The sequence below is a fragment of the Bufo bufo genome, chromosome 10, assembly GCF_905171765.1.
Source record: "Bufo bufo chromosome 10, aBufBuf1.1, whole genome shotgun sequence".
In the NCBI taxonomy this organism is placed as follows: domain Eukaryota; kingdom Metazoa; phylum Chordata; class Amphibia; order Anura; family Bufonidae; genus Bufo; species Bufo bufo.
This window is the reverse complement of record NC_053398.1, coordinates 139,563,676-139,635,764: the sequence shown is the minus strand read 5'-3', so window position 1 is coordinate 139,635,764 and position 72,089 is coordinate 139,563,676. Positions and strand designations below refer to the sequence as shown.

The following is a 72,089-nucleotide window of genomic DNA, read 5'->3' as shown; positions in this document are numbered from 1 at the left end:
ACGGAAATGTGAGCGAGGCCTAATGCAGTGAAACCAGTCCAGTTATTAAGGCTCCATTGATACGTCCGTAACGTGTTTTGCGGATCCACAAAACACAGACAGCGGCAATGTGCGTTTCGCATTTTGCGAACCGCACATTGCCGGCACTAATAGAACATGCCTATTCTTGTCCGCAATGTGAAGTAGAACTGGCTTAGTTACCTGCAGCAACCAATCAGATTCCACCTTTCATTTTCCAAAGGAGCTGTCAGAAATGAAAGGAGGAATCTGATTGGTTGCTGCGGGTAACTAAGCCAGTTCTACTTTACACCAGTTTGATAAATGACCCCAAAAAGCCTTTCCTTATACACTGAATGGATGATAAGAAGAACAAGGAATCCTTTTACCGTCTCCATTTTCCGTTTTTCTGATGACATTCAGAGCTCAGAGGGTTAATTCAGTCCAGTATCATGGTCCAGAGGCTGAGCTGTTACATGAGTCACGGTGACACAGTGCGAGTCTGCTTGGCTTCAATAAAGCGGACTCCGTGGACTCTGATAGCAAAATGATTTAAAGGCGCAGAACTTTTCAGGCCAAACATGAGATCAGCCGCGAGACGAGCGGGAATCAGCGGCGGGCCGTGCAAACCGATGACATGACGGGTCCTGTGACCTAAGTAATCTGCTTCTTAGGGCTTGTTCACACGACCGTGTGACGCCCGTGGACCGCAAATTGCGCCACCGACCGTGGCCCAGCCGCATGAGGATCGTGGACCCATCCACTTGAATGGGTCCGCGATCCCTCCGTTCCGCAAAAAGAGAGAGCATGTTCTCTCTTTTTGCGGTGCGGAGGCCCGGAACGGAACCCCAGGAAGCACTCCGTAGTGCTTCCGTTCCGCATCTCCGGATTTGCGGACCCATTGAAGTGAACGGGTCCGCATCCGTGATGCGAAATGCACACTGAACGGTGCCCCGTGTTTTGCGGATCCGCTAGATGTGGTCCGCAATACGGCAACGGGCAGCAGCACGCGATCGTGTGAACGAGCCCTTAGGGCACCGGCCGCGTGCTCGCTGTATCGCGGAGGCGGATCCAGTCGCTTGAAGGGGTCCGCAATCCAGAAGACACAGAGCAGAAGGTGACAGAAGCTCTACAGAGCCTCCGCGCCGCACAATAATAAAGCATGGTCTATTTTTTTTGCGGTGCGGACTGATTGCGGACCCATTCAGGTGGAATGGGTCTGCCTCCACAGCCGGTCCGCAAACCACAGATACCTTCCGTGGGCACGCCACATTTTTCTAGTCTGCAATATGGACTAGAATAGAGACATATTCTATAATATGCGGGACGGCCACAGGAATCCGCCAAAAATACGAATGTGAGCGTGACCCTATGGAAATGAATGGGTCGGCGCGCTGTCAGCAGAAAATCCTGGTAGCGCACGGATGAAAAATGCATCAGGTGCATAGTTGAAAACTAAGGCTAGAGTTTGAGCTGAGTTTTTTAGGCGCGGATTTTTGTGCGTATTCCGTGCCAAAAAAACGTGCAGAACTTCCCAAATGCTTTTAATGTACGTTAATCTATAAAGCTCTATTTTTCCCACTTGCGGTTTTAGAAACCGCACTGCGGAAAAAAACGGAGCATCCCGTCCATTCTTGTTGCAGATTCTGCATCCAGAATTCTATTGAAACTGAAACCGAAACTGCAGGAGAAAATGTCAGGAAAAAAAACGGATGCGGCGGATTCCACTAGGTTTTTTCAGCGCTGAAAATAATCAGTGTGAACTTACCCTAAGGGCTTGTTCACACGACCGTATGGCTTTTTCAGTGTTTTGCGGACCGTTTTTAACGGATCCGTTTTTTGTTTCAGAAGTGTTTCCGGTTCCGTTCCGTTTTTTCCATATGACATGTACAGTATACAGTAATTACATAGAACAAATTGGGCTGGGCATAACATTTTTAATAGATGGTTCCGCAAAAACGGAATGGATAGGGAGGACATACGGAGTACATTCCGTATGAGTTCCGTTTTTTGGGCCGACCCATTGACTTAAATGGAGCCACGGAACGTGATTTGTGGGCAATAACAGGACATGTTCTATCTTTGACGGAACAGGAATGCATATGGAGTACATTCCGTTTTTTTTTTTGCGGAACCATTGAAATGAATGGTTCCGTATACGGAACGCAAAAAACGTTCATGTGAACGAGCCCTAAAAGGGGGAAGGGGAGACCTGAATATATAAGGAGCGCGCCCTGAGGGGACAGAGTAAGAAGATCCCAACGCATGACATCAGGGATCAGCAACCTTTGGCACTCCAGCTGCTGTGAAACTACAACTCCCATCATGCACACTTAGGGCTCATGCACTTAGGGCTTCTGCGTCTGTTCCGGTTTTTTTTGCGGACCGCATACGGAACCATTCATTTCAATGGGTGCACAAAAACAAAACAAAACGGAAGGTACTCTGTGTGCATTCCGTTACCGTTCCGCAAAAAAATAGAACATGTCCTATTCCGCATTACGGAGAAGGAAAGGACTGTTCTATTAGGGGCCGGCTGTTCCGTTCCGCAAAATACGGAATGCACACGGATGTCATCCGTATTTTTTGCGGATCCATTTTTGCGGACCGCAAAATACATACGGTCGTGTGCATGAGGCCATACTCCACTGATCTTGTAACTCCCATAGAAAGGAGGATTCTGGGAGTTGTAGTTTCCAAACACCTGGAGTGCCAGAGGCTGCTGATCCCTGCATTAGGGCTCATGCACACGACCGTAGCCTGTTTTGCAGTCCGCAAAACACGGATACCGGCCGTGCGCAGTCAGCATTTTGTGGAACGGAATGTCCTGCCCATAATAGAACAGTCCTATCCTTGTCCGCCGCTCTATATTTTTGCGGGTGCCATGGAACGAAACATACATTTTTTTCGGTCTTCATCCGACCCGCAAAGAATATGGTAAAAATGTGCATTCGTGTGCATGAGCCCTTAGACGGATACATTGTAGCATATTATCAGCACAGGAGAGAGATTCATGCCGCGGTGTTCTGCTCACAGAACACTGTCTAGATTGGATATAATTGTAACAAACCTTCAGCTGTGAGAAGGGTTATGGGTTTTTGAGCTCTTGAATTTATCAAAAGAATGTTCCAATTCACCAACAGAAAGCAGAGATCTTGAAAATGATGAGGACCTGAAAGACAATGCTTTTACCTAAAAAAAAATCTTTCATATAAATAGGTTTGATTTCTAAATAATTATCTCGATTTCTGGCAAAGCTGGGTGACAACTTCTCTAAGATCCCAATATGCGGCACTATGTGGCGGTTGTACCCTGCACTTCTCATGGATGGCGGCCTGTCCGACGTGCAGGACACCCCTATCTCTGTTTTGGCTGGAGGGGGCTCTGCCGCTCCCTTCCATATACGTTTCTCAGAGCCCCCATAATTGCCCCTCGTACATTTAGGGATAAGCTCTGTCTGATCCCAGCCTCTGGTTTCACATTACTCGGCTTGTGTCCTGGTGGGAGTATTTCGGGAGAAACGGGGTTATGGTGAGGTTAGTCTGAGACCATGCTGTAATGTGTGTCTTCTGGCTAGGTTCCCAACTTACACAGTTTGAGGGGCCCAAAAGAGGGGAAAGTCGTCTCTTCACTGTTTACACAGACGATCGAGTTTTACATACCCTACTGACGGCCGTCGGTATATACAGTCCATGTATACTGACCATTAGACAAACGTCACTTGTTAACATATTTCCCTCAAGATACGTCCTTCATAAAAATCTACTTATAAAGAGGATTCCATCCTGTATAATACTCCAGAGCTGCACTCAATATTCTGCTGGTGCAGTCACAGTGTACATACATTACTTATCCTGTACTGATCCTGAGTTACATCCTGTATTATACTCCAGAGCTGCACTCACTATTCTGCTGGTGCAGTCACAGTGTACATACATTACTTATCCTGTACTGATCCTGAGTTACATCCTGTATTATACTCCAGAGCTGCACTCACTATTCTGCTGGTGCAGTCACTGTGTACATACATTACATTACTTATCCTGTACTGATCCTGAGTTACATCCTGTATTATACTCCAGAGCTGCACTCACTATTCTGCTGGTGCAGTCACTGTGTACATACATTACTTATCCTGTACTGATCCTGAGTTACATCCTGTATTATACTCCAGAGCTGCACTCACTATTCTGCTGGTGCAGTCACTGTGTACATACATTACATTACTTATCCTGTACTGATCCTGAGTTACATCCTGTATTATACTCCAGAGCTGCACTCACTATTCTGCTGGTGCAGTCACTGTGTACATTACATTACTTATCCTGTACTGATCCCGAGTTACATCCTGTATTATACTCCAGAGCTGCACTCACTATTCTGCTGGTGCAGTCACTGTGTACATACATTACTTATCCTGTACTGATCCTCAGTTACATCCTGTATTATACTCCAGAGCTGCACTCACTATTCTGCTGGTGCAGTCACTGTGTACATACATTACTTATCCTGTACTGATCCTGCGTTACATCCTGCATTATACTCCAGAGCTGCACTCACTATTCTGCTGGTGCAGTCACTGTGTACATACATTACTTATCCTGTACTGATCCTGAGTAACATCCTGTATTATACTCCAGAGCTGCACTCACTATTCTGCTGGTGCAGTCACTGTGTACATACATTACTTATCCTGTACTGATCCTGAGTAACATCCTGTATTATACTCCAGAGCTGCACTCACTATTCTGCTGGTGCAGTCACTGTGTACATACATTACTTATCCTGTACTGATCCTGAGTAACATCCTGTATTATACTCCAGAGCTGCACTCACTATTCTGCTGGTGCAGTCACTGTGTACATACATTACTTATCCTGTACTGATCCTGAGTTACATCCTGTATTATACTCCAGAGCTGCACTCACTATTCTGCTGGTGGAGTCACTGTGTACATACATTACTTATCCTGTACTGATCCTGAGTAACATCCTGTATTATACTCCAGAGCTGCACTCACTATTCTGCTGGTGCAGTCACTGTGTACATACATTACTTATCCTGTACTGATCCTGAGTAACATCCTGTATTATACTCCAGAGCTGCACTCACTATTCTGCTGGTGCAGTCACTGTGTACATACATTACTTATCCTGTACTGATCCTGAGTAACATCCTGTATTATACTCCAGAGCTGCACTCACTATTCTGCTGGTGCAGTCACTGTGTACATACATTACTTATCCTGTACTGATCCTGAGTAACATCCTGTATTATACTCCAGAGCTGCACTCACTATTCTGCTGGTGCAGTCACTGTGTACATACATTACTTATCCTGTACTGATCCTGAGTAACATCCTGTATTATACTCCAGAGCTGCACTCACTATTCTGCTGGTGCAGTCACTGTGTACATACATTACTTATCCTGTACTGATCCTGAGTTTTACAGCAAGACACGGAGGCTCATATTGCTTTCTCCTTCTTTACTTCCACCAATAGCAGCAAAGGAGAAATTAACATAATCATAACAAAAAGGCCCCTCCCCTGACAGATCCTATAATAAGCAGTGTCCTCTTGTATCTCCCCCTCTTTCTTTGCTGCTCCACCAAAGCTAAGTATCATCTATATATATAACGTTTTGTGCTTGTGTCTGTGGCTCAGGTATATTCTCTGGGCCTCAGTTACCCAAGGGAAACGGTATTTCTCCCTGGGTTTTGTTTATGGGGGCCTCCACCCCCCTGTTTTATTGTGGCTTATTGTTGCCTTGCGCTTATTTCTGCGCCGTACTGTTTTGGGGTTCATTCCCCTCTCTCCCCGTTTAGTCTCCGGTCTGTTCCCCCCTTTATATTGCGGCGTTTTGCAGTTGCTTTTTACTGCCCATCAGCTATCCTTGCAGGACGCTGTGGAGGCGTTCCTCCTACCTTTTCCCTTCCCCGTTCCCTTACCTCGCTCCGGCGCGGCTTCTGCCTGCTTTTCCCGCGGGTCGCGTGATCTCGCGAGATCTCGGCGGCCATTTTAGGTAGCGCCGCCCGTCTTCTCGCGGGATTTCGGCGTTAGGCTGCATTGCATCCGGATCACTTCGGTCTCCTGCTCTGCGGCCTCTGGGGTGACTAACCCCTATTCTTCTAGTCAGGTGGGATACTCGGTTTACCCCCCGTCCTTGGGCCTACCATTAGATTAGTTTATATTATCTATAACTTCAGATTGCTCATTTGACCATGTCCTCTGACCGCTCTCCCTCTGGGCCTAATCCCCCCCCCCCCCCCATCCACTGGGGAGCCCAGCAGGCCAGAGTTCAATGCTCAGGCCATTGAGTTACAGCGCTCGGTCTCCAGCGCTATTATTGAGGCCATGGGCTCCATGATCTCACAGACCATATCCCAGGCCTTATCTGCCCATGCTCCTGGCCCCTCTACTCAATTGCCTGTATTCACTAGCCCGCAGCCTACCATTGAACCTCCTGCCCAGGAGACTTTGACTGGTGTGATCCAAGCCACCCATGATAGCGCGCTTAGATCGCGCAAAAGAGCCTTACCGCGCCAGGCAGAAAGGGCGCAAACGTGGAAATGTGCTAGAGCACAAACTACTGACATGGATTTGGATAATGAATCTGACATGGAGGCTTATGCGGAGGCAAGTGACCACTCTGATGGAGAGTTGGAGATGGAACCTGAGTTTCCAGGCACCACAGGCCCTAGGCCTTCCACCTCTGGGTCCGTGGGCGCATCCGCCACTGCCCCTAACACGGCTTCTACCCTGGTGGATCCCTCAGGCAACCCATTATTTGACCCTGATGCCCTCCACCACCCTAGGTCGGCGGAGTGGCTGCCGGTAGCTCATGTGAGCGATTACCTTGAGCATTGGGTGCGTCGTCCTCTGAGCAAAGAGGCGCGCAGCAAGCTCCGAACGGAATGCCCCAGACCATTGATCCCTAACAAGGTCTGTGAAACGCCATCTGTGGATCAAAAAATGACACAGTTGTTGGCTAAAACCGGCTGGAATCCCCGTAAGGGGTTAGATTCCGCAATTAAGAGTTGTCAGGATAAGCTCCTTGACATCTTTGGCCCCCTTGCCAAAATCTTTGAGATGGCCGAATCGGCCAGAGTGGACGGCTCTCCGATACATCCGGAGGAGCTTACTGGCTGGATACAGAGAGCCATTTGTATTGCGGGCAGCACCAACTCCTCCCTGGCCATTGAACGGCGTAAAGCCATTCTGTTTAAAATCGACCCAAAATTGGCCAACCTGGCACTCACTGAGACAGGGAAGGATGCTCAGGGTCAACTGTTCGGGGATTCCTTCATTAAGGACCTCAGCAGATATGTAGGAGCATTTACTGCCCTGGACAAGGCCCAGTCCTCCATGAAAAGGATCTTTCAGGGACGGGTCTCCACTAGGGCCGGCAGTAGTAGGGGCCGTCTGTCCGGCCGCTCCAGTTATCAAGCCCGCAGCTCGGGCAGAGGCTCCTTCAACCAGAGACCTCCCTTCCAGGACCAAAGGAATCCTCCTTCGTTCTTCCCGGCCAGAGGCGGCCAATGGCGTTCCAGGTCCGTTAGAGGGAAACCGAACTTCGGAAAATCTTTCGGTAAGTCTTTCCCCAGTGGGGACTTCTTTGGCTCCTTGTGTCGGGGGCAGTTTCCGTCTATGTTCCCACGTTTGGTCCAGCATTACATCAGACCCATGGGTGCTGAGCACGGTACAGGGGTTCCGCATAGAACTTACGGGTTCGCCAGATCTCGTCCTTTCACCCCCACCCCTGGCACTGCCAGACAGGGATCTAGTGGATGTAGAACTTTTTTCCCTTTTTCACAAGGATGCGATAGAAAGGGCCCCTTCCACCCCGGGGGGTGTTCTCAGCCACATTTTTCTAGTTCAGAAAAAAGGTGGACAAATGCGTCCAGTAATAAATCTCCGGGCCCTGAACTCTGTGGTGCGCTACCGCCACTTCAAGATGGAGGGGATTCACCTCCTTCGGGACTTGCTGATACCGGGGGACTGGATGGTGAAGCTGGACCTCAAAGATGCTTATCTCACGGTCCCAATTGCCTCCTCGTCCAGGGATCTCCTGCGCTTCCTGTGGAGGGGCGAAGTGTGGCGTTTCACTTGCCTGCCGTTCGGCCTTTCTTCGGCGCCTTGGTGCTTCACCAAGCTACTGCGCCCAGTCATGGCTTGGCTGCGGAGTCGTGGGGTGCGTCTAGTCATCTATCTGGACGACATCCTCATTATGCATCAATGTCAGTCGTCTCTGCTACAGCATCTCCAGTGGACCTCGGAACTTCTGACGGGTCTGGGTTTTCTACTCAATCCCGAGAAATCCTGCCTCACACCGACTCGACGGATGGAGTTCCTGGGCTTCACGGTGGACTCTGTTGCGGAATCTCTCAGTCTTCCTTCAGAGAAGTTGCGGACGATACGCAAGGAGTTGAGACACTCTCTCTCAGCTCCCTCCCTATCCCTACACCACCTGGCTCGCATCATTGGGCTATTAGCCTCCTCTATCCAGGCAGTCTTCCCCGCTCCGCTCCATTATCGGGCTCTACAGCGCCTGAAGATCGCCCACCTCCGTGCCGGGGCCTCGTTTGCAGACGTGGTGGTTCTGGATCAGGAAGCTCGGGAGGAACTTCGTTGGTGGATAAGCAACTTGGAGGCCTGGAATGGCAGAGCAATCTTCGGATTCCAACCAGAATTCACGGTGGAGTCGGACGCGAGTCTCCAAGGCTGGGGTGCCCACTGCGAGGGTATTTCCACTGGGGGTCGATGGTCGGAGACCGAGGCCCATCTTCACATCAACGCTCTGGAACTTCTAGCGGGCTCGTTTGCCATCAGGAGTTTCACCAAGGGCATAGCTCACGCATGCATCCGCTTACGCATGGACAATGTGTCGGCGGTCAGGTATGTCAATCATCTAGGCGGCACCCAATCTGCCACCTTAGCCAGGCTGGCGAAGGAGTTCTGGTCCTACTGTCTGTCCAGGGACATCATGATTCAAGCGGAGTACATTCCGGGTCTTCACAACTACCGAGCGGATCGGAGTTCCCGATGCTTCACGGACGGCAGCGACTGGAGGCTGAATCCGGAGATGTTCTCCGCAATCTCGGACATCTGGGGTCCTTGCTCCATAGACCTCTTTGCGTCCCGGCTCAATACTCACCTGCCCAGGTTCTTCAGCTGGCGTCCGGATCCGGTAGCAGAGGCGGTGGATGCATTTCTCCAGGACTGGTCTTCAGCTCTACATTACGCGTTTCCACCGTTTGCCATGATTCCGAGAATGCTGCTACAGACTCGTCGTCAGATGGCGGAATTGGTGGTGGTGATTCCCTTCTGGGGGTCTCAAGCCTGGTACCCGAGCCTCCTGGAAATCCTAGTGGATGTACCTCTCCTCCTTCCGAGTCGGACGGATCTCCTCCAGGACCCTCTAGGGGCCCCACATCCCCTGCTGGTCGAGGGCTCCCTTCAACTTCTAGCGTGCCGAATCTCAGGACTCCAGGAGAGATCGAGGGAATTTCGGAGGCAACTAGACGCCTCCTGGACAACGCTTGGGCTCCCGGCACCCGAAAATCTTACTGGGCAGCTTGGGGATCTTGGGTTAGCTGGTGCATGGAACGGGACCTGGATCCCATTTCGGCACCTGTGACCCATTTGTTGCAATTCCTTACATCTCTCTTTGAAGCAGGAAAAGCATATCGGACCATCAATTTGTTCCGTTCAGCGATTTCTTCTACTCATCAGGGTTTTGATGGGGTTCCTGCTGGTCAACACCCTTTGGTGTCACGCCTATTACGTGGCTCTCATTTGGCTCGGCCTCCTCGGCCACGTTTCACCACAACGTGGGATGTTTCCCTGGTCCTTTCTTTCCTCTCTGCTTGGCCTGACAACGCGGCTCTTTCCCTCCGTCAACTTTCGGCCAAATTGCTTACCCTATTTTGCCTAATTTCCTGTAAGAGGGTATCTGATGTCAGGGCTCTGGATCATGATGCGAGATCCTTTACTCCCGAGGGTGTTACTTTTATCATCACGCGATGCACCAAGACCAATATTCGGTCTGTGTCCTATCCCTGTTTTCCATCTTCTCCGGCGCTTTGTCCTGTCGCCTGCTTACGGGAATATGAGTTGCGCACTAGGACTCACCGCTCTGCGGATAACCCACAACTGTTCCTCTCTATTCGCCATCCCTTTGGCCCGGTGACCAGTCCCACTTTGGCGCGTTGGATGAAGTGGGTCATGTCCCTTTCTGGGATTAATACGGCGGTCTTTACCGCTCATTCAGCCAGGGGCGCGGCTGCCACTGCCCTGGCTGTTTCGGGGGCTCGCTTAGAGGACATTCTGCGTCTGGCTGACTGGTCTAGGGCCACGACGTTCACAGAATTTTATTTTCGTCCGCCCCCTCATGTGTTTTCTTCTATTATTGAGCAGCTTTAAACTTGCAATACGAAGCCTCCGTGTCTTGCTGTAAAACTAAATGATTTTCCTATTTCATGACGTAAAGTCATAGTTTTATTAAAGACACGGAGGCGAGTATTGCCCGCCCTGGGTTTCTCCTGCCCACCCTGTCTGTGATGTTATGGTGATATTATTGACTGTTATATGGTCTTTTATTGTTATTTATGACATGTTTTGCCGTTAAGGTTTATTTATGGTTCTGTTTATCAGCGACCTTTTTGATGTACGACCGTTACAGGGTCGAGATTGCTCAGTTTTACCCAATTTTTACACTGGCTATATTATTTATTCTGTTTCAGGTTGAAAACTCCTCGGCATATGGAGTTCCGTGTTGTTCCAGGTTTCCTGAGAGGTTAGCCATGTTGGCTTGAGTTCTACAGTTGGACGGACCAGGATGGTTGTCGGTTTCGGATCCAGTTTCGGTTACGTTTCAGTTTCGGTTTGGCGGTTGGTGTCGTGGATTCAAAGAAAGAGGAAGATATGCAAGAGGACACTGCTTATTATAGGATCTGTCAGGGGAGGATCCTTTATTGTTATGATTATGTTAATTTCTCCTTTGCTGCTATTGGTGGAAGTAAAGAAGGAGACAGCAATACGAAGCCTCCGTGTCTTTAATAAAACTATGACTTTACGTCATGAAATAGGAAAATCATTTAGTTACATCCTGTATTATACTCCAGAGCTGCACTCACTATTCTGCTGGTGCAGTCACTGTGTACATACATTACTTATCCTGTACTGATCCTGAGTTACATCCTGTATTATACTCCAGAGCGGCACTCACTATTCTGCTGGTGCAGTCACTGTGTACATTACATTACTTATCCTGTACTGATCCTCAGTTACATCCTGTATTATACTCCAGAGCGGCACTCACTATTCTGCTGGTGCAGTCACTGTGTACATACATTACTTATCCTGTACTGATCCTGAGTTACATCCTGCATTATACTCCAGAGCTGCACTCACTATTCTACTGGTGGAGTCACTGTGTACATACATTACATTACTTATCCTGTACTGATCTTGAGTTACATCCTGTATTATACTCCAGAGCTGCAGTCACTATTCTGCTGGTGGAGTCACTGTGTACATACATTACTTATCCTGTACTGATCCTGAGTTACATCCTGTATTATACTCCAGAGCTGCAGTCACTATTCTGCTGGTGTAGTCACTGTGTACATACATTACTTATCCTGTACTGATCCTGAGTTACCTCCTGTATTATACTCCAGAGCTGCACTCACTATTCTGCTGGTGGAGTCACTGTGTACATACATTACTTATCCTGTACTGATCCTGAGTTACATCCTGTATTATACTCCAGAGCTGCACTCACTATTCTGCTGGTGCAGTCACTGTGTACATACATTACATTACTTATCCTGTACTGATCTTGAGTTACATCCTGTATTATACTCCAGAGCTGCACTCACTATTCTGCTGGTGAAGTCACTGTGTACATACATTACTTATCCTGTACTGATCCTGAGTTACATCCTGTATTATACTCCAGAGCTGCACTCACTATTCTGCTGGTGCAGTCACTGTGTACATACATTACATTACTTATCCTGTACTGATCCTGAGTTACATCCTGTATTATACTTTAGAGCTGCACTCACTATTCTGCTGGTGCAGTCACTGTATACATACATTACTTATCCTGTACTGATCCTGAGATACATCCTGTATTATACTCCAGAGCTGCACTCACTATTCTGCTGGTGGAGTCACTGTGTACATACATTACTTATCCTGTACTGATCCTGAGTTACATCCTGCATTATACTCCAGAGCTGCACTCACTATTCTACTGGTGGAGTCACTGTGTACATACATTACTTATCCTGTACTGATACTGAGTTATATCCTGTATTATACTCCAGAGCTGCACTCACTATTCTGCTGGTGCAGTCACTGTGTACATACATTACATTACTTATCCTGTACTGATCTTGAGTTACATCCTGTATTATACTCCAGAGCTGCAGTCACTATTCTGCTGGTGGAGTCACTGTGTACATACATTACTTATCCTGTACTGATCCTGAGTTACATCCTGTATTATACTCCAGAGCTGCAGTCACTATTCTGCTGGTGTAGTCACTGTGTACATACATTACTTATCCTGTACTGATCCTGAGTTACCTCCTGTATTATACTCCAGAGCTGCACTCACTATTCTGCTGGTGGAGTCACTGTGTACATACATTACTTATCCTGTACTGATCCTGAGTTACATCCTGTATTATACTCCAGAGCTGCACTCACTATTCTGCTGGTGCAGTCACTGTGCACATACATTACTTATCCTGTACTGATCCTGAGTTACATCCTGTATTATACTCCAGAGCTGCACTCACTATTCTGCTGGCAGAATTAATGGAAGGCAATATTATCTGCTGAGCATTTGCTTTGACAAAACTGTCTGAGCAGAGCTGCAGTGTAAAGCATGGAGGGGAAATAGTGCATCAGCAGAGATCGTGTGTACGGTATTGGGTTTACGGTTGCTAAGGGCGACCGTACACATCTCCTCTACACCGGTGTTGACGGCGCTCTCTGCTGATGAGGTGTCGGGTGTATTGGGGAAGATGTCTGAAGAGTGGAGCAGTTGCCCATGGCAACCAATTAGGTTGCGGCCTTCATTTTGGACTAGACCTCTAATATGAATGCTGGCACCTGATTGGCTGTTGACTATCTGTCCCCCCTCCCTTCCCCCCGCTAGTTCTAGCATCTGGACCCGTCTCAGTGTGGCGCAGCTCAGTCTCTGAGCGCCGAGCCCCTGGGGCGCGCATGCGCGGCACACAGCTCTAGGCGCGGGGACGCGCACGTCTCTGCCTAGCGCTGTGTGGTCCCGGGGGCGCGCACGCCGGAGACCGAGCTTCATGTAACACCGGGACTGTCCCTGCAAATCAGGCTCCGGAGGAAAGTATGAGATTTGCCCCGCTCTGTGGAGGGGTACATTCTGTGAAAGGAGAAGAGAGCCGTGACGTCACTTCCGGCGGGCGGGGTGTCAGGGACTAGATGGTGAGAGCGACCCCGGAGGACGGTGACTGGAGCACGGTGAGTCCGGGGCCGTGTCCCCCCTCCTCCCTCCCCGATGAGCTGTCGGATTGATGCGGTGGCTGTGAGGAGCCGGTGGGTGAGGCCCGGGCTGCGGGGGATGTGGGGGTGCAGCGAGTGTGCGATCTGTCATCACTGGAGGGGGATGGAGGACGGGGGGCAGCGGAATGTGGGGGGCGTACATGTACCATGGGGGGGCGTACATGTATGATGGGGGGGGGGGGGGCAGAGGAATGTGGGGGGCGTACATGTATGATGGGGGAGTGGTGGGGGGGGCAGAGGAATGTGGGGGGCATACATGTATGATGGGGGGGCGTACATGTATGATGGGGGGGCGTACATGTATGATGGGGGGCGTACATGTATGAGGGGGGCGTACATGTATGATGGGGGGGTGTACATGTATGATGGGGGGGCGTACATGTATGATGGGGGAGTGGGGGGGGGCAGAGGAATGTGGGGGGCGTACATGTATGATGGGGGGCAGAGGAATGTGGGGGGGGCGTACATGTATGATGGGAGGGCGTACATGTATGATGGGGGAATGGGGGGGGCGTACATGTATGATGGGGGGGGCGTACATGTATGATGGGGGGGGCGTACATGTATGATGGGGGGGGCGTACATGTATGATGGGGGGGGCGTACATGTATGATGGGGGGGGGGCGTACATGTATGATGGGGGGGCGTACATGTATGATGGGGGGGCGTACATGTATGATGGGGGGGCGTACATGTATGATGGGGGGGGGCGTACATGTATGATGGGGGGGGCGTACATGTATGATGGGGGGGGCGTACATGTATGATGGGGGGGGCGTACATGTATGATGGGGGGGGCGTACATGTATGATGGGGGGGGCGTACATGTATGATGGGGGGGGCGTACATGTATGATGGGGGGGGGGGCGTACATGTATGATGGGGGGGGGCGTACATGTATGATGGGGGGGGGGCGTACATGTATGATGGGGGGGGGGGGCGTACATGTATGATGGGGGGGGGGCGTACATGTATGATGGGGGGGGGGCGTACATGTATGATGGGGGGGGGCGTACATGTATGATGGGGGGGGGGGCGTACATGTATGATGGGGGGGGGCGTACATGTATGATGGGGGGGGGGCGTACATGTATGATGGGGGGGCGTACATGTATGATGGGGGGGGCGTACATGTATGATGGGGGGGGCGTACATGTATGATGGGGGGGCGTACATGTATGATGGGGGGGGGGGCGTACATGTATGATGGGGGGGGCGTACATGTATGATGGGGGGGCGTACATGTATGATGGGGGGGGGGGCGTACATGTATGATGGGGGGGGGGGCGTACATGTATGATGGGGGGGGGGGGCGTACATGTATGATGGGGGGGGGCGTACATGTATGATGGGGGGGGGGCGTACATGTATGATGGGGGGGGCGTACATGTATGATGGGGGGGGGGCGTACATGTATGATGGGGGCAGATGAATGGGGGGCGTACATGTATGATGGGGGGCAGAGGAATGTGGGGGGGTGTAATAGCATTATTGGGGGGATGTGTCAGTATGAGGGGTGTAATCAGTAATGGCCGTGTATGAGTGTTTCGGGGGTGATCCGTCAGTATGAATGATGTTTGGGGGTCTACACAGAAAGCCAGTCGGTCCCCACCCCCCGGCTCCTGTAGCTGTGCTGGAGATAACCCCCATCATACGGAGCGGCCGCGCCTTCAGGTCTTCATATGGGTTTTTTTAAGCCAAAAAACAGGATTGGGTTTGAAATAAGAGTCGCTCCAGGCACCGTTCTATGTGACCCCCCTGTTTATGATGCACCGTCCCCCAAAACCGTGAGAATAAAGCAGTAAAACGTTGTCTGCGCCTCTTCCCTCCCGCCAGTGACCCCGGGGCCAAGTCACTATCACGTGATGTCCGCAGGACCGGTGGTCACATGACCTCTAGAATGGATGGAGTGAGGTTGACGTGGTTTATTAGATATGAATGGGGCACGTAATTTTCCGGACTTGTGGTCAGTCCGTCCAGGCATGGGTTAATTAGCCTTTTGTGGGCGTACTCTTAATTGAAGGGTTTCCATTTAGGGGGGGACACTCCTATGAACCCTGTAACTTCTGTTTGGTTACTCACACAGTGCGGCGTCGGTCAGGGACGTCCTTGCTGTGCCCGGCTTCATGAAAATGGCGCGGATGCAGGAGGCGCAGTGTCAGTAATTGTGCGGGGAGGGAGGTCGGTGCAGGAACCGTGAGGCGCGTGGAGATTTACCGGCCAGAGCTGTAGTTTATTTAGGACTCCCAGCGTGCCCAGACCGTCTGCACCTATCCACGTCCAGCAAGGCATGCTGGGAGTTGTAGTTTTGCATCAGCTGGAGAGCCACAGGTTGACCATCGCGGCGATGGGATTAGTGAGGAAGAAGAGGGTGGGTCTGGGGGCTCTTCTGACCTCGCCTCTTGCATTATTGAAGGGTAATTAAAGGGTCTCTGTACACATTGTAACGTGAGCTGTGATGGACGGTATAATATAGGTGGTCGCACGTGCTCTGTAGGTGGCAGTGTCCGTGGGACGTTGCAGGGCCGGGCCGATTTCCCCCCCCCCCATACACCCCCCCACTTGCTGGAAAGCTTGGGGTTCAGGGTGTTGGACATCCTCCTCATTTTCCGGCTATGTCTCTGCCATATTACAGCGGGAGGGGGGGGGGGGTGGACTGCGCTGCTGCTTCTCCTCTGCACAGTTTTGCTCAGAGCGGATCGTCCGTCACACGCTCAGTGCCGCAGGGATCGCTGCCGATGTAGAGGAAAGATCCCGATCTCCGCTGCTATGTAATAGTAAGGCCTCATGCACACGACCGTTGTTCTGGTCCGCATCCGAGCCGCAGTTTTTGCGGCTTGGACGCGGATCTATTCACTTCAGTGGGGCCGCAAAAGAGGTGGACAGCACTCCGTGTGCTGTCCGCATCCGTTGCTCCGTTCCGTGGTCCGCAAAAAAAATAAAACCTGTCCTATTGTCAGTTTTGCTGACAAGAATAGGCAGTTATAATAATGGCTGTCCGTGCTGTTCCGCAAATTGCGGAACACACACGGACGCCATCCGTGTTTTGCAGATCCGCAATTTGCGGACCGCAAAACACACAACGGTCGTGTGCATAAGGCTTAAGGCCTCTTGCACATGAACATATTTATTTTTATTTTTTTCAGATTTTTGCGTTCCGTATACGGAACCATTCATTTCAATGGATCCGCAAAAAAAACGGATGCCTTTCGTTTCTGTATTTCCGCTTTTCCGTTCCATTCAAAGATAGAACATGTCCTATTATCGTCCGCATAACGGACAAGGATAGTACTGTTCTTTCAGGGGCCAGCTGTTCCGTTCCACAAAAAAATGGAATGCACACGTACGTCGTACGTATTTTTAGCAAATCCGTTTTTTGCGGACCACAAAATACTGAAAAGCCATACGGTCGTGTGCAAGAGGCCTGGCGTAGCGGCTTGCAAGGAGGGGTCTGTGCGGCGTAGCGGCTTGCAAGGAGTGGTCTGTGCGGCGTAGCGGCTTGCAAGGAGTGGTCTGTGCGGCGTAGCGGCTTGCAAGGAGTGGTCTGTGCGGCGTAGCGGCTTGCAAGGAGTGGTCTGTGCGGCGTAGCGGCTTGCAAGGAGTGGTCTGTGCGGCGTAGCGGCTTGCAAGGAGTGGTCTGTGCGGCGTAGCGGCTTGCAAGGAGTGGTCTGTGCGGCGTAGCGGCTTGCAAGGAGTGGTCTGTGCGGCGTAGCGGCTTGCAAGGAGTGGTCTGTGCGGCGTAGCGGCTTGCAAGGAGTGGTCTGTGCGGCGTAGCGGCTTGCAAGGAGTGGTCTGTGCGGCGTAGCGGCTTGCAAGGAGTGGTCTGTGCGGCGTAGCGGCTTGCAAGGAGTGGTCTGTGCGGCGTAGCGGCTTGCAAGGAGTGGTCTGTGCGGCGTAGCGGCTTGCAAGGAGTGGTCTGTGCGGCGTAGCGGCTTGCAAGGAGTGGTCTGTGCGGCGTAGCGGCTTGCAAGGAGTGGTCTGTGCGGCGTAGCGGCTTGCAAGGAGTGGTCTGTGCGGCGTAGCGACGTGCAAGGGGTGGTCTGTGCGGTAGAGCAGTGATTGGACCTGCAGCCGTCCTGATTGGTCACAGTGCTATTGCATACCAGTACACCCAGTACGATGCATTACTGGTTGGTTCGGTGGCCCCAGACAGATAAATGACTGAAGATTAGCATTTTCTAAATCTATATCTTTTTTTATGTTTCTAGTCTCCAGCATGTTTTGTGTGTCTTCCCGGCAGATCAGTGGGATTCCCCCACAATCCCTCGCTCGGCACGCTCCAGTCTCGCCGTTTTCCCAGGCAGACAGGTTTCCGATTTGATCAGTATTTTTCCTGTTTCTGGCTGTCGCTGCCTGCGCAGGGTCCTCCCCATTGGCTCAGACATTTTCCCATCTACCTGTATTTCTGCTACCAAATTATGGTAAAAACCTTTTTATTTAGGGATTATTTTTTTTTTGTGTGTATATTTATTTATTTATTTATTTATTATTATTATTATTATTATTATTATTTATTTTTCTTTAATGGAGAACGCAAATATCCTCATGGGAACTGCTTGACGTGTCTTTATAAAAGAGTAATATTTGGGACGAATTGAAGGTTGGGCATGTTGGATTTGAACGCCTGATCTTTAGTTCCAGCGGAGATGATCTTGGCCAAGCTTCTCGATGTGGACTCCCCTGGACATCATGGCGGTTGTCGACTCGTGAACTAGTCCATCCGCCAGGGGCTGAAGCCACGGAAGCGTCATTACTGCCACAGATTCCCTGTGAGCATACCCTCGCTTTGGGGTTGCTTAGTGGAGGAACCCCTCCCCTCCAATGTCCAAGGGCTCAGTTGGGGGTTCTACCCTTAGACAAACCCTAAAGTCCGTCATCCGGGCGCAGTAGATGCCAGCGTGGCGCACCATTTCCTCCACAGGGGGATAAACTACAAAGACCTAATTTTTACGGTTTTAAACTTGCCCAACCTGCCCCCACGTCCCCAGAGGAATGCGAGGCTATTGTCCCTGGACCATCGAGAGCAGCGCTCGGTCAAACCTGTTATTCCTTCACGGTGTGACCGTCGTAGGTTTCGCTCACATCATAAGGAATGTGAATGGCATGCGGTGACCTCATGAAGCAGAACTTCCCATAGCAGGCGGCCTCCTGAATGAGTCCCACATGACGAGAAGGAAGCCGCGCTGCTACTTGAAGTTGCCGTATGTAAACCGATGCCATGACCTGCAGAACCCGTGAGCGGTATATGATCATGGCTCCGGAAATGCCGGGGTTAATCAGTGCTGCTTGTAGATCAGCTCAGTAAGGGACGTATTTGGAGTATGTGCGACGTTAGATGGATATCTGATTTTTGTCGTTTTTCGAGGAAGAACTTGCGCACGGTTTGTAAAGAGGAGAGACCTTGATGAAGGTGATAGAAGCCAGCACTCCAGCTGTGGTGAAACTACAACTCCCAGCATGCTCCATTCATTTCTATGGAGTTCTGAGAGCAGTGAAGCAAGTGTGCATCTTGGGGGTTGTAGTTTTACCACAGCTGGAGCGCCGGAGGTCAGCCATCACAGCTTAGTTTCCGCCACCCATGTTGGGCTGGTTCGCTCTCGCTCCGTTCGGTTGGCGTCTTAAAGGGTCTGATCACGCGTCCGTAGTGCATTGCGGATCCACAGTACACCCGGCCGGCACCCCCATAGAAATGCGGACAAGAATAGGCATTTCTATACGGGGTGCCGGCCGGGTGTACTGTCGATCCGCAATGCACTACGGACGCGTGATCAGACGCTTTAAGACGCAATTGCGGACAAGAATAGGACATGCTCTATTTTTTTCCTGGAGCCGCGGACCGGAAGATCAGCGGTGCGCTCTGGAAAGCACACTGTGTGCTGTCCGCATCCATTCCTGCCCCGTAGAGAATGAATGGGTCCGCACAATTGCGGACGGGACGCATGTGCAATAAGACTATTGGAGGATATGCCACCAATGGCAGATAGGTGCGGTTCCAACATGTAGGACCTGCTTCTGCCTCCAGGACGGGACCCCTGAATTACGCAGAGAGCAGCCGTCCGTGTGCGGCAACGCTCTGCGCTCCTTTCTGTGAGAGTTCCGAAAATAGCTGAGCGCTGGTTGGGCCACTTCCAGCAGAGGCGGGCGTGCATGCGCGATGCACTCTCCATTCGCTGCTACGGGACTTCGGAACATTTTTGGCATTTCCATTGCGGTGAATGGAGAGCACGCGTGCATGCGCAGTATGCTGTCCTTCACTTCGGGGGCTCTGTTCTGGAGATAGGTGTGGTCTCAGAGGTCGGACTTGCGCCTATCTGATATTGATGGCATGTCCTAGCGATGTCATCAGTGTCTGAAAAGGGAAATAAATACCCCTTTAAGACTGGCACATGGTGCCCCATTTTTTGCCAGCTTATTACGTGCCATGTCTGCTGAGCTGAATGATGGAGGAGTAGAAACGGGGAGCACGGGCCCCTGTTCTTGAGCTCAGCCGATCAGACACTTATCTATTCTGTGGATAGGGGTTAAGTTGTCTTAATGGGACAACCCCTTTAAAGGGAATCTTGGACTGTTATCTGCTGTGATACAGGAGTAGTCCGGCACATAAGGAGTCCAGATTGGTACGTTTTATTTTCTTACTGCCTCCCATTAATCTGTGCTGATACACATTGTCAGGACTGCTGTGCAGGCGCGCAGGAGTCCTCTCCTTTACCCTGGGTTCACACCTGAGCGCTCTGTATGCGCGATTCTACGGGCGTTTACAATCGCGCATACAGAGACAAGCGAACACTCATTGTCGCGCGTTCCCGAAAGTCTATGTACGGGAACGCGCGACAAAACGCCCCAAAGAAGCTCAAGAACTTGTTTGAGCGTCGGGCGTTTTACAGCGCGATCGTACGTGCTGTAAAACGCCCAGGTGAGAACCATTCCCATAGGGAAGCATTGGTTTCTCCTAGGAACGCGCTGTAAAACGCTCAGGTGTGAACTTAGGGTTATGTTGGTGCAGCATAGCAGTCCGGACTGTATTTCAGCTGAAATTTGAGGGGTAACGGGGGGCCGTAGATGGCGATCTGGACTCCTTAGGTGCAGTTCTCCTAGTGTATTACTACTGATAACTGTCCAGTATCGTGGAGGCTGATTCCCTTTTAAGGAATTTTTCAAGTAAGTAATAAAAAAAATAAAACACAGGTTAGAATGGGTTAAATCAAAAAGGAAGCTTAATTTATACAGTAGATCATTAACTGTGGTCGTTCTTACGCCTCTGGATGTTTTTTCCCAGCGTATTCACGTGGTGTCGGGAAGCAGTCCTGAATGACAGCGATTAAAAGCCACAAAGCGGCGCGTCCCGGACTGGTGAATGACTGGCCGCTGGTTTCCGCCCCGCCAGTCCTACCAGCCGCTAATTAACACAATGTTTTGTTTTTTTGTCTTTTTTTGTTTTTTGTTCTTGTACATTCTTGTGGGAACCAGTTTGGATGGGGGAATGGTAAACATCTGCGGAGGCTTTCTGGTAATTCTCTGGCCGATTGCAGGAAATGTGCGGTAACGCGTTCACTATGCGGTCGCCCGCACCAGCGCCCGCTGATCTCACCCCCATCACTACCTGAGAGGGCATGATGTTGGGGTGTGACTCAGAAAACGTGCCTCAGGATGATATCATCCTATGTTTATTTTAATACCTTCTCGAGGTAACCATTTTTTATTGTAATTTTTATTTATTTTTTGTAATTGTAACAACATTTTTATATATTTTTTTTTTGTAGTTTAACTTTATTTTCCTCTATTAACTTTCAGCTTTTTAGAGAGGCTTTTCTTTAGGCCTCATGCACACGGCCGTTGTTTTGGTCCGCATCCGAGCCGCAGTTTTGGCACCTCGGATGCGGACCCTTTCACTTCAATGGGGCCGCAAAAGATGGCGACAGCACTCCGTGCGCTGTCCGCATCCGTTGCTCCGTTCTGTGGCCTCCTCAAAAAAAAAATATATACCGTAACTTGTCCTATTCTTGTAGATAGGACAAGAATAGGCAGTTAAAATAAAGGCTGTCCGTGCCGTTCCGCAAATTGCGGAACTCGCATGGATGCAAAACACACCGGCCTTGTGCATGAGGCCTTACTTTGGCGATTTTTATTTTATTTTTTGGGGTAAAATGGTGTTAGATGAAGGTCGGCGGGAAATAAGAAATGCAGGAGACGTAGGAAGACTTATCAAACTTGGTTCTAAGAGCGTTCACATCAGCGTTATTTTTCCATTCTTCTGTTCATCAGAAGAACAGAGAATAAAAAACGGATACTGTGTAAAAAAAAAAAAACATCCTGTGCATGAGTCGTGCATGCCCTCTTTTCTATCTTAAAAAAACGGATGTCAGACGGGAATGGCTCACATGGATGCCAAATGTGCATAACTGATGCACAGGATGTTTGGTTTCTTTTTTTTTTTTTTTTTTACACGGTATCCGTTTTTTTTATTCTCTGTTCTTCTGAGGGTCCGTTTTTTTTTTTTTTGTTTTTTTTTATACAGGATCTTTTTTTTTTTTCTTCTGTTCTGACAGATCAGAAGAACGGAAAAATAACGGTGATGTGAAGTCTCCTGTAGTTGCCCATAGCAACCAATCAAATCCATCCCACCTTTCATTTTTCAGAGCTCCTTAAAGGGTCAATGTGATTGGTTGCTATGGGCTACTAAGCCAGTTTTCTTTTGCACCAGTTTTAATAAAACGCCAGCTTTTTTTTTTTTTTTTTTTTGCAACAATCGTCAGAGGAAAAAAATGCAGTTATCCTGAAAAGACTTCGGATTTTTCTGCCCCTAAAAAAAAAAAAAAAAAGCCAGTGCAAATTCCTGCGACGACCCAAAAGGGGCTACAGTTCTTATCGGCTGTTTGCCTGTTTTCTGGCCAAGAGGTGATTTGTGCAAAAATTTTGTCCCATTGTGTTATCAGATATACCATGAATACCGCGGTCTGAGAACAGCCTCCGTTTTTTAGTTTCTAGCTCTTGGCACCTGCACTTGAGTGAATGGTGCCCGTGGACAGGAATTCTTAGGTTTGCTGTAACCACAGGTAGGAAATGAAAATTGTGGTTAAGGAATAATCTTTTGGATTTGGGGTGAAGTGGTGTGGAATGCGGACGGATTATCGTATCCTCAGAGTCCCTTGCATGGTAACGTGTAGTTGCGGTGTAGTATATCTTTGTATGTCTGGTCTTAGGGTACTTTCACACTAGCGTTTTTGTTTTCCGGTATTAAATTCCGTCACAGGGGCTCAATACCGGAAAGAAACGCTTCAGTTTTATCCTAAGGCATTCTGAATCATCAGTTTAGTCCCTCTTACGTTTTTTGGACGGAGAAAATACTGCAGCATGCCGCAGTTTATATCCGGCCAAAAATACTAATCACTTGCCGGATCCGGCATTAATTTGCATTGAAGTGTATTAGTGCCGGATCCTGCATTGAGTGTTCCAGCAAAACGGATCCGACCTTTAAAAATGCAAAAAAAAAAAAATGTGAATACCAGATCCGTTTTTCTGGATGACGCCAGAGAGACGTATCCAGTATTGCAAAGCATTTGTCAGACGGAACTGCCTGCCGCAAGTGTCAAGGTACCCTAACATTCACAGCAATAGTTATGTAATAAGTAAGCGCCGCAGCCTTCTCACAGCTCGCCAAGCACAGCGCCGTACATTGTATAGTGGCCGTGCTTAGTATTGCACTCCGCCCCATTCACTTATATGGACTGAGCTGAGCCTAGGTCATGTGACCAATGAACATGACATCACTGATCTAGGAAAATATGAGAAAAGGAAGCAGCACTGCTGCAAGTGTCGGGGCCTTCTCAAACAGCGGGTCAGACCCCCACCAATCAGATACTGATGACCTATCCAGAGGATGGGTCATCCGTAGTAAAATGTCCAAAAAAATGTCATGTCAACCCAGCTTTACCTGGAGGTCTAACTGTTGGGACTCTTTCACACGAGCGGATCCCGTGCGGGTAATCCACTGTGTGAAAGAGAGCCAAGCCCCGTTTCGGACAGCAGAAACGCGGAGCAGTAAAAGGTCTCTGATCTTTTTACTACAAAATCTCAGCGAGATAAAGTTGTCACCGAGAGGCCCGGAGCATCATCAGTCATGTTAGTGCTCCGTGTCTCTGCTGTCCGGAACGGGGCTTAGTTCTCTTTCACGCAGCAGATTACTCGCTCGGCATCCGCTCCTGTGAAAGAGCCCTTATCCAGAGGTCGCGCTTCCAGACGAGCTTATAGATAGCAATAAAAGTATATATATAACTAGACGCCATGTGTTATTGGTGACACGTGGATTGGCGGCTAAACATGGGAATGTACGTATCTCCGTCTTATCGCGCCTCTTGAGTCATGTGCCCTTATTTCGACGCAAGGAATTCGGGCTCAGTTAAGAGGAACACCTATGCATAAACTGCATTTTATTGGGCCGTATATCATATTACTAAGGCAAATCTGTCAAAATTCATCTGCATTGAGCAGCTGTGACGAAGCTGCGGGATGTGGCGGTGACGTGCCCCGGAGATTACTAAGGCAAGTGCTGCTTTTAGAGGAACTGGTTTTTATCAATCTGCATTTATTTATTTCATTCCTATAATGCCGCCGTATTCTGCAGCGCTGCAGATCATCCCTCATATCTGAATTCTAAAGGGAAGAGGTTGTGCGGGCATACCGGCTGGCATCGGGCGCACCAGGCAGTCCGATTCCCGAGGCATATGTTTGATACCCGGTGAGTATTCTGCATAAGGCCCCTTGCACACGACCGTATGCCCTCCGAGACACAGTCTGTGAGCGGGCCATATGTCCCGGAGCGGCATAGGTTACTATGACACTGCGCATCAGGCGGCCTGCGGGACTATTGTCCTGTGCTCATATGGTCTTATATAGCCCCGCGGCCCGACGTGCACAGCATCATTGTAATCTATGATGCTGTGCGCACAATGTATGCCGCCCTGGGACATATGGCCCGCTCACGGACTGTATGTCTCAAAGGGCCTAAGTCCTATCAATTAGAAAAGGACCATGTGCAAAACTCAATGGGCATTGGATCATTGCATTGGCAACTCTGCCACCCAGCATGTGCACCTCCGCACCCACCAATCACGACACAGTGCACGCCGCAGTTTTTTTTTTTTATAACCTGTGGAAATGTCCTATCCTCGTTTGCAAAACGGACAAGAATAGGACATACGCCATCTTTTTTGTGAGGCTGAAGAATGGACATATGAACGCGGAAAGTACAGTGTGCCCTCTCTTTATCAGCCCCATTGATATGAGTGGGTCGGCATCCCATCCGCAAAAAATGCTCATCGGATCGAACATACAGTCGTGTGTGTGCGCCGTTAATCCGCTTTTTATTTTTATTTTTTATATATATAGAGTACCCAGAGGAAACCCACCCACAGATCACGGAGGTCCTGGATTACAATCCAACCATGCTTAGAATATGACCCTTGTCATCGCTGTGACTGGCCATAGACCTAGAGATTCGCATTGCTGCTGCGTCCTCCTGTTGTACACCGCCCCATTGCGCCCAGCAGTGGATACGGAGATTTACAGAGTTTGTTTGTTTGCATCTGACTCCATACGAATCTGAAAAGAGAAATTGTGCCAGTACTGTGGAGGCGCCGTATGGCAGCACGGGGCAAGCCTAGGGCTCCGTACTATAGGTTTCCAAATCACTGGTATAGAGAAGAGGCCTCGTAGAGCGCCCCCCCCCCCCCTCCCCCCCGGAGCCAAGCATCCCCATAAAATATCTGTCCGTACTCTGACCTCGTGGAGCGGACGTGTGCCATTAGCCGGCGTCCCTGCTCGTTGTGGGAGACGTTTCCGTCTTATCTCCTTGTACATGTCCCATCTCTCGTCTGCTGCGAGGCGGTGGGTGCTTCTCCGTGTCCGTAAGTGTGGTATGGGACGAAGCCACAGGGGTGGTCTTATTTCATGCATGCTTAGCGACCTCCAATGACTATTCGCTTTTTAGCAATTTTGCAAACCTGTTTTAGAGGGGTTGTCCGGGTGTTTTAATATTGACGGCCTATCCTCCGATATCTCGGCGTCCGAGCGCTGCAGCCTCCTCGCCATGGACACTGTGGCCGTGCTTCGCGAGAACGGCTCTGAGCTGCACCTAAAGCCACGCGACTGATTAGGCGTGACCTCGCTCAATTTGAGTAGTCCGCGTGGAATATCCAAAAGAAAAGTGGATCTGTTGCCCTCAGCAAGCAATCGAGGGGCAGATTTTGCTTTTTAAAAGAAATTTAATCTAGTTGCTATGGGCAACCGCCCCACTTTCTTTTTGATAAATCGCACCCCCCCCCCCCCCCCCCCCTGAAGGTATACTGGGCCCGCGACCTGACTGTTCTGCGGGGATCTACGCCATGTTTTGCTCTGGGATTGGCAGCGGCTCGGCTCCGTGAAGTATGCAGACATTTCCTGTTGGCTTTCAGAAAGCAATGAATCTTATCTGATGGAAGCCAAGCAGACGTGTTCTCAAAGTCTTCTCCAGCCTCCTGCCGCGGGCAGGGAAATCGTCTTGCCCCCGTCCACTCGTTCACTGTCTGACCAGTGGCCAGGTTCTAAAAATAATGGTGGAAATATGTGGCCCCCGACGGGCTTCCTTCGCAGGCCTCGGGACCGTCGTGAGGTTTCCTGCACAGAGACTTGTCTCGCAGCCCTTGTGTTTTTCGTAGCCAGCTTTCCGAATACTTAGGGGTCCTGCAGACCCCGATACTGCTGAACCTGCCAGGGAATCTATGGTTTTGAGATTTTGTATTTTTTTTTTACGATAAGGCAGGAGAAATCTGCACGTTGTGAGCGTCTATTTAGAAAGGAGAAACTTGATTGACCGCACAGCGCCGCAAGGTTGGTCGGCGTCGCTTACTGGATTTTGTAGTCTTTTATTGCGCCTTACAGATTGACACAGAATAAGCTGATCACGGCGATCGGCTGGCATCTAGTAGCAAGTGTTCAGTTTCCCAACAGCGCCACCACAGGGCCGATATAGAATTACATACGTAGTAGATTCGTCTGAGCTGCAGGTTTAATGGTTTGACCATGTTGGAAGGGTAAAATCTCACTTGGCAAAAGCAGATTGGATTGGCTTCCCATTCTGAAGGGGGTGCCCTGAGCCCTCCGCTTTAAGTCTGGCAGCGTCCCCGCACCTGGCACAGGGTCATCACTCAATGCAAGCCGTTCAGCTAATGTCAAAGGCTATGTAAGTCTAGTTTAAAGAGGTTATTCCCAACACTGAAAGTAGTTCTAGGATGGGGGTCTGACCACTGGGACCCCCACTGATCGGAGTACAGTATTGATGACCTATCATGATCAGTTTCGAGGGGGCACAGGGAGCCGGAACCCACCAATCAGCTGTCTGAAGTGAGCGCCGCAACCACTTCCTAGGCCAGGGACGTCGCGTTCATCAGTCGTGTGTGCAGCACAGTCCCATTCACGTTAATGGGGGCTGAGCCGCAATACCAAGTGCAACCACTACGCAGTGTGCGGCGCTGTCCTTGGTAAGCTATGAGGAGGCCGCAACGCTCAGCAGAACGGTGATCTGCGGGGTACCGGAAGATCGTCAGTATTGTACTCCCATAAAACCCCTTCAATGTGTATGGGGACCTCCCGCCTCGCCCCTGATAGTAGATGTCAGGCGGTTGACTTTAAACATGCCCGATCTTGTTGTTTTCAGAGACGGAGGCTGCCAGAGCAGCCCGACAACGGCTTCCTCCCCATTGAGGGGTATGGGGGTCGAGAGGAAATGCTGGGCGGTCTAATGTGTATGGCCAGCCTTAGAGGAGACGCACAACTACACCAGCATTGGTGGGGGTCTCGGAGGTCAGAAAACTCTCGTCTTATCGAGTGGTCGCGCCTCCTAGTAATGTAGTGTCCCTTTATGAGATTGGAATATGGCTTTCAATAAGGAGTGATCGCTGCGCCCCATGTGTGGCCAGTCACCCGCTAGCTCGGTGGGCTCCTATAGTACGGACTGTGTCATCCTATAACGGTTGCCGGTGCCCCCTTTGCACCCTTCGTTACCCTTATAAGTGTCCTGCAGATTAGTTAGGACGCAGGGTCTGCTTTTGGTCAGACGTGTCGTCTAGCCGGTTGTTGCACGCGCCCCATCAGCAGGTGGCACGCGCCCCGGACCCAGTTGTCACCCTTCTGTCACCTCTCCCGGACAGCTGGGTCCTTCCTGCATCAAGCTGTCGCGTATAGACTTATGCAGACACCTTTAAACAAATGGCATCCCCGCATATGTTCTGTACACACATGTCCGCGACCCTGGTTGCAGCTTGAGCAGTGTGTGGAGGATTCTTTGGATGCTTTCATTCATAGGGGTTTTTAAAGGGACTGTCAATGAAGCTTGGGGGGGGGGGCTGTTTGCCCCCGCTCTTTTCTGTGGGTCCTACAAAGGGAAGATGACTTGCCTGCTTCCTGGCTCCTTGCTCCACTGGGCTCCAGCCATGTGAACACCCAGTTTGATATCATTGCAGCCAATCGTAGCCCCCTTGCATCACGACACATGGTCGCAAGGGGATCCCCACACACCGCCTCGGCCAGTGATTGGCTGCGGTGACGCCGAGCATCGCAGGCCGGGACGAGAAGGAGTCAAGAAGCGGGTAAATCATCTTCCCTTTGCAGGTCTGGCAGAATGGGCGGTTTCGGCTTGCAGGTCCACAATCCGTAAGATATGGCGCGGAAGGCCACAGAAGCACTACGGAGCACTTCCGTGGCATTTCGGTCTGTGCCTCTTAATCACCATAAAATTGAACATGCCTTTTTTTATTATTTGTACGGTGCGGAAGGATCGTGGACCTATTCAAGTTAATGGGTCTGCATCCGTCAGTGCAGTTTACACGGACGGTGCACGTGCTATGGGGGCCACAATGTGCGGTCCCTGATTCGTGCATGAGCCCTAAGGCTTACCTACATACTAGTGTATTGATGGCCGAACCTGCTGAGAATTGTGGGTTCGCCAGACACGTGACGACAGATGATGTTGGGGAAGAGAAGGATCGGGAAATCGGAGTATTTTTCGGATTATCCTTTTGAGAACTATTGGATGCATGTGGCCATCTTTACCCACAAAGAACACAGCCCCTATTCGCAGGATTGGGGAAGTTTATGATCACTGGGGGCCCCAACGATCACAAGAACAGAGATGCCCGATTCCTCGTGTGACTGGCTAAGTGTTCCTCGTGATATGACCCCAACCTGTGGCTCTTGGCTGCCAGGTCATGCTGGGAGTTGTAGTTTAGCAAAGGCTGGCAAACCCCAGACTAGACTGGAGTCCTCCTCTGATCTTCTCCTCATTTTAATTTTCAGAAGATATATTTGGAGTCGGCTCTAACAAAGGAAATGCCAGTGAGATTGCACCGTCGCCGTCGTTTACTCTGCCAGGGAGAAATCTGATTGGACGATGCAAGGTTTGGCTCCTGGTGTTTACAGAGAAACTAAACATGAGCCGGACCTGTCGGGGGTGGGGATGGCTGAGCATCCCGGGGTCCTCCTGCACAAGGTACACGAAGCTGGATGTGTGGCATTGTGCAAATCCCCATTGGTTATAGTGTAATGGTGCAATTTATGGGGGAACTCTCCAACCCCCCCTCATGTACATGGATCCATACAAGCAGCTTCTGCCAGGAGCACAGAGGCGTTCTTCTCTGCCCCTAGGTGTATTGCTTTTTGGGGTGCGATTTTTGCTCTTTCCAAAATGAAAACTGCCTCTGGTGCCACCATTTGGAAGGTAGCTAAGACAGATCAAGAAAGACCAGTACCCTCCAAGAGGAACTATGGTGGGAAAACACCTTTAAATTGGTTGGCTCTCCTCCAGAAGGAAGAACGTGCTCTCTCCAGTGCCACCTGTAGGCAGCTGCTCCCTTAAAGGGGTTGTCAAACCCCCTTACAAGTGATAGCCTAATCTTGGGGTAGGCCATCTCTACCTGATCGGGCATGGCTCCCAGCACCCCCCACCGATCAGCTGTTGTCCAGAAGCTCCGGCGCTGGCACAACACAGTGTTATGCAGTGGACGCTGGCGGTTACTTCAACCATCTCCATGGATGGGACTGGAGCTGCGGCAGGGCAGCGGGGTGTCTCACCCCCGCCAACCAGAAGATAGGCCGTCACTTGTAAAAGTTTGGACAACCCGTTTAGAGTCAGGTGTCAGAAACCTACCGTACTGAGAGTTCTGAGAACGGCCAAGTCGGTGTGCATGCTGGGAGTTGTAGTATCGAAACGGCTAGAGTGCTGATTTTGCCGACCCCTGCTGAAAATCATTGTACACCCGGACATTGACTTGCAGGTGAATGTAGGTGCTACTAGACAGATGGTTCTTCCTTTTAGAGCAGGGATGGCCAATCTGAGGCTCTCCAGCTGTTGCAAAACTACAACTACCAGCGTGCCTAGACTGCCTACAGCATGGTGGGAGTTGTAGTTTTACAACAGCTGGAGAGCCGCAGGTTGGCCATCCCGGTTTTGGAGGAAAGCTACCACCATAGTGAGTGAGTGCACAGCAATGCGCCCGCCAGCCAAGCCCGGGTGACGCCAACACCTCCCCAAAAGCCCTAATGAGAGTTGTGGCGTGTACAGCGCCCTCCATCTTTCCTGAGCAGATATATGCCCGTGGGGTCTGACCCCCATCAGGCTCAATGCCAGGGCCAGTTGGTTCCATACGTTTTTTCTTCTCCTCTGTCCGAGGTTAATCTGCGGAGTGGAGCTGCAGCTAATCCATCCACGTAAGCCATAATCTTAATCTTCTGACTAGCTTCATTTGTCCGTGGCGGTGTGTTAAAGGGACACTCTAGCTGTAATTACTATGCTGCGCTGCTGCTGGGAAGGGGGGGGGGGAGCGATATTCTAGTATTCTCCTAAACCATGGAAACGAATCGGAGTCCTGGTTCTGATATCGGGTTATTCCTGGAGCAATGCTGACCGTCCAATTTAGGTGGTCCTCCACACCTCCCCCATATGCATGCATGTGTTCTGTATATGGAGAGGGATGCAAGCAGCAGACATAGAACCCCCCCCCCCCCCCCATCCCCCTCAGTTTGTAGGTTCTTGTACCCCGGTCCAGACTCTTTGGATGAACCCACCGTCTGCTTTAGGGTAATTGCCTTTTAAAGGCAATTGTGCAGGAACATGTGTTGTGATTCTGCCTCTTAATGCGACTACCTCAAATGTTTGTTCATGTTGTCATCCCCGAAATATGCCTCTGCCGTGCCAGGAATCTCTAACACGATTAGCCCCAGTCCTTTCACATTGTTCCAGGCTGTAATGCGCTCCGAACCCATCACAATAACAGTGCCCCTTGTGTAACGCCGCCACGCGGAGGCCATATTGCTTTCTATTCTAAAGGTTTCTTAAGAGGCGCGAAAGATAACCTGGAATTTCTGCATTTCTTTAGGTATGTGACGCCTTCCTGCAGGACGTGGTGTATCTGCGAGCTGCAACAGTGGGCTTTCTTTTCTTCCACAGACGGCGCCACCCCTGTTCATGGGTTGTGTCCGGTATTGCAGATGAGCTCCATAGAAGTGAATGAGCCGCTATACCACATACAACCTGTGAACAGTTGGGGCGCTGTTTTTGCAAGAGAGCAGACACTATTTTCTCATCCTCCCAGGCAGCCCCTTTTAATGGCGTGTCCTCCCAGGCAGCCCCTTTTAATGGCGTGTCCTCCCAGGCAGCCCCTTTTTAATGGCGTGTCCTCCCAGGCAGCCCCTTTTTAATGGCGTGTCCTCCCAGGCAGCCCCTTTTTAATGGCGTGTCCTCCCAGGCAGCCCCTTTTAATGGCGTGTCCTCCCAGGCAGCCCCTTTTAATGGCGTGTCCTCCCAGGCAGCTCCTTTTTAATGGCGTGTCCTCCCAGGCAGCCCCTTTTTAATGGCGTGTCCGGCCGTTTCCGTATGTCCGTATTTCCATTCCGAAAAAAAAATTGAACATGTCCTATTATTGTCCGCATTACGGACAAGGATAGGACTGTTCTATTAGGGGCCGCCTGTTCCGTTCCGCAAAACACGGATGTCATCTGTATTTTTTTTTTTTGCGGATCGCAAAATACATACGGTCGTGTGCATGTGGCCTTGTATTGATTTACAGCGTAGCTAACCCGAATGTGGATCTTCCGGTCAGTCCGCTGCAGAAAGCAGGTGTGTCCGCTGTGGGTGGCAAATCGGTTCTGTCTGAACGCACCCTGTAAACGCACCCGCTATTGTCAGAGCCCCCTGCACCTGTGATGAAGCCATACCTTCTTTCTCCCCTGCCGCTTCCAGCGCTTGGGTCCTCCCACTGCTGTTTTTCCTGGCTGCAGCTGTGACATCATGCGTACAGCAGAGGTCAGTGATTGGCTGCAGTGGCGACATCGTATATACTGTTGAGATCAGGGATTGGTTGCACAGTGACCTTTGTATACAGGAATGATCCGGTTTCAGGATCGGTGTCCAATCAAAAAGTGGTAGATACTTTGCCTTCACCGTAGCTCTGTTTACCTGGCTGCAGTGGTCGCGAGTTGTTGACGTGATGTCACCCAGAGCTGTCAGGGAAGTACTCACCACTTCTTTATTGCAGATCTCGAGAGTCGTCCAATTTCCTCTTAAAAACAGGAGAACCCCTTTAAGCCGGCCGTACACATTAGATAACTGTTGGCCGAATCGGCCCACCGTCTGATGTGGGGTCCTGCGGGGCGGCAGATGTCTGGAGCGCGGGGGACCGGCTGCTGGTTTAACGCGCCGGACCCTTTTTTTTTTTTCTCGGGGGAGATAAGCGCCCAGACGGGATGAATACGTCGCTGTATGCGCTTATTACACACGGTATTAAACTCCGACCTCCAGTAAACGCTGCTGTGCGGTTTCTATTTACCCGTGAGTCGGTAAGTGACATCCTGTGCAAATATGACTTAGTCTTAGTGAGCGGCCCTGTTGTAATGTTTGGATTTCCTCTCGGCTTCGAGATAAGGAAATGTTTTATTTATCTGTGCAATAAAGTCTAAGCCGGTCACACGCAGAGCCTTTGTCCCCAAGCCAAGGTGGCCCATCGACACTAGATAGCCGCCAGCCGGACACACGGTGCGGGGGGTGACTCCCAATGACATCAGACGGAAGCTCTCGCTTCTCTCCGCTCAGGGGACTTGCACACTTGGCCGGGCCAGATGCATGTTATTGCTGATGGAACATTTCATGTACAGGGAGTGCAGAATTATTAGGCAAGTTGTATTTTTGAGGATTAATTTTATTATTGAACAACAACCATGTTCTCAATGAACCCAAAAAACTCATTAATATCAAAGCTGAATATTTTTGGAAGTAGTTTTTAGTTTGTTTTTAGTTTTAGCTATTTTAGGGGGATATCTGTGTGTGCAGGTGACTATTACTGGGCATAATTATTAGGCAACTTAACAAAAAACAAATATATACCCATTTCAATTATTTATTTTTACCAGTGAAACCAATATAACATCTCAACATTCACAAATATACATTTCTGACATTCAAAAACAAAACAAAAACAAATCAGTGACCAATATAGCCACCTTTCTTTGCAAGGACACTCAAAAGCCTGCCATCCATGGATTCTGTCAGTGTTTTGATCTGTTCACCATCAACATTGCGTGCAGCAGCAACCACAGCCTCCCAGACACTGTTCAGAGAGGTGTACTGTTTTCCCTCCTTGTAAATCTCACATTTGATGATGGACCACAGGTTCTCAATGGGGTTCAGATCAGGTGAACAAGGAGGCCATGTCATTAGATTTTCTTCTTTTATACCCTTTCTTGCCAGCCACGCTGTGGAGTACTTGGACGCGTGTGATGGAGCATTGTCCTGCATGAAAATCATGTTTTTCTTGAAGGATGCAGACTTCTTCCTGTACCACTGCTTGAAGAAGGTGTCTTCCAGAAACTGGGAGTAGGACTGGGAGTTGAGCTTGACTCCATCCTCAACCCGAAAAGGCCCCACAAGCTCATCTTTGATGATACCAGCCCAAACCAGTACTCCACCTCCACCTTGCTGGCGTCTGAGTCGGACTGGAGCTCTCTGCCCTTTACCAATCCAGCCACGGGCCCATCCATCTGGCCCATCAAGACTCGCTCTCATTTCATCAGTCCATAAAACCTTAGAAAAATCAGTCTTGACGTTTCAGCTTGTGTGTCTTGTTCAGTGGTGGTCGTCTTTCAGCCTTTCTTACCTTGGCCATGTCTCTGAGTATTGCACACCTTGTGCTTTTGGGCACTCCAGTGATGTTGCAGCTCTGAAATATGGCCAATCTGGTGGCAAGTGGCATCTTGGCAGCTGCACGCTTGACTTTTCTCAGTTCATGGGCAGTTATTTTGCGCCTTGGTTTTTCCACACGCTTCTTGCGACCCTGTTGACTATTTTGAATGAAACGCTTGATTGTTCGATGATCACGCTTCAGAAGCTTTGCAATTTTAAGAGTGCTGCATCCCTCTGCAAGATATCTCACTATTTTTGACTTTTCTGAGCCTGTCAAGTCCTTCTTTTGACCCATTTTGCCAAAGGAAAGGAAGTTGCCTAATAATTATGCACACCTAATATAGGGTGTTGATGTCATTAGACCACACCCCTTCTCATTACAGAGATGCACATCACCTAATATGCTTAATTGGTAGTAGGCTTTCGAGCCTATACAGCTTGGAGTAAGACAACATGCATAAAGAGGATGATGTGGTCAAAATACTCATTTGCCTAATAATTCTGCATGCAGTGTATATCCGGCCTCTCCCCCGTGACTGCAGATGTTAAGGGAGAGAGGGATTGGGCAGTTGGATTTCAACATGTCCAATCCTATTGTTGCCTGGCGGCAGCTTTCCCTCCTCTCTCCTTTCAGAATACACATGCACACTCGGCCAATGCATAAGGAGAGAGCTGCTGGGTGGCGGCTATATAAAATGTATGGCGGCAGCCCTCCATATCGCTAGTGCACCTGCTGTACCAGCCTCCCCCCGTAGCAATAGTCATACGTGCTAGGCCGATCCGTCCATTTGACTTGCATGTCTTGACACCCGACCATGAGTTTCATTGACCTGAACTCGCAGCATCATAGGGGGTTAAAGGGGTGCATAATACGTCCGGCAAATGCTTGTGTGAAAATAGTTCCCACCCTCTCGAGGCTCAGACGGAGGATTTATTTGGGCTGCTGAGGGCGGGTAAGTTGCGGATCAGATTAGGTTGGACGACCTGTAAATTTAGCAATATCTGTATGATGAGCTCTTATATTACACCAGCGCGCTTCCAGCCTCCGCCATGTGACATTGGCGAAGGTGCGGCCTGCATTCTACCGAGGGGGGGGGGGGGGGCGTATATTTCAGTAACTTATTAGTGCTGCAAGAAATAACTGTGATAATTGACTGGGTTCTTAAAGGGGTAGTCCGAGCGTGCGTAAATCCCTAACACAACACCATGCTCAAAAGCAATAGTCCAATAATGAAATGTGTGATATTCGTACTAGGGTTGGGGTACCTCGATACAGGATGACTGTATCCGTATCCGCCACGTGAACACCCCTATAATATTGTGCTGTGGTCTAGGGGTTCCTTTTTCATTCTCGGATGAAGGTTCCTATGCAGGCGAGGCTTCAGCATGCAATGGCTGCCGAACCAACCTGCCCTTTGGGGCACATAATGGGGATTATCGGTTTTCTGTATAAAAAAATTAAAGGGGTATTCTAACCGTAGGTATTGATGGCATGTCCTATGTCTGATAGATGCGGGGTCCTAGTTAGGCGGGAGCTCCATCTGTCTCCAGAAGGAAGGTCTCCATCTTGGCTGCCGGCGGCTGCATCCTGGGGAGGGTATAAACGGAGGGTCGGCCGCCCATGTCTGTGCCTCTCTCCAGTCACTTCTGTGGGAGTCAGAAATGGGCAAGCAAGCGGGCAAAGTGAGCGTCGTCGGACCCCCGTTTTGGAGGTGGGTGCACCCTGCATCGATCAGACATCTGCGGCATATCCAGCGCTAATGCCATAAGTATTTAATGTTGGAATACCCCTTTATTCGTTGTATGATGAGAAGTTATGGAACTTTCTAACACGCCCTTCAGTTTCCCACCTTTCTCACGATCTCTGCGTGCAAACATCAATGGCTTATACTCGCAGCTGAGATTTTGTTGCAGTAGCTCAGTAGAAGCCTGGAGATGTGATTAAATTAGGGGGGGGGGGTCATACGTCCGTAGTTTCGGTCCACATCCGTTCTGCCTTTTGTGCCGGTCGGATGCGGACCCGTTCATTTCAATGGGCGGCAGAAGATGCGGACAGTCAATTCTGCAGCCCCGTGTTGTGGACAAGTCTAGGCATTTCTAAGAAAGGGCAGGACGTGCTAATGCGCAAAAACTCGTAACGCACGCGAATCGCAAAGAGGATGCGGTTGTGTGAATTCCCCCCTTGATACAAAGGTTGTCTGGCCACATATAAAAAAAAAAACAAGGATGATGGAAATAAATAATAATAGATGTCCTGCTCTCCTTTAAACCCCCCGCCGTCCTGTTTAATACATCCGGGACGTGTGACCGCTGCTGCGGGAATTGATTGGCGGGACCCTCACCTGTCCATGTTCAGAGGGAGCGGGAAGTACAGAGACCGGCAGGGGAGGTATTAAAACAGGAGCGAGCGGTAAGGGCTGTGTGGGACTTGTTTTGTCATTTTGTACCATTTTTAGCTTTTTCTTTTTTTTTCTTTTTTAGTGGCCAGACAACCTTTTTTAGTCTTGTGTATAGATGCACCCTCTTCGCCTTCAGCGTCCCCGTGTAGGGTGCAGGACGATGTTCACTATGTAGACTGCGCTCCTCCTAGCGAGGCTGAAGAATTCTTGAAATAACAAAAAAACTAAAATCCTCTCCTCTTTCCCCTTCTCTTTCCTTTGCCAGGAAATGACCTAGAGGCCTTACAAATACATGGTGTGCATTCTTGTCTCCGGAGCGGAGTCAATCTGGGAGCTGCACTTGTTTCCGCTGTAACTAAACTACCTCAACAAACCCAGAGAGAGGAAGACGAGGGGAGGAGAAGCTTCCAGCCGCGAATCTGTCAGGAACTCCAGGCACTTCAGTGCAGACTGGATCTGCCGGACTGTAGCACCCGCCCAGGACCTACCCGCTGTTGACCAGTGTTTGGGGTCTCTTTTCGCTTGTGTTTTTTTGGAATCTCGTGGATCGGTTTGGCTTTCTTTTCCTGTTACACTAACTGTTTGGGATAAGTTTTTTTGTGTTTTTGTTTGTTTGTTTTTTGCCTGCAGTGGAAACGGTGCCGCGGAGGGTTAACAGGAGCGGAGCCCTCAGCGAGCGAGGCGCGCACGCATCTCATTGTGGAAGCTACAAGTTGTGAACTGCAGCTGGGCTGCACTGAATACTAAAGACAAATCCCTACGTCAGCGGATCTGCGGCCTCCCTGTCCCCGCTCGCCCACAGCCTGCCTTTTGGAAATGCCTTGTACAAAACCCATGTTTGCCACCCTGCTCTACTATTTGACATAGCCAACCAACTGGAGGCGGGTTTTGTAAGGCACTGCTGATTTTTAGGTTAGGGGCGCCCCGTGGCTTAGTCGGTCACCTATGTATTGCTGTAGCGCACAGGAAAGTAAGATGGACTACAAGAGGCGGTTTTTGCTTGGCGGGTCCAAGCAGAAGGTGCAGCAACACCAGCAGTACCAGATGCCTGAGCTCAGCCGGACTCTGAGCGCACCCTTGGCCTCCACTACCCCTTTAGTATCTTCAGCTAACAGCTGCCCTCACCCTGCTGCCCACACTACGCCCATAGCGGACATCCAGCAGGGCATCTCCAAGTATTTGGATGCGCTCAACGTCTTCTGCCGCGCAAGCACTTTCCTCACTGACCTTTTCAGCAGCGTTTTCCGTAACTCGCACTACTCAAAGGCAGCTATGCAACTCAAAGACGTGCAGGAACATGTCATGGAGGCTGCCAGTCGGCTCACTGCAGCAATAAAACCAGAGATTGCAAAAATGCTGATGGAGCTGAGCGCCGGGGCTGCCAACTTTAAAGACCAGAATGAGTTCAGCCTGCAGGATATAGAGGTCAGTGGCTTTGTGCTTTCATTGTCGCGCCGCTGTTATTTGCCGGGAGTCTGCACATCCGTTTTTTTACTTTTCGCCATTATGTCCTCCTTTAAAGGGGAACTCCAACTCGTAAAGTGATGGTACATGCATTCACTTTATGATGTGTGGGGGTCTGATCTCTGGGAGTCCCTACTAATCCGGTGAATGACACTGTGTCCCCTGCCCACTGGGTCACAGTGCTAAATCCGTTCTGGAAGTCCCCGAGCTCAGACCTCTGACAATCATCGCTTTATAAGATGGGAATGCCCTTCTGGAACAGGGTGTCAACTACAGGACATGCTGGCATTTTGGGCATTGCCCTTTTGTTATTCCTCCTGGAAATGTATGACTGCGTTGGCAACCTGTCAAAAGGACCTTGCCCTCCATTCAGTGCTGACGTCAGACGGCGCGGGCACATGCCCTGCCGATAAGTGAATGGTGCCTCCAGTTGTCGGTGTAGCCATACATTTCCAGGAGGAAAGTGCAGAGACCCTAATCGTGGAGGAATGACTTGGCCTCTTTAAGGTTTTGACACAACCGTAAGTGTTTTGCTGTCCGCAAATTTCGGATCTGCAATACAGCCGCGTGCTTTCCTCATTTGGCGGACCACACATGGCCGGCGCTATATAGAAAATACCTCTTCTTGTCCGTAGAGTGCCGACAAGAATAGAAGTTGCTTTAAGTTTTTTGCGAGGCCTTGCAACAGTGCGCTGTCCACATCTTTTGCAGCCCCTTTGAATTGAATGGGTCTGCACCCGTTCTGCAAAATTGCGCAACGGATGCAGACCTGCTCATACGGTCGTGTGAATGTAGCACTTAGGAAGTGCCAGTCAGATGTCAGGCTGGCGCGGGTCTGGCAGTGCCCTCTGTCCATGTATATGTGGTCGCTTTCTGTTGAAATGAATGCAAGGTTTAGTTTCCCATACTCCTTTGCGGAGTGCACCCAGCGCATCCATGGGAGTAGGGTGGGGGCCCAGCGACGAGACCACCCCCACACTGATCTGGCATTTGTGACCGACTATTAAAGTTTTTTGAAAAGATTTCTGTACCTTTTTATAGTAGACACATCGGTGTATGTCAAGTGGTTTCACCTTATATATACTTATTTAGGGTTTCTGCCTAGGAACCCGCTCACAGCTTGGCTCCATTGAATGGCGCTAAGGCCACCGTCACATCTGCGGTAGCAGTGTTCCGGCAGACAAGCGTAAAATCGTCCGGCTACAGACCGCAGCATTCAGCAGTTGTCAGCCGGATGTCTGCCGGACTCCGTTATACTGTAATGGGTCCGGCGGACATTCCGTTGGCATCCGGCAGCGTCGTATCTGGTTCATGAAATACGCAGATGTGAAGCTAGCCTATACCGCAAGTGGACACCTGCCGCGACTTCACTGGACACCGCCCAGAAAGTTACGTGTCCTTTCTTGGCTCGGTCGTGGCTTAAAGCCGCTGGCCTGCAAATCAATGGGAGGCAGACACCACGCGGCCGCCAACTAATTCCTCTGTTATATTCTGCCATGTGAACAGGGGGTTATATCCATCTTATGAAGTGATGGCATGGCACCCTTACAAAAACATTGGACCACATAAAGGTGCCAGCAATCACCCGACAAACAAGCAAAACGCTCTTTTCTTGGATGATCACCTCTTTCCTGCGACACTTAAAATCCTCATTTGTTGGCAGCACTGTGTAACCCGAGGATGTGTCGCCAGCCGTATGCAAAGTGAATGGGGGATGAATGATCGTAATAGCAATTTGTTTTTCCCGCATTAACTTTTGATCGGCCCTTGTAACTAAGTGCTGATCTGCTTATATATCGGCACACGTTGGGCCGTGATCGGTTCTTGTAAGGAGACTCTTGGGATCCCTTACCGCACCTGTGGATCGGTACTTGTACTAAAGTGCCTTTCAGATGGCCCGATCCAAAGTGAATGTGGGACAAATGATCACTATAACGATTTTGTCCCCGCATTCAGTTTGCAAACAGTTGGCAGCACGTCTGCTGTTTACACGGGGCGATGGGCTCGCCTACAAATGATGAAAGATGCGATCACCCGACAAATGTGTGAAACGTCAGCAGCACCTTTACATGGACCAGCTATCGGGATTGGGTGTTCCTACACAACCGCTGGCCCGAAAAGGGACCCCGTACGCTTTCCTAGATGCTTCGAATACCTTTGTATCACAGTGAGAATGTGGCTCTGGTGTCAGCCATATCCCAGGTGGTAAAAAAACTGACTAAAATGAGGATCCAAACAGTAAAAGTTGCAGGAGGGCGCTTTAAAGCGAGCAGCTTCACGAGCTGAGGTCCTGGCGTCTGTTATCCGGGTTATTTTTGCTTGTGGCTATTGATGGAGCGCGGGAGTAAAAATAAAGCCCCTTTTACTGGCGATTAGTTCCATTTTTACACCACCGGGTGACGGCTGACTCGTGCAAGGAATTATCCTGGTGCCATCTTTAGCAGACAGTCAGATATTTTCTTGTATTGTCTGATGAATCCTAAAACTTCCAGACTTGATCAGTTACGAAGAGCCGTTGTATTTCTGGTCTGTGACGCCCATTGTTACCGATGAGGTGTCCTGTGCCTCAGGAAAACATCACTTCCTGTTTCCATTTTGGAGATTTTACAGCTTTTTCCATGGAAGAGCGTGAATGCGAATGATCTTTTCCTGCTTGGAAACCCCCAGAGATGACTTTGGTAAAGCGGCCACAGTGTTTAGAGGTGCAGCGCCCCCCCCCCCCCCCCCCCCCCCCCAAAACCCCCTAAAATCTGGCAAGACTGTGCCTATTGCAACCAGTTCCCGTGCAATTTAGAAAAAAAGTTGGCACTGGTTGGCATGAATTCCCTGCACCGATGACGTGTATTCATCATTATTTGACCGCAGTCGTTTTATGTAACTGATATTTAAACCCTTCAGGACCCTGCCATTTTTCACCTTCAGGACCCTGCCATTTTTCACCTTAAAAGGGGTTGTCTGGGTTCAGAGCTGAACCCGGACATCCCTTTATTTTCACCCCGGCAGCCCCCCTGACATGAGCATCGGAGCAGTTCATGCTCCGATGCTCTCCTTTGCCCTGCGCTAAATCGCGCAGGGCAGAGGCATTTTTTGGAGATCCAGTAACGTACCGGTCTCTCCATGGGCCTGCAAGGAAGCCCGGTGACGTCACCGGCACTGGTGGGCGGGCTTTAGCGTTGGCCCTAGCCAGTAAAACGACTAGGGACAACGCTAAAGCCCGCCCATCCGCCCGGCAGTGTGTGATTGTAAACAAAAGAGCCCTTGCCCTGTGCGATTTAGCGCAGGGCAAAGGAGAGCATCGGAGCATGAACTGCTCCCATTTTCAAGTCAGGTGGGCTGCCGGGGTGAAATTATGGGTATGTCAGGGTTCAGCTCTGAGCCTGGACAACCCCTTTAAGGACCAGGCCATTTTTAGCAAACTGACCAGTGTCACTTTATGTGGTAATAGCTTTGAAAAGCTTTTACTTATCCGGGCCATTCTGAGATTGTTTTCTCGTCACATATTGTACTTCATAACACTGGTAAAATTGAGTAAAAAAAATTAATTTTTATTTATAATAAAAAATAAATAAATGTACTAAAAATGGGGAAAAATTGGCAAATAGAAATTTCTCTACTTTTATAATAGTAATAACTCTGATAATAGTTATTACTTTACATGACGGGTCCCTACATGTGTGTTCCCTATATAGCCCCATGGAATAAAGGCCCAAACGCTAGTGTGAAAGTAGCCTTCGACCAGTTCTGGAGCATCTATTATGACCTTACATTGGGCCATTATTCTGTTATTTCTACTAGAAGTTTATGAATGAATTGCCAGCAGCTTGCAGTAAAGGTACAGATGGGCGTTACCAGTTGGGGGTGTGTCCCTGCCAGTCTGACACCAGCAGGACTGATTCTGATACACATGCTACTGGTAACATCCAGCAGTACCTTTACTGCAGCCACAAGTCATAAGAATAGATGCTCCCGAATTGGTATTTACCTGGGGGGGGGGGGGGGTGTTTAAGTAGTTACTAAAACAGACATGTCAGGAGAGATGACACGTGCCCTTTAGTCATTGTGTAATGAAACATTCTGCAACCTTTTAATGTACAATGTTTAAATCTTTCTGGGTCGTGCAACCATATTACCCGCTGCTTAATCTTGCTTTGGGAATTACCGCAGACGTTTTTAGCTGCTGGATCGAACCTAAAATGCTTCCATTTACAGACTGGGTGCAGAGCGACTGGGGGCCCCTGTATATTATAAAGCTGCAGAACGTTTCATTTTATAATTATCAGGGTGCATTCAGGGCCAGAAGAAATATGTAAAACCAGTGCCAGTGCCTGCTGAGCTGCAGTACCAGATCCAACCCACACGCAGGTGTGGCGCCATTTCTGGAAAAGAGCAGCCATGCTTTTCAAATTCTGTATTACCCCTTTAAGGACTTTGGTCGTGCCATGGTCCTAGTCCGCAGGCTGCTACATCTCGCGTCTGGTGCAATAACGTGATGTCATCAGGACATTAGGACACGCCCCCTGGCCAGTTTGCTCCTCGGTAACGTTTGCTCCTCCGCTGTGTTGGTGAGGTTTGTGTCATGTGTGTGCGCCCTCAGCGGTCATGACGGGTCCCTACATGCGTGTTCCCCATATAGCCCCATGGAATAAAGGCAAGCCCCAGGATTTCCTCGCACCGCGAACCCTCCCGCACTCCTCTCCGTCTGCACCGTTTCCTCTCTGCTTTATCTTGACTAATCCAGACTTGCATTCTTCCTTCCCTACGGATATACACAGAAACCCAAACTTTCCAAAACGAGGAAGAATGATCCGCTGCTCTGCTGACACCCCTATTAAAGGGACCCTCGCCCAGTTGGGGCCACACGGTCTATAGCAGATGTGCAGCTATGAGGCTACACCGGGCAGCGGCAGCATTGTCTGCAAGCATCCTGGGAGGAGGGGGGATAACCTTATGGCGGTGCCTTTTAGGGTAGATCTGTGAGCTGAGGGGGCACCAAGCCTCTTAATCACCAGTAGGGCTCATTCAGACGGCCGTATGATGTCCCTAAAAATGCAGATCCGTTTTTTTTGCGGACAGTTCAGCATTGCATTCTGTTTTTTTGCGCACCCATAGACTTTAATGGGGCCATGTCCTGATTTTCACTGACAAGTATAGAACATGTTTCATTTGTTTTGGTGAGCCGTGCAATGGAAGAAAAGGCCCCATGGAAGTGAATGGGACGGCATCTAGTCCGCAAAAACACGGATCCACATTTTTGCTGATGGCATACGGCCGTCTGAATGAGCCCTTATGGTGGGATTTGGTGGTCGCTGTTGGTAGCCCACGGTTGGTCACCATGTCTGGTTTAGTAAATTCTTGCATTCTTCATGGACATCTTTTTCTGCAGCTCTGCGTTGCGCTCTTCCTCTGTTATTCCTCCTGAATATTTGAACTAAACTGACAACTGCTTATTATTCCCCTTGTCAAAGGGTTGTGTCCCTGCACAGTCTGATACTGGGCAGCGTCAGGGCGTGTAGGCACATGTCTAGAAGGAATAATAGAGGGCTGGCACAGCACAAATATATAGATATATAGGACAGAACTTCTTTGTCTTGCACGGCTAAACATAAGTATTTGAACACCTGAGAAAATCCGTGTTGATATTTGGTGCAGAAGCCTTTGTTTGCAGTTCCAGAGGTCGGACGTCTCCTGTAGTTCTTGACCAGGTTTGCACACACGGCGGCAGGGGTTTTGTCCCACTCCTCCACACAGATCTCCTCTACATCTGTCAGGTTTCGGGGCTGTTGCCGAGCAACACAGAGTTTCAGCTCCCTCCAAAGATGTTCTATTGGATTTAGGTCTGGAGACGAGCTAGGCCACCCCAGGACCTTGGTATGCTTCTTACGGAGCCACTCCTTGGGTATCCTGGCTGTGTGCTTCGGGTCGTTGTCATGTTGGAAGACCCAGCCACGACCCATCTTCAATGCTCTGACTGAGGGGAGGAGGTTGTTGCTCAAAATCTCACAATAAATGGCCCCATTCATCATCTCCTTAATACAGTGCAGTCGTCCTGTCCCCTCGCAGAACAGCCCCCCAAAGCATGATGTTACCCCCCCCCCCCATGCTTCACAGTAGGGATGGTGTTCTTGGGGTTGTACTCATCCTTCTTTTTTTCCTCCAAACACGACGAGTGAAGTTTAGACCAAAAAGTCTCCTCTGACCACATGACTTTCTCCCCGGCCTCCTCTGGATCATCCAGATGGTCATTGGCAAACTTCAGACGGGCCTGGACCTGTGATGACTTGAGCAGGAGAACCTTCCGTACAATGCATGATCGTAAACCATGACGGCGTAGTGTTCTACCGACAGTGACCCCTGAAACTGTGGTCCCAGCTCTCTTCATGTCATTGACCAGCTCCTCCCTTGTAGTTCTGGGCTGATTCCTCACCTTTCTTATCATCAGTGATACCCCACGAGGTGAGATCTTGCATGGAGCCCCAGTCCGAGGGAGACTGACCGTCGTCTTTAGCCTCCCCCATTTTCTAACAATTGCTCCAACAGTTGATCTATTTTCACCAGGCTGCTCGGCAATTGCCCCGTAGCCCTTTCCAGCCTTGTCGAGGGCCACAATTTTGTCTCTGGTGTCTTTTGACAGCTCTTTGGTCTTGCCCATGGTAGTAGTTGGCGTCTGACTGACTGTGGGGTGGACAGGGGTCTTTAAAGAGCTCAGACGGGTGCTACTAAGTTAGATTAATGAGTGGAGTAGCGGTGGACTTTTTAAAGGCACAGTAGCAGGTATTTCAGAGCCAGAATTCTTTCTGATTCTCAGGTGTTCAAATACTTCTGTTCAGCAGCAGTGCAAGACAAAGAAATTCTTTAAAAATCATACAATGTGATTTCCTGAATTTTTTAATTGTCAGAGTGGGAATGCACCTACAATGTGAATTTCAGACCCCTCCGTGATTTCTAAGTGGGAGAACTTGCAAAATCGCAGGGTGTTCAAATACTTCTGGTCCTCAACGTATATATACACATGCGTGTGTACTGAGAGAGGACAGTATGTGGGGGTGTCTCGAATCCCTCAGCGGCTGAGGTCGGGGCGGGGGAGATGAGGATCGAGCAGTTGGATTTCAGCATGCCCCATCCTTTTCTTCTGAGGGATGTTGGGCTATGACGGAGGTGTCTGGCGGCGGTTTTCTCCCTTCTGCCCATCGCATTTTCCTGCTCGGCCGAGCGTGCATGTGGATGGTGCAAGTATGGCCTGGGCTGTGTAGAAGAATTTACGTGTCTTGATTATTTTCTGGGGAAGGTGACCACCATATCGCACAGAGCTTGTGGTCGCCGTGCAGCCACTTGGCCCTCCTCCCCGCGTGTAGTCCTGCAGAAAGTGTATGGGACGGAGGTGGGTTACGATATAGGGAGCCCTTTTCTTTGCAGAGTCCTTTCCAGCCCCCAGCGCACACAGTGATGTCGCTCTCTGTGCTTTTCCCTTCATTCATATGTTTTTATGCTGAGACGTGACGTTGCGGTGTTTGACAAGCCAGGCATTGCCGGCGCTAAAGCAGACGTCAGGGACGAAAATAGACGTTTTATTTCCTCCCCATGTGAAGCCAGCTGTGTTGGAAGGGACGCTGACGCGGAGAAGTGGCTTTGTCTGCACACGTCAGGAGGGAAAATACTCCTCCTCGCAGTTACTGATCCCAAGACCTTCATGTTTTCTACCCCCCCCCCCCGTCCCCCCACCCCACCTACGCTTTCTTACTTTCTGGACCCGCTGCTCCTCCAGAGGTTCGGGATCTTTCAGCAGTTCTTAGAGGGAAGCCGTAAGCAGGGTGATCGGTCGCTGTGCTTCCCTCCTCTTGGTTATATCTGTTTGTGAGAAAGCTGGGTGACTACCAGTAAGTGTACTGTCATATTGCATATTCCCTCTAAGCTAGGCATCCTCAAGCTGCGGCCTTCCAGCTCTTGTAAAACTACAACTCCCACAATGCCCTGCTGTAGGCTGATACCTGTAGGCTGTTCGGGCATGCTGGGAGTTGTAGTTTTGCAACAGCTGGAGGGCCGCAGTTTGAGGAAGCCTGCTCTAAGCCTTTGTAGTTAGTGGGTGTGGGGCAGACAGAGACTTGGGCGCCGAGCTCTAAATCGGCCGGATGTGCGGGGCCACATTGCATCCAGCCGCAGGTCTGGCGCGGTGAAGGTTGTTGTCCACAATGCGTACCTGTTTATTACTCCACCGTTCCAGGGCTGGAGCCAGTAATTGGCCTCAGAGGTATATGGCATACAGCCAGTGGTTGGCTGTAGCGCTCACAGGGGTATACAGGCACATCACCGCGGCAGCCACGTGATTGCGCGAGTAAGGCTACATTCACACGACTGTATTTTGGGTCTGCATCTGATGCTTTTTTTTTTTTTTGGATCGCACACGGACACATTCATTTCTACGAGTTCATAAACAATGTGGACAGCAAACGGATGTCCTCCGTGTAGACATTCCACAAACCACAAAACATCCATTTTTTTGCGGACAAGTATAAGCATTTCTAGAATAGGGCCAAATGGAGGATGCACACAGACGGAATCCGAATTTTTAAGACAGCAAAACAGATACGGTTGTGGGAGTGTAGCCTAGTGCTGCTTATGTTTTCTCACATCTTCCTCCCTTTTTCTACCCAGCTCCGACGATCCCTTTTAAGGTCTGTGTTCTTTGTGGTCTAGGGCAGTGAAGGGGTCAGAGCCAGCATCGCTGTTGGGCTTTTGTGTCCGTATCTTGGGGCAGAACAATTGTTAATGACGGTATACCTGCAGGTTGAAGGCGGTAAAAGGGTTAATGTCAGTCAGTATACCTGGTGGTCTTGGGCAGTGATGGGAATGAAGTCGAGGATCCCCGCTGGTCTAAGACACTATAAGGGCATCTGTCAGCAGTTCTGTCCCTATGACACCGGCTGACCTGTTACATGTGCACTTGGCAGTTGAAGGCATCTGTGTTGGTCCCGTGTTCATATGTGCCCGCATTGCTACTATATGTAAATTAGCCTTTAGGGGTAACGGGGGCGTTGCCATTGCACCTAGAGGCTCAGCTCTCTCTGCAACTGCAGAGCCCTCTGCACTTTGATTGACAGGGCCAGGTGTCAATGTGCAGAGTGCATGGCAGTAGCCGAGAGAGCTGAGCCTCTAGGTGCAATGGCAACGCCCCCGTTACTCCTAGAGGCTTATTTGCATATATTAAAACATCAGCAATACAGATACATATGAACATGGGACCAACACAGATGTCTTCAGCTGCCAAGTGCACATGTAACAGGTCAGCCAGTGTCATAGGGACAGATGGCACTTAATGGACTGTCCTGAAGGATAGGCCATCGATATCTAATGGGCAGGGGTCAGGCACCCCCGCCGATCAGCGCCTAAACTATGGTTCCTTCCTTAGTGGTCGAGACTGGTTACTGCGCAGTGCCGCGTGTATGAGCGCCAAATATGTCCGTTCTTCGCGAACACTCTGAGAATGCCTGTCTTGTGCTTTCCTAACCCGTGTTCTCCTCTTCTCCTCCGCAGGTGCTCGGTCGCTGCTTCTTGACTGTGATGCAGGTTCATTTTCAGTTCTTGTCCCAGGCGTTGCAGAAAGTGCAGCCTTTTGCCGAAGCGATAGCACACGAGCGCAAGAACGCTCCCGGATCCGGTGACCTGAGCCCCACAAGAGAGCTGGGCGACGCTGTGAGGACTTGGCGAGGAGCTACCGAGGTGAGGACCCAGTAACCTTCCTCTCGGCGGTCCCCCGAATAACGTATTTCACAATAGACGGCAATAGTAAGACGCGAGGACGGAGGCCGCCGTCATACTTGCCTCTTACGGTGTTCTGTATAATACAGTCTGGGGCTGCGCAGGGATCTTACTCGTCGGCCCAGTCTGTCAGCAGAACCCGACATTGGAGATACCGCGATGCATCAGTGGAAAATGTGAGCGGCCGAGGTGGTGCAGGACATGGGACGCATCCGCTTGGCTTTATCTCCAGGCCTTTTGTCTTTAGTCCTTTGAAGATAAACGGAATAAACAGAGCTGAATCCCTGCGTAGGGCTTGTCCCCGTCAGCCTGTCATCACTGCGGCCTTACATGATGGAAATCGTAGGGACACCGTGGCGTAGGAGGCAGAGAGCAGCGGCATTTAAAGGGGTTGTCTGACAACAGCTTTCAAGTTCTATACCAAGTGGGAGACTGACCCTTCAGCCCTCACCTTTACCCAAAACGGGATGTTTCTGACTCTATGGAGGGCAGCTGAGCGCTTGAGGACCACTCTGCGCCGGTGAGGTGCCACGTGTCATGGCAGTAGTATTCTCCTGACTACCAGCTCATTCAAAACAGCCACCAGACAACCCCTTTAAGTCTTGCCATCCCTGGTTGCCTTGTCTCTGCCCTAGTTCATTGAGAACTCCATGTTGAACTTGACTGGAAGCATAGAACCGCTGCACCCGCTACCCATGGCGATCGGCAGGGCTCCAGCCCCTTGACCCCTACCGATCCTGAGAAAGAAGGGGTTGCAGAGCTGATTTAGTGTGGCATCCCCTTTCACTATGTTCCCCCTGCCTCGGCCATCCGTTATACATGGAACTGCAGCACTGTTGGCGAGATGTTCCCAAGTTGGCGAGATGTTAAAATTATTGAAGTGCGTATAGGTAGTGGTTAACCCCCCCGCCAGCCCTGCCACCCCGATACTCTCTGCCCGTCTGTGTCTACTTGTCAGCAGCAGTGGTGTGACCACTGCAGTGCCGTGCTGTATACCAGTGAGGCCAGTGGCTGCAGCCGTCACTTGGGGTATACGGCTACATCACCGCTACTGCAGTTTAACCCCCTAAATGCAGCTTGTTAGTGGAATGCAGAGGTTTCTGGAGAGGATCTGCAGTCCCGCTATAAGGAGGTGGCCGCCTTCAGCCCGGGCCCTCCAGTGTTTATACATCATTACGTTAAGTGCATGGTGCTGGTGCCATGCTGTAAAAGTGACACCGGACCTTAGTGTCGCAGAACAAGACGCAGGCCGGGGCTGCAGACGCTGGGGAGATACCAGGCAGGTGACCCCATCCGGTGTCAGGAGGCGGCTGGTTCCCCTTGTTCTGGTCTGTGCGGACCTTTGTGCATTGTTTGCAGGGGGGACGTATCCGTCCACGCGCTGACCTTTTTTTTAATTGGAGCATTTGTGTTGTGTGTGGGAGAGCGTGGCGGTGCCAGCGCGGGCGATCTCGGGCTGCTCACAATAATGCGGCTCTTGTCTTCTTGCGCTGCTTTATTTTTAGAATCCGTATGGACGGGGAACTCCAATTCATGCATAGGGCCGAGGAATGTGGAGCTGGAAGCCGTGAAATACTATGATTATTACTGAAGGCTGCTTTCTATCCCCACTTCCCGTAATCTCCTGTGTGGATATTCTGTTTCTGTGCGGCTGCTGACAACCATATATATTTTGCAGCCAGCCAACCGCGGATCCGCAAAACCAGATACTGGCCTTGTGCATCCTGCACGTTTCTCGGTCCCTATCTGAGAAATTTGTATTCTTGTCTGCAAAACGTCGAAGAATAGGACATCTTCAATAATTTAGGGAACGGCCACATGGATGTGGACAGCACATGGATGCATTTTTGCGGCACCGTAGAAGTGAATGGCTCCGCATGGGAACCGCCAAAAATGCAGACCAAAAATATGGTCGTGTGCATGAAACCTAAGCTTTATAAGCTCCACTTTCCATCATCCACGACTTGGATTTCCCGAAGTACAGATGTGATGTCCAGAAATAGCTCTAGACCAGGGGGTAGGCAACCTCCGGCACTCCAGCTGTTGTGAAACTACAACTCCCAGCATGCATACTTGCTTTGCTCTTCTGAGAACTCTCACAGAGATGAATTGTGGTTTCATAATGGCTGGAGCACCGGAGGTTGCCGACCCCTGCACTAGACCGTCGCTCTGGATTCCAACTCCCAGCATACGGTGGAGAGTCGCAGGTGCAGTCGAATGCATAAGAAATCAGACCTACAGCCGAACGGCCACATTGGTTGCGTTTAGTGTATTTTGTGCAGCTTGTGATTTTTCTGGTGGAGAGCCGTGCGGGTGTAAGGTGTGATTATCTGTGCGGTGCCTGGGGACGCCAGTGATGTAACGTGGCAGCCCTCTGAGTAATGGGATTATTCTGGGAATAATCTTTCATACACATATAATCTCGTGCCCGGCTTGGGTTACACAGCTGAGACTTTACTCTTGGAAGGTGCCGTGGAGTCTGATGGTTCGTCCTTACCGGACGTCATTTGCTACGGATTCATTGCAAAGGGTGAAATCCACAGCAAAAATGACATACTGCATATATAAAATCTGCACCCTAAATAAATTTGCACAGCAGTTTTGTTAGTTTTTTTGTTTTTTGCAGCTTGCAAAAAAGATTTATGATGTCATTAATTTACGCCTGCTGTAGAACTTGCTGCACGCAGATCCGCAGAGGCTAATCTGCAGCGTTTCGGCTGAATTTGTAGGAATTTCTGTTGCTGAAAATCGGTTTGTCATCTTAGGCCTCATGCTCACGACCGCTGTGTGCTTTGCTGTCCGCAAAACACGGATGGCGTCCATGTGCGTTCCGCAATTTGCAGAACAGCACGGACGGCCATTGACATAACTGCCTATTCTTGTCCACAAAACATGGACAAGAATAGGACAGGTTATATTTTTTTTGAGGACCGCGGAACGGAGCAACGGATGCGGACAGCACACGGAGCGCTGTCCGCATCTTTTGTGGCCCCGTTAAAGTGAATTGGTCCGCGTCCGAGCCGCCAAAACTGCGACTCGGATGCAGACCAGAACAACGGCCGTGTGCATGAGACCTTAAGCACATGATTTTCTGCAAGACTCTAGAAAGTAGTCTGCGCTCTCTACTGCCACCTATAGATATCTACCCTGTACGTCCGTTTCCAACCCATCGCAGAAAATAAGTTCGGAATCCCCTCCCCCCCCCCCCACTCCTAAAGAATGATTGGGAGAGATTTATCAAGACAGGCGCTCCCTGCTGCGGTCGTGATATACCCTGCACTGTTGGAAGATGCACCATTTATGACGAGGCGCTGGCCTCATTGTAAAGTAGGTGCATCCCCCTGCAGTCCGTGCACCTAAAGCTCTGAGCTGCCCTAGATTTCTGGCTTCATTTGAACCCGAAAAACTGGCCGTCCTGCGGGCGAGCCATCTTACGAACTATCCCACCAGCAACGCTATAGACTGAACTGGCCAGTCAAGGTGTATATTCGCACGTGGCTCATACGCTGCGGGTTTTCCTCTGCAGCCACGCATTTGTTAGTACCCGCAAAATGGGTGAGGTTTTAGCAAATCTCCTCCACACGCTGCGGGAAACATCAGCAGCATCAATTGACCCGTGGAGTGGATTTAAAATCTGGAGCATGTCAATATATGATATGATGCCGGTTTTTACCGCGGGAAAATTAATATTTTTTTAAAATTGCAATTCCAGTTCCAGGTGATCGTCATCAGCTGCATAGAATAACGTGGAAGCCGTATGCGGTTAGTGGGGAGGAGACGTCTCTCCGGAGGCCGGAGCGTACAGGAGTGTGGTCGAGTCTAAGTAACGCCATATGAGCCCGAAATCCGATCAGATCCCCTCCGTTGTGCTGCTGTATTATTGGGATCGCTCCTATCTCTAGACGGCACGAGTCCAACAGTAACACTAGAGGGTCGGCCCCATCACGCTATTTATTGTGTGGTGTTCACATGATTAAAAAGGCACCAGTATTTTTGCTAAAAAAAAAGGGGTCGTCTAGATTAGAAAACCCAATTCCATACAACCCATTAAAAAATATTGAGGGGATGTCCTGTGTTCAGGATCTGCGTCTCTCGCTCTGTCCTGCGTTACACAGATGTTCCATTAATATGAATGGGCCCTGTGTAATGCTTAGTTTCCCCTGTGGTGGCGCTGCAGGGAATTTGCTCATATACTACCACAGATTACCGCTGATTGTTGGAGGTCCTAGCAGGAGGACACTTCGTGACCAACTTATTGTCAAGGGACCTGTCGGAATCGGAGAGGAGCTTACAATCGATAGTGTGCACATTAAAGGGGTTTTGCCATAACGCTAGGATATGCCCCCATTGTCTGATAGGTGCAGGACCTGCACCTACAAGGAGAACAGAGCGAGTAAATGAATGAATGGAGGGCGTACTGCGCATGCGCAGCCGCCCTCCATTCATTTCAATGGGGCTGTCGAAAATTGCCGAACGCTGGCTCAGGCTATTTACGGCTGCCCCATATAAACGAATGGGAGCAGGGGCCGTGCGTGCGCGGTGCGCTCCCGTTCACTTGTATGGGAGCAGCGCCTGGTGGACGGACCCCGGGAAACCCGGGGTCCTCCAGCCACAGCTCTCCCTACTCCGTTCTCCTTGTAGGTGCAGGTCCTGCACCTATCAGACAATGGGGGCATATCCTAGCGATATGCCCCCCATTGTATGTGATGGGAATACCCCTTTTAAGGCCATTTTAATTGGAAGCCAGTTCTGCGATCTGTACAGTTTTTGGGTGTTTGAAGAACCTGCACCAATATTAGGACACAATACAAAATGCGGGCACGTGTTACCCGTGGGCGGATTCAAACCCAAGATCTGATCTAAATTTCTGTGCAGTTCCCTGTTGTCGGCTTGATTCTTACGGGATGATGGACAGGAAACCCCAGACAATGGGCCCCGCTGCAGCGACGTCATCTGTTTACTTCTAGGACATGTGAATGGGCTGCAAGTTTCAGGGTTGTCTTGCCAGACACTTATCTCATGCCTGGGGGGGGGCTGCCTTCCTCCTCCTCCTCCTCCGCACACCGCACCTGATCCCGTGTGATCCCTTCTCCCACAGCTAATAACCTGCAATAACACTTGTCAGAGCAGCTATGTGTAAGGACTCTGAACCTGGGATATGCAGAGTCGTAATCTGCAAAAACTAGGTCATCTCAAGGCAGCGCAGAGCAGCCGTCTACCACAAGTCCCAGCAGAGGATGCTGGGAGTTGTACTTTCCCAGCCATTGTTCAGCCATAGATTGCATCCCTATCCCAGATCCTGCAGAGCGACCTTTCAGGTGACTCTGCCCCGCGCTTCACATCCGTATTATACTTGTAAATGAATATTCTCCCCGGTCCGTGTGACTTAAATATTTACTGCAGCGCCAAACTATGTAAATCGCAGCCTCGCTCCGTATAAACCCGCCTCTGTGTCGCTGTAGGATTTTATTTTTTTCACTGCAAATTTCACTCCTTTCAATATGAGGCCTGAAATCCGCAGCCACGTCGCCGATGAGGCCGGTCATTAGCTGCAGCGTCGCACGTGACCCTGTCCATCTGGAAGTTTACGGAGCGGCGCAGGGCAGGCGAGGGATTTATTTTTTGTTTTGCAGCAGGCTCGGCTTGAAATGTCAAAAAGTGCAACTTCCTTGGGGCATGTCCCCACGGGCGGATACGCTGCAAGCTCACCCTTACTGAGGGTCTCCTAACCGTCCTTAAAGGAGCACTCCAGAATAAACTGATCCTGGATGGGCTTGACGGGTGCTTGACTCTGTCTTTGAATCCCTGTGTCATGCCCCACCCCCTCAGGCCTAACACAGCGCATGTTACCCGAAGCGTCCCTTAGTCTGCACGTCCCTAGCTCTGCCGCTGCGGTGCGTACAGCCATGGGCTGCAGAATAGAGGCAGCTGATAGAGGCCAGCACCAACCCTTATGTTGGACAAAGAGGCTCATTGTAGCGCAGTCACATGACCCACCCCCCCAACCCAAACGACCTGTAAATACTGTATAAGGAGGCGATTTCATGTTGGGACGAGACTTTCTTTCCACAGGGGCGTCTACTACACGGCGGTGTATGTCACTGTATGCCTATAGGAATCTGCTGAGGTTGGGCCGTACACTGTGAATCCGTTCTTGTGCACGGACGTCCTCACAAGCTTCTCGTAGGCTTATGCTTGTACACTCTGAGTGAGAACAGATGCAGTGTAGAGCATGAAGGATAGACTGGTTGGAATCCCGCACCTCTGATGAAACCAAAGGCAGATTTCAAACCCCTTTGCATTCGTCTGGAAATGTTTGTGTCCAGTATGGGGGGGCGCATGCCTCTAGCGTCATGACAGAGCAGTGACCACAGATTTTAAAGGGGTCCTCAGTTGGTTCCAGACTGTGAACCTTTGAAATATTGAAGCCAAATTCTGGGATCTAAAGATGCTAAAGATACTACTGTGTTACTTGAGGGGTTCTTGAGTAATATCGGAGCTTATGGACACCTGCCGGGATATGTAATGTGTTCTGAGGTCAGAATTTGCTGACCTGCGCAGGCGATGAGATCCGCGTTGCATTAACGTGTGGTTTCTGCTGACTTTACAGGCCACAAGCCGCTTGCGCGAGAGAGGTTGTGACGGGTCCCTGGCCGGGCTAGAAGTTCAGCAGCTTTTCTGCTCCCAAAGCTTGGCCATCCCAGATCATCACCTCAAGGAACTTAACCTGAAGATCGACAGTACCTTACAGGTAAGACCTCCTCTCCGCTGGGGACGGACGTATACCTTGTGATTGGTCCTCCATGACTATATGGAACCCTGAACCCCTCCGCCATCTCCTGTGATTGTATTCTGTTGCAGGCCTACAGGATGGCGCTGGAAAGTCTGGGTCACTGTGAATATGCAATGAAGGCCGGCTTCCACCTCAATCCCAAGGCCATCGAAGAATGTCTGAAGGTAACGGCTCGCGTTCACTTACAGCATCGTTGTGTTAAGCGGACTTAGATTTTAGTAGGCACTGTAGCGTCTCGTATGAAGACCACCCTGTTACTGCAGCAGGTGCCCAGGGGCGGCGTTACTGCAGCAAGTGCCCAGAAAACCACACCTTTCACCCCTCTGACCCGCCCTTGTATCCTATTATTACCTCGTCCTCTCCATCCAAGATCTCGCGCCTGCGCCGCTCCACACTCGTCCCGCACCTGCGCACTGCTGTGCCCATTATGGGCAGAGAACAGGTAGTTGTGGGGCGCAGGCGCGAGGTCTTGGATGGAGAGGAGGTTCTTTGCTGGGTTATCATTGAGGGGTCTTAGCAGCCGGTGTCATGTTTTTCTGTGGTGCACTATGCAGTCCTCATTGGGCTGTGTGTAATATGGACGTGTTGAGTTTTCCAGGCGGACGCTGCACCTCTGACGCACGGCTGCGTGTTAGCTTGTGGCTTTCCGCTACGATGCACCCAAATTTTGCCCGATACATGGGACACCTTCCTTATCTTATAGACAAGGGTCCTGAATAGAAATTCCCTCTGCAGACGTTGGCCGACTCGCCTGAGAGAATTGTCCTTTTTGTTCCATCAGGGCTGCTGTAGTGATGCGGAGGCACAACAGGCAGGGAGGAGACAGACACCACCTCAGCCCATCCAGTGCGAGCTCCCGACCGTTCCAGTGCAGATCGGCTCCCACTTCCTTAAAGGAACGTCCTTTAACGAGTCATCAACTGATAACCTAAAGCTGAAAACGGTAACTTTTCTGATTTGCGCCTACAGTTACGGGTTTGTGCCGCAGATTCCATGCTTTATACTGAATCTCTGCTCTTCTTTTTTTTTTTTTTTATAGCATGCGATGCTGCAGCTGATCAAAGAAGTCGATACACACAACGGCATGACCGACAGGGATGAAACCGCCGTGACTGAAATTCTCAATCAAGTGTGTCCTTCCACATGGCGGGGGGCATGTAAAACTGCAGTGCAGTTGCTTTTCGGCCAGGCTGGTCTGGTAAGTCTGTGTTTATAATTTACACATCCCTTTGATAGTCATGTGTCGCTCCCTCCTAGAGGGGTCGATACATTGGGATAACGTATGACAGCATTATCAGACTACAGGGCTTGTTTGTAGTCTGTAACCATGGAGACCTGGATAATGGCTATATACACAAAATAAAAGGTTTGTTTGTTTGTCTTTTTGCTCAGTTGCTTCACTTTTGTTTTAATTTTAGATGCATAGGTGAAATATATATAATTGCCTGCAAAAGTAAAGGGTCCTGAGGAGCTCTAAGGGCAGCGCTTATTAATACCCCGTGGTTTGATTTACAGATCTAGAAGGAGCCGTACTATTGGCACCTGTATCACTCCCACTCTCAGGGAGTCTCGGGATCGGCCCGTGTCACTGCGGTCTCCAGTCACACCCTGCACAACGAGTTGTCACTTGCTGCCTTGATGATGGGAGACCTGTCTGCAGCCCACACAGCTGTATTCGGCATTAAACGTGTGGACTGATTTACCCCCAGAGTAAAGATGAGACGGCAATCTTTTATTTACTCGCGGTATAAAGCGGCGGCGGAGGTATTTTGGCAGTGACCCTCTTCTGATCTCATGAGACTTTGTGTACAAGTGACAAAGCTGCACCTGTCGCATTGTATTCCTCCCTCGCACGGGCAGGAAGCCTCCTCGCATCCCCCACCAGGCTGGGTGTGAGAAACAAGCATTTGGCTGCGATTTATGCAGTTGTCACTGACAGTCGGTAACTTTTAACCCTCTCGCACACATTCCCTGCACCCGCACCCCCTCCTACCTTTTTGGCTGTTGGCCAGAATTTTCCTATTAACATTTCTAAACTCCCTGCGGACGGGCGAGCTTCCTGGGAAGCCTACAAGATGGCCAAAGTTATCAGATTGGACAGACCTAGTACTTCTCACAGCTGAAGGGTTGCTACCATTGTATCCACTCTTGGAAATTCTCTTCCGTTAAAAAGGTTGCAGTCCAGATTCACATCTCGTTCGAGGAGGTGTGCGTCAGAAGTGTTTCCGTACAGTGCATTACATTGTTCATGGACCACAATGTGCGGGGGAAGGGTGCCATGCAGTAAATTTTTTTTTTTTTTTTTTTATTTTGTCTTGGCCCAATTTTATAGGACAGATGAGCGAATATGTTCTGTATACAGGTCAATGGAACGTATAAATAAGCTTATATAATCAGTCAGCGCAGCGTATAGGTGGATAAGGGATAATTCCAGCACCTAGAAAATTCCCTGCTTGCAGTTGCAACATCGATCACGTCTGACGTGTTGGGAAGGACTGAGTAGTGACTCGATTGACCAAGCGAAGCCGTGTCTAATGCTGCCAAATATGAATTGCTGAGATATGTAGCGGATATTGATCTATGTGGAATTTTCTTTGTCCCTTCCCCCACCACTAGGTGGTCGTTGACACAGCACAGATTGAGAATAAGGAAGCCTACGCACCTCAGATCAGTCTGGAGGGCTCGAGGGTTATCGTGCAAGTTCCATCCACTTGGTAATTGATCTTTTGCTCAATTTTGCTAAAACTGCCCCGAAGAGAGATCTCCACACTGGGTGATCTGTTACAGGGGGATTCTTAAGACCAGTTTTAGACTGGCTTTACACCTTAGGGTACTTTCACACTTGCGTTATTCTTTTCCGGTATCGAGTTCCTTCCTAGGGGCTCAATACCGGAAAAGAACTGATCAGTTTTATCCCCATGCATTCTGAATGGAGAGCGATCCGTTCAGGACGTCTTCAGTTCAGTCTTCTTTTTTACTTTTCAGGACGGAGATAATACACTTGCCATTTTCATGCATTAATGCCTGTTCCGGCACCGAGTGTTCCGGCAAAACGGATCTGGCATTACAGTCTGCGCATGCTCAATGTGAAAAGAATAAATGCCGGATCCGTTTTTCTGGATGACACCGGAGAGGCTGATCCGGCATTTCAATGCATTTGTCGTACAGGTCAGGATCCTGATCATTCTGACAAATGCCATCAGTTTGCATGCGTTTTGACAGTTCCGGCGACGGAACTGCCTGCCGGAACCCTCTGCCGCAAGTGTGAAAGTACCCTTTAAATAACTCCTCTAAATGCTCATTCGACAGATGGCTGTCTATCCCGACCACCCCATACACATGCGTGTTCATCTGCGCTTTGGCAGCAGGTTGCTCCTCTCGCTTCATAGACTCCTGGCAACCATAGTATAAATATGCGGCACACAGAATATTTTTAATCTTTTTTGCCATTTAAAGGTAATTTTGTTTAGTGATTTTCACAATAAGAGGTTCATGATCCAGTTTATAGGAAATGAAATGCTGCGTAACCACTATCCATATAAGGTTCGCGGATCCAGATATCTCTTTATCTCTGACCACAGAAACTCCCAAGCCGCTGAAGAAGGTCCCTATGGACCGAAACGTCCGGCTCATATATGGATACTGGTTACGCAGCATTTAATTTCCTATAAACTGGATCATGAACCTTTTATTGTGAAAATCACTAAATAAAATTGACCTTTTTTAAATTGCAAAAACTATTCAGTGTGCCGCATATTTATACTATTGTTGGATGACCATCGGGTCTTTGCTGGCACCGGGAAGAGTAAAACAGTGTGCGGCACTCCATTCTCTAATAGACTCCTGGCAACGACGTAGTTTTCTGAGAATAAAAGGATTGGCGTGTAGAAATCAATTGGCCCGATCCTTCTCTGACCCGACCTCTGCCATCAGTGCACATTACACCGCCGACTGGTCCAGCTGGTTTGGCTGATACATATCTAATGGGTATGGTCAGCCTTATACCATGGCTCTTGCTCATGAGTTGCCGTACAGTTGTGGCGTTTACATTGATTGGTGCATCGCCGTCTGTGTTTTGCATGGCTGCAAATGTCTCAAGCCATCAGACCGTTGCAAACGAGCTGGATTTTTGCAGTGGTCACTAAGCCGTTTTATTTTTAAAAGGGTAAGTAACCCATTAGGCAAGTTTGTTTAAAAATGTTCTAAATCGCCTTACAGTAATTTTTTATTTTTATATTCTTTCTTAGTGGATTTTGCTGTTTTACTAAACAAATTGGCACCTGAAGTTCAGGCGTCTCGCACTCTATAATCGGTACACTCCTGCACCACTGAGCTGGTGGTATAGGGGCTGCGGCGAGCTCTGTACGGGCAGGAGCGCACATCACTACTCCTGCTTGTACCCGGCATAGCACATTGATATGCAGAGCAAAATCCATGAATAAAGTATATTAGAAGAATACCTTTGAGGGGATTTAGAACATTTTTAAACAAACTTAGTTTGTTAGGTTAGTTACCCTTTAATAAACTTCTGCCACAAGGTAAATTTAGTAAGAACTAGCCAGGACATCCAGAGAAGGGAGGGAGGGGGGGGTACAGGAGGGGTGGGGGGGGGGAGAAATTTAGAAAATATGTTTGTCATGTCTTCATCATATATTTGGAAGAAAAGAAATGTGAACAGATTGTTCTTATGTACACCTTATATGCATTTGACTTTAATGTTGTATTGCAATGACATGATAACAATAAAGAAATGTTTAAAAAAAAAAAAAATTTAGTAAATTGCTGTGCTACCCCAACTGTGTGTTCACTCGGAGAAGCATACTCCTTGTGGGAGCGTTAACAGCCTGAGCTCTGTTCCTGTGACAGGACCTCACGGCCGTTATAATTTATAATGCTGTGTGTCTCTGCCCGACGTCAGCTGTAATGAATCATACTGACATAATGCCCTCAGTACAAATCATTACAGTTGAGGTCGGGCAGAGACACACAGCATTATAATTCATTGTAATGCAGTGAGGTCCAGTCACACGAGGAGAGTTTCACGGACTGAACACGTTCGTCTGAAACTACCCTTAGGGTGGTAGGTCCAAATTTACAGCCAGGTACTAAGGGCTCATGCACACGACCATATGTATCTTGTGGTCCACAAAAAACACAGATGACGTCCGTGTGCATTCTGTATTTTTTACGGAACAGCCGGGCCCTAATAGAACAGTCCTATCCTTGTCTGTAATGCGGACAATAATAGGACATGTTCTATCATTTTGCGGAACGGACATTATTTAGTTTTTTTTTTGTTTTGTTTTTGCGGACCCATTTTGATGAATGGTTCTGTATACGGTCTGCAAAAAAAGGGAAAGGACACGGAAAGAAAATACGTTCGTGTGCATGAGCCCTAAGGGTGAGTTACACTGCATTGCCACAAAAATCTGCATTTTGCTCCGATTTTTCCACTCCGCCATATATGAACAGTTCACCTCTGATCCAGTCGTTTCTGCTTCTCATCCGATAGGGATTATGGACCGCTGTCCTTCAGAGTAATCCTGCCTTGTATGACGTGGCACATTATATATTCTGTATTGTGATCCTCAGGTGTTTGAAGGAAGATCCGGCTACCATGTCTCTGCTGCAGAGGAGTCTGGACCCAGAGAAGACCCTGGGGCTGGTGGATGTTCTGTACACAGCGGTGTTTGATGTCACGCGCTGGAAGGAGGGCCGGTACGTGTCAGTCATTGTATCGTATTGCCGTCACAAGGGGCCGAGGCCTACATTACAGCCTTCATTTTTAGCAGCATTTACTTCCGCTGGGAACATCTCCGCTGCCCTACTACCTTTCTATATAACAGGGGAAGCGCATGCTTGTCTAATGTAGTAGATGATGGCGCTGTTCAGCTGCACATTTTTATAAGTAAGGCTACTTTCACACTGGTGTTCGGTGCGGATCAGTCTTGTATCTGCACAGACGGATCCGCACTGATTATGCAAACGCTTGTATCCGTTCAGAACGGATCCGTTTGCATTATTCATTAAAAAAAAAAAAAGTCCAAGTCTTGACTTACATTAAAAGTCAATAGGGGACGGATCCGTTTTCAATTGCACCCTATTGTGTCAGTGAAAAACGGATCCGTCCCCATTGACTTACATTGTAAGTCAGGACGGATCCGTTTGGCTCCACCTTGTCAGGTGGACACCAAAACGCTGCAAGCTGCATTTTAGTGACCGCCTAAAAAACGCAACGCAGCGAAATTGATGCATTCTGAACGGATCCTTATCCATTCAGAATGCATTGGCGCTAAACTGATCCGTTTTAAGCCGCTTGTGAGAGCCCTGAACGGATCTCACAAGCGGACCCAGAAACGCCAGTGTGAAAGTAGCCTAACCCTTTAAAGTAACCCAGAGTGATGGCATATTATTAGGAAATGCCGTCACTGTATAGATGATGGGGCTCCAGCATCCCCCCGACTGGTCCTGAGAATGAGCGGGATGCAGCACTACACCAGCATGCCTTCACTCTTTCTTTCCTACGGAGCAGCGCTCCTTTCAGTGTAGGGAACTGTACTGCTTGTGAATGGCGCCGGCTGCATGTCCTGCACAGCCGGGTCGCTGCTAGCGCTGCTGTATTAGGAAAAGAAGGTGACGAATCTCTGGTTTAGCTACGGCCCCTTCTCAGGATTGGTGGAGGTCACAAAGGTTGGACCCCCCACGATCATAAAGTGATGGCAGGGCCTAGTTGTATGCCATCACTTTACAGGATGGGAGCGCCCCTTTAACGATCAGCTTCTGTGTAATCACTTTCAATAAAAGAGCCACAGATGATGACTTGCTAGCGGACACAATGCATCTCCTCTGAGTCCATGAGTTAGTACGATGGTATGCTGATACGGTGTTGGACAGTCCAAAGGTAAGGCATTTACACAGCAATGTGCCAGCATGGCAGCACTCCAGATCATTAGTCAAATGGCGCTTAAAGGGATTGACTTCTTTGGAAAGCCCCAAAGATTAGCGGATTGCCTAAGGCAAATTTAAAGATAAATCACAGGGACTATCCAGCTTTGTAAAATGGATGGCCTATACTTAGGATAGGCCATCAATGTTAGATTGGCGGTGCGCTGACCGTGAAATCACCACCAATCAGCTGTTTAAAAAATATGGTGTTCCCAGCTCGAGCGCCACAGCCCCTTTAAAGTGGCTATTCAGAGTATTTCATTCAGTTCATCATTGGGGGTGCTTAGAGTTGGACCCCCCTACCAATGTAATATTGAAGGCCTAGCCTAAGGATAGGCTATCATTTTAAAAATCCCTTTTGAAGGGTTATTAAACCTTTTGAAGAAAAAAAAAAAAGGTGCAGAATCGCTGTTCAGAGCGCAGTTCATTGGCTCTGCTCAGCTTTTGGAGCGTGCAGGATACGGATCTATAGAAGGCATATGGGATTCGTACTCTACCTGCTCCAAAAGCTAAGCGGAGTCGATGAAAACCAAAGGGCAGGGATTCTGCACCTTCTTTTTCAGCAAAGGTTTAGTTACCTTTTTAAAGGGGTTCTGCACTTTGTTTAAACTGATGATCTATCCGCTGGACACCCGGGACCCCCGCCGTTCAGCTGTTTGAGAAGGCAGCAGCGCCGCGGCCTTCTCGCTGTTTACCGCCTGCCCAGTGACGTCACGACTTGTATCAACTGGCCTGGGCGCGGCTAAGCTCTGTTCACTTGAATGGAGCTTAGCACCGCCCGCGCTAGTTCATACAAGTCGTGACATCACTGGGCCGGCGGTAAACGGTGAGAAGGCCGCGGTGCTGCTGCCTTCTCAAACAGCTGATCGGTGGGGGTCCCGGGTGTCGGACCCCCGCCGGTCAGATGCTGATGATCTATCCAGAGGATAGATGATCAGTTTAAACAAAGTGCAGAACTCCTTTTAAGCTTTCTGTTTGCTGGTGTTTGATGACCACCCGTACTTTGTGCAGGTCGGATCGGTCATTGTCCGCCTCTCTTTTTACTCTCCATTTTCTATTGGTTGCAGGGAACAAGCATTGCCGATCATCCAGATTCAGCTCCAGAGAGAAACCTCAGAGTTTGGAAGTCAGATCGATCTTCCGCACGGGAATGGCAGCAAGTCGGCCGGAGGGCTGCAAAAGACTTTCTCCAAACTGACTTCACGATTCACCAAGAAAGTGTCTTGTAGCGTCTCGGGTCACAGCGGAAGTTACTCTGTCCCTCAGACCCCCTCCAAACATGTCTTAACCACTAATAACTCAGATGAAAAGGGGAAACTCCCCAACCACACGGACTCCAAGATCCAGAACATGCTGACCCTTGGAAGCTTCTCCAGGTCCATGGACCACTCCAGCCACAGCACAAACAGCCAGTTAGTCAATGGGTTTCTGGTCGACCGCAGAGAGGACTTGTTCAAAGGAGACGATCCAAAGGACGAGAAAGGAATGAACTTGCCTTCTGATCAGGAAATGCAGGATGTCATAGATTTCCTATCCGGCTTTAATATGGGCAAATCTCAGCAGACCTCTCCTGTGGTCAAGAGGAGAAATTCGACTACGTCCTCTGTAGTGCCGGAGCAGAAGCAAGGGACTGTCAAGCCACCGTCGCAGCCGGTGATGCATCCTCCTTCGATGCATCCTCCAGCTCAGCCACAGCAGCAGCAACAACCAGGACTGTTACAGCAACCACCGCAGCTGCCGATCTCCCAGAAACAGCAGCTGCAGTATTATCAGCACTTGTTTCAGCCAATCGGCCCTCAGCAGCAGCAGCAACAATCACAGCACCCATCGGGGAAATGGTTAAACAGTTCCTCCCAGCCGTCGTCACAAGCTGTTGGCAGCGGCTTGTCTCCCCTTGGTCAGCTGAGCCAATGGAGCAGCCAGGGGGTCTCTGATCTGAGCTCAGACTTGTATAGTATGGGGCTCGTCAGCAACTTTATGGATAACATGATGTCCGAGATGCTGGGACAGAAACCTCAAGGACCTCGAAATAACACTTGGCCGAATCGTGACCAAAGTGAAGGAGTGTTCGGGATGCTTGGAGATGTTCTGCCTTTTGATCCTGCAGGTGATTACTCTCGTTTTGGAAATGCATCAAGATTATAGATGCTACATAAAGTAAAAGCTCCACGGAAGAGCGTCCTAAATGTGGACATGGACGTAATGATCGTTGTTAATTGCAGTAGATGTCTGGAGGAATTCAGCTAGATGCATGTTACAAAAATGAAAACCTTACTCCCTTTTTTAAATTTTTTTTTATTTTTTTTGGAGTAGACTATTGATGACCTATCCCCAGGATAGCTTGTCAATATCTGATTAGTGGGGGTCTGACTCTGACACCCCCACTGAGCAGCTGTTTGAAGATTCTGTGGCACTTCTGCCTCGCACATTGGATAGCGGCTGTGGTTGGTACTGCAGCCTGCGCTAATTCACTCGAATGGAGCGGAGCTGCACATAGGCCATGTAACCAATGAACATGACGTCACTGGCCTAGGAAGAGGCTGCGGCGCTCGCCTGAGCACTGCGGGATCTTCAAACACCTGGTCGACAGGAATGCCGCTAGTCAGACCTCCACTGATCAGATATGGATGATCTGTCCTGAGGGTAGATCCTCAGTATCATACTCCCAGAAAACCTTTAACTCCCCCATTGCTTCAGTACTTCGGTGGTCCCTGCCAGTCTGTCTTCATGTGACTGCTGCAGCCATCACTGAGTTCAGTGGTCATATGTCGTACAAGCTTGCATCACTGCTGAGGCCAGGGGTTGGCTGCAGCAGTCAGGGTGAAATACAGCGCATCATCGCTCCAGGAAAATAAAGACTGGGTGATGTGTATTATTTTGACCGATGAACATGAGTTCTGCAAGAGCGATTCCTTTGAGGGAATGTTCCCAATTTAGACATTTATAGCATGCCCACAAGTCTGCCATAAACGTCTGAGAGATGTGGTTCCCGCATGTGTGGCGAACGGGGATCCTGTTGCTGCACATGTGCACAGCTCTCTCTAGTCACAGAAACTGACGAGCAAATGTGCTCACCGGGTTGGTCAGGGGCAAGGGAGCCAAGCGGTTGTCTCAGGATGAGCATTGGTGGCATACGGTCCTCTGCTAATGACTAGAGTGAAGTTGTGCTGTGTGGCCTCAGAAGACCCATCTTTTACCAGCACCACTGTCCTGTCAGTCAGTATGAGGCCGCAGTGGTCGGACCCTCCGGACAGATCGGACATCCTAGGCCAGGGGTCAGCAACCTCCGGCACTACAGGTGTTGTGAAACTACATCGCCCATCATGCACACTTGCTTGGCTGCTCTCTAAACTCCCACACAAGTGGAAAGAGCATGTTGGGAGTTGTAGTTTTACAACAGTTGCTGATCCCTGTCCTAGGGGTATGAGACAACCCATGCTGCGCCCATAGAACCGTCTATCACTAATCCCAGGAGCCGAAGTGATTTGGGAACGATTAGACTTGGTGTATCCTATGTGTTGTGTTTGAGCGCAGCTGTTGGGGAGCGGTCGAGGTTAATGCGTTCCTCAGGTCCCGGAGCCGGTCATGTTTCTTTTGGCTGTGCCGCCTCTTACACGCCGACGTCATTCCTGGTCCATTATTTATTATCCCTTCGGCTAGGACTAGACGCAGTATGTGGCCGCACAACATAAGATCGGACTTCTGCTGTTAATTGTAGGAAAAGATAACGGAGCGCAGTAACTGTGTATTTTGGGAAGGCGGCCCCATAGAGAGTCCTAGATGGTAATCATCCTATAATATGATATGGACCTCACAGCGAGTTAACTGGTGTGGTGGGTACGAGTCCAGCAATGGCTTCATCTGGCAGCCTGTAAACAGAGGTATTAGATGCTGCTGACTGGCATCGACTGCTCCATTGTGTTGTATTCAGAGGTGGAAGACAGCGAGGCTTAAAGGATTAGTCCTGGGGGATGACACAGAGCAGACAGCTGACTGTTGTGTGTGTGTGCTTTTCCTATCTCCCCGCAGTTGGCTCGGACCCAGAGTTTGCCCGGTATGTGGCCGGGGTCAACCAAGCTATGCAACAGAAACGGCAAGCACAGCACGTCCGTCGCCCGAGCGCCACACGTAGCAACTGGCCCCATCCTGACGAGTCGCACAGAACCTGGCCGTTCCCAGAATACTACGAAGGGTAAGCACAAGCCTGCCTGCTGATCTACAGCATGTGTGGTTGTACTAGGGTGACGGAGGGGTGTCCTGCTGCTGGAACCCCCCTTTACGACACGTCATGGGAAATCAATACAACCAGGGTAAGAGTTCTTGTCACTGACTGCAGACATCTTGAAAATGATGGGGATCTGAATCCCAAAGTATATTAGAATGATGCAGAATTTTTAATTATACATTGATTCCAGGGGTCCCCACTGATCGCAGGAATAGGGGGTCCTGTGTCCCCACCATTTCAGTGTAGTGGCTGCCTCTCCATTCAACCCATAGACTACAAGAGATAGGTGAGCGCTGTACTCGGCCGTCTCCGAGATGAGTGGAGCAGCAGCATACATGCGCGACAGCCACTACATTCACACTGGGGGGACATAGGACTCCTATTTCTTTTGGGTCATCAGCAGTCGGGCCTCTGCTTGTCTGTAGAGAGGGCATAAACCTACTTTAAAGCTTAGGCTACTTTCACACCAGTGTTTATGCTGGATCCGGCAGGGCTCAGCAAAAACGCTTCCGTTACTGATAATACAACCGTCTGCATCCGTTATGAACGGATCCGGTTGTATCATCTTTAACATTGCCAAGACGGATCCGTCATGAGCTCCATTGAAAGTCAATGTGGGACGGATCCGTTTTCTATTGTGTCAGAGTTAAATGGATCCGGTATGAAAACGCAACCAAACGGAACGGAATGCATTTTGGAGCACTCGACACCGCTAGAACTACGAATGGGGACAAAACTGAAGCGCCTTACCTGAGCTTTCTTTGTACAATCATAACTGTGAAGGAATAGGTCTTTTTGGGGCTTTCCTAATGTCTTTTTCAGCCATATTATTCCCTGTTTCAGCTGCACAGCTAGATGCATTTCTCTCACAAGCAGGGGGTGTCTCTCGTCTGTGAAATCTGCGAGCACAATACTGCCGTGACATCCTTTATCTTCCCACTATTTTTGTTTTCAGCTCTGGATCTCACAGATAAGGAGGTAGAAATGCACACGAACGTGTTTTATTTTTATTTTTTCCCGTTTCCATTCCGTTTTTTTATTGTTTTTTTTACAGGTCCATATGAGGAACCGTTCAGTGGAGCATATCGGTTCTGCAAAAAAATTGTTCATTTCCTATTCTCGTCCGTTTTGAAGACGAGGATAGGCATTGTTACAATGGAGCCACAAAAATAACTAAAAAACTGATGCAACACGGGTGTCACACAGATGTATTTTAATTTTTTTTGAATTTTTTTTTTTTTATGCGGACCACAAAATATGGTCGTGTGCATGAGCCCTTATAGACACACAGGAGGCTCTTATAAATCTTCAAAAGATACATATAAGGCTACTTTCACACTGGAGTTTCTGGGTCCGTTTGTGAGATCCGTTCAGGGCTCAGGATCAGTTTTGCCCTAATGCATTCTGAATGGAAAAGGATCGGCTCAGAATGCATCAGTTTGCCTCCGTTCCGTCTCAATTCCACTTGCTTGCAGCGTTTTGGTGTCCGTCTGACGAAACTGAGCCAAACGGATCCGTCCTGGCTCACAATGTAAGTCAATGGGGACTGATCCGTTTTCTATGACACAATCTGGCACAATAGAAAACGGATCCGTCCTCCATTGACTTTCAATGATGTTCAACACGGATCCTTTTTGGCTATATTAAAGATAATACAACCGGATCCGTTCTGAACTGATGCAGACGGTTGTATTATCTGAACGGATCCGTCTGTGCAGATCCATGACGGATCCGCACCAAACGCGAGTGTGAAAGTAGCCCAGGCAGTTCATTTAGCAGATTCCCGATCTCTGCTCGCTCTGGAACGCCCCCACCTCCTCTCAGCAATCTTCTGAGTCTGTTACCATCGACTGGTCAGGTCTTACAACAGGCAGTGGACTGCAAATAAGCTGGAAGTGAGAGCCCTAGCGGCCATGACTCTACAGCTTTTTTTTGTTGGGCGGATGCAGGCAGATTTTTTATTTTTTTTTTTAAATGAAGTGATTTAGAAATTTGCTAGTTACATCATTCTCTATCAAATGAAATGGAATTGTGTGAAAGTTCGTACAAGTTTGTAGCACTTTTAGCAACTTCCAGCTCTGGTCTGAAATGTCCTATAAGATATATGCTGCATGCATTGGCGGCTTGAAAGAGATATGATATATACTTACATAGTATGCTGCCACCTGGTGTTCGGAATGTGCAGCAGTGTGCACGTCCACCTAAAGAGCTCACTGCCGGTACCCACCTGCTCAGACACCCTCCCCACAGCTAGGGCTGAGCACTGCAGGCTGGCCTTCTTGTCGGGAAGGAGCAGTCTCTGCAGGGTAAATGGAAGGGACAATATTATATAGGGATTGTATTAATATCAGCTGCCAGAGGGAGAAGGAGACTGATTCTGTCCAGAGCCATCCCCCAGCGGCACCAAGGGTCACACGCATGGAAGCAAAAAATTTTATTGCTACGGCCTTTGTCCTGTAATCTGTCTACAATACAGAAACCTAAATGTCTCTCGTCTTCCAGGGATGTGATGAACAGCAGCTGGACGGGGGCTCAGGGAGATTCCGCAAGTTCAAGCGACGAGACCTCCTCTGCCAACGGAGACAGTCTCTTCTCTATGTTCTCAGGTCCAGACCTTGTTGCTGCAGTCAAGCAGAGAAGGTAAATGAAGTTGGCGAGCCGTCGCTGCCGTCTCTTTTGTGATCCGATTTCAATACCTGGAGCTTCTCAACAGGCGTCAAGTCGGCGTCTGTTACTACAAACCGCAGAAACTGTGCCCCGTGGTGCCGGCTGCACAGGGCGCATGTTTAAGTGCGCTCCTAAGGGACTACCCCCATGTGTCGCCCCTAACCTGATATCTGACTCCCTAGATCTATAATCGAGGCTTAAATTTCCCAGTATATAAACTTGGGTTATTGTTATATCCAGGACAATACACGTCACGATTACTATTTTCTACATTATTTTTATTATTATTCATTTCATTTTATGTTATTTAACCTCTTTGACTCCATTTTCTTTGTCCAGGAAACATAGCAGTGGTGAACAAGAGGCAAACACACTCCCCTCGCCACCTCTCCTCTCGACGGTGGATGATCTCAACCAGGTCAGGCAGTTTTTATTTATTTTTTGTGTGTTATTGTACTATTTAGGCTAGAGCTACATAGGGCGAACCCAAAAAATGGGTGCAATTGACCTATTTTTAGGGTGCAATTTATATGTATGTGTTGGTCCCATGTTCCTATGTGCCCGCGTTGCTGAGAAAAATGCAGTTTTAATGTATGCAACTGAGCCTCTAGGAGCAACGGGGGCGTTACCATTACACCTAGAGCCTCTGCTATCACTTGCAACTGCCACGGCCAGGCGTGATGATGCATATATTAAAATAAAATTTTTCTCAGCAATGCGGGCACATATGAACATGGGACCAACACAGATGCCTTCAGCTGCCAAGCGCACATGTAACAGGTCAGCCAGTGTCATAGAAGCAAAACTGCTGACAGATGCCCTTTAAGAGATTTGCAGTCGCACGTGACTTGCATCGACGTCTGGGCTGGAAAAATCGCCTGTGATTTGCCACCAGGAATCCAGCAGGGTCGAGTTTCCCACAACTGTTGTCTCATGGCTGCATCACGTAATGTGACCTTGTTGTGGTCGCGTTACAACTTGCAATGTGAAGCGGCTGCAACACGATAGTCGTGGAAAATCTAACCTGCCGGATTTCTGATTGCGAATCACGGGCGACTTTTCCAGCATAGAGCTCAATGAGCGTTGCCTGTGCACATGCTGTGTCTTCATGGGTGTTGCAAATCCTAAATCCCACGTGACTCGCAACCAAATCGCACCCTAAAAATAGACAAGTGACTTCAATGCAAAAGGCAGTCGCAGGAATTTATATGGCGGTATCTTTCTGCACTGAGCATCAGATAAACTGATAGATATATTGTTTTCTGCTTTCAGGAGAACAAAACCAAAACGTGGCCCCCCAAGGCCCCTTGGCAGCACTCCTCCCCCCTCACCAATACACTGCCCAATCAGAGTTCTTCTTTATACCACATGACAAATCCCGTGAGCCAGTGGAACGACACAATGCAAATGCTGCAGTCGCCGGTCTGGTCCACGGCCAACGACTGCGCTCCGCCGACGGGGATCTCCTCAACGTTCGCTTACGCACAGCAGCAATCTCAGCAGGCAAACAAGGGCTTTAAATCCTTCCAGATGAAGCACGAGCGCAGGCCCTCCTACCTGCACCAGTTCTGACCAAGCTGCTAGACCCCCATTTCAGCTGCATCCGTGTGTTGGGTGTGTTTAGGGGGGGTGTGGGGGGTGGGGGTTGGGTTTTGTTGTGGAAGGTTTGGGTTACACGCAGTATGGGTCGTTTGGTTCTGATCCTGTGTTGTGGTTTCCATAGACTAATCGCCTCCACTGTAATCTTCTCCGGCTGAATGTTAGGGGGCGATAGAGCATTGTGACCATTCAGCAGTTTAGAGGAGTTCCCCTTTAAGTTTTTTTTTATTTATTTTCATTTTTATCTCTAACACATCTAGGTTCCCATGTGGTGGCACAGAACAGCACCGCGAACCGCATGCATCTCTTCAAAAGACGCTAGTTTCATTTTGAGCTTTTTTTTTTATTTTTTTTATGCAATTCTATTTTTTTTATCAATTTTTTTTTTTTTTCATTTCATAGTGGAGTTGCACAGTAACATTTTTCAGATTTTCGGACGATTCCTCCATGCACGTCAATAGGTCAAATGGCACATACGTTTTTTTTTTTGTTTTTGTTTTTTTCTTAATGCAATGCTTTTTCTAAACTTGTCATTAAATGGACCTTTGCATTTTTTTATTTTAGTTTTTTTTTTTGCATCTTTCAAAGGCATAAACACATTAATATCGACCATGTGTGAACGCAGCCTAAAGATATGGATCCTTACCAAGGATACGTATTAAACCCACCGTCCCCAGCCCATTAGAACACTGCACGGTCCGGGGGGCAGATTGTGTACTGGTGAACCGGGCCTTGCTGGTAGTACATCCCCTATACAGGGGGGTTGCAAGTGCAGCCCCTCCCCCCCAGCACGACTCTAGGTCCTGGTGGTCTGCAGGTGTCTATATAAGAGAACGGATGACCCCAGAATGTTATGTTTCTCTTAGAAAGAGACCACAGGGGCTCTCAGCAAAGGGTCGCCCTTCCCCATGATTAGCTGGTGTCAGTGGGACCTCCAAACCAACATGGGGGTCACCTTTACAATTGCTCCAATGCTGTATTTATATGGACGTGCTTATTGCATCCACATAGAAATGCATCAGTTTAGCTGACTTTTTTTTTTTTTCCCCCCCCCCCCCCCAGTAGATGTAACTCATAACGTGCAGGGTTGAGGGGCACCTCCCATACAAAAGAGGTCCCGAATATTGCAGATAATACAATGCCATTCCCCGGCAGCTCCCTGGTGCCCCTATGACTGCCCTGACAACTGAAGGATAAAAAGGGGAATTTTGTACTTTGTGCTGTTATTATTATTATTATTTTTGTTTATTATTATTATTTTTTATTAACCCCCCCCCTCCCTTCCTGCAATAGAGAGAGATGGAGTATAACCCCCTCCATCTCATCCCAGCAGGATGAAGCTACAAGCAGCGAGGACCTGAACCCCCGGTGGCTACAGGTCGTGTCATAATACAATCTTACTTTCTGGCAACTTATCATTTTTAAATTTTTTTTTTGTACTTGATTCAAATGGCCAAAGGCATTATGCACATAACACTCCTGACTCTTGAGAGAAAGCAATTCTGGGATAGTTAAAAAAAAAAAAAAATGAAATAAAAACTTCAATATTCTTTAAAAATAATAATAGAAAATATAGAAGAAAAATAATATCAAAGATCTATGTGAGCTGGCTCAGAAATATCTAAATCTAATAGCAGGTAGACGACATACAAAGTCTCTAATATTTTTTTTAAATTATTTTTTTTTTTCTTCGAGTGAAGCCTAATGTCACTTAGCACAGTGCCATGACACCGAGCGGAAACCTACGGGAGCGGAGACTTTTCCAACCAAAGTGGCTGTAGAGACGCTTGACGCAATGGTGCTTGCCACGAAATCCGTACCCCGATCGATGTTACAAGAAATAGTCTTTATATATAATATTATAGAAATATATATATGTCGTCATTTCAGAGGCCCTTAACTGTTAAACCCCCGTATTTTCTAGTATAGAAAAGGCATATAAAAAATAAAATAAAAAAAGTTTTAAAAAAATTCCAAACCTTACTGACAGTATTAATCTTATTTTTGTATTTTTATTTCTTAAATCGTTCTATCACTAATCTACGTTAACTCATTACTGTGAGGGAGGGCGTGCTGATGAGACTGAGGCGGCGGCGTGCCCCGCCGCTCAGCATGTGCTTCAATTTTTTTTTGTTTTGTTTTTTACAAAGTTTATCGAAATATACCAAAAATATGTATAAAACACTAGACTATATATATACAAAAATTAAAGCGGGGTGACAAATCCCCCCCCCCCCCGACTCCCTCCCCTCATCCCTTCTGTTGTACAGCATTTTGTTCCATAGCAGGCTTTGAATGTTTTTTTTGTGTTGAGTGGAATGGCCCCAATGTTGCCCGTATTTATAGTTTTTTTTGGGGTGTGTTTTTTTTTTTTATTTTTTTTGCCTCTCTCCAATCGAGTCTTCATCCTGTCTATGTTTACAGAGACTTGTGTGCTGTATATATACCCTCCTATAGTGACGTGCTTGGCACCGTCCGTGTGTTTCTTC

General features: G+C 49.2%; 1 protein-coding gene across 2 annotated transcripts; it reads left to right on the top strand.

Moving 5' to 3' along the window:
- Positions 1-13,308: 13,308 nt before the first annotated feature.
- On the top strand, positions 13,309-70,706 carry GARRE1 (granule associated Rac and RHOG effector 1). Of its 2 annotated transcripts, XM_040409435.1 has the most exons (14): positions 13,309-13,510; positions 36,420-37,579; positions 47,147-47,332; positions 53,982-54,122; positions 54,233-54,328; positions 54,946-55,107; positions 55,204-55,362; positions 56,781-56,878; positions 59,757-59,882; positions 62,177-63,216; positions 65,139-65,301; positions 67,837-67,974; positions 68,341-68,419; positions 69,274-70,706. In XM_040409435.1, exons 2-14 carry the CDS (start codon positions 37,100-37,102, stop codon positions 69,571-69,573), a joined length of 3,168 nt encoding a protein of 1,055 aa, XP_040265369.1. In that variant the 5' UTR covers positions 13,309-13,510; positions 36,420-37,099; the 3' UTR covers positions 69,574-70,706. The 2 variants fall into 2 exon arrangements, with proteins under 2 accessions (XP_040265369.1, XP_040265370.1); XM_040409436.1 differs by lacking the exon at positions 36,420-37,579.
- The last annotated feature ends 1,383 nt before the right edge of the window (positions 70,707-72,089 follow it).

Excerpts from the sequence above, each read along its gene's own strand:
- GARRE1 (XM_040409435.1), top strand. The coding sequence starts at position 37,100 with ATGTATTGCTGTAGCGCACAGGAAAGTAAGATGGACTACAAGAGGCGG. Across the intron at positions 54,123-54,232 it reads AGATCGACAGTACCTTACAG|GCCTACAGGATGGCGCTGGA; the intron begins GTAAGACCTCCT and ends ATTCTGTTGCAG. Across the intron at positions 55,363-56,780 it reads TTTTCGGCCAGGCTGGTCTG|GTGGTCGTTGACACAGCACA; the intron begins GTAAGTCTGTGT and ends CCCCACCACTAG.